Source organism: Daldinia vernicosa (genome assembly GCF_022497035.1).
Source record: "Daldinia vernicosa strain CBS 139.73 unplaced genomic scaffold F5Y00scaffold_6, whole genome shotgun sequence".
Taxonomy (NCBI): domain Eukaryota; kingdom Fungi; phylum Ascomycota; class Sordariomycetes; order Xylariales; family Hypoxylaceae; genus Daldinia; species Daldinia vernicosa.
The window spans coordinates 336831-397778 of NW_025953922.1; the positions used below are offsets into that span (position 1 = coordinate 336831).

A 60948-nucleotide genomic window follows, 5' to 3' on the forward strand; every position below is an offset into this window, starting at 1 on the left:
ACAACCTTGCTTACAGGAGAGATAGCGCCAGCTCTTCGAGCAGAAGAGTGGGGGTCTAAAAGGGTCTTCTTTATGACTCCGCAAACGTTGGAGAACGATTTATCTTCAGGGTACGCAGATCCCAAGTCAATTGGCTTACTAGTGGTAGACGAAGCCCACAGGGCTACAGGGCATTATTCCTATGTAAATGTCGTCAACTTTTTAAGACGATTCACTAGTAGCTTTCGCGTACTTGCTCTGACAGCAACTCCTGGATCTAAGGTTGAATCGGTGCAGGAGGTTATCGACAACCTCGCCATTTCACATGTGGAAATTCGCACCGAGGAATCCATGGATATCCGCCAATACGTTCACCAGAGAGATGAAGATATTGTTCTGCTAGATCCGTCAGATGAGATGAATTTTATCAGAGACCTATTTTCGAAAGCCTTAAAGCCGCTTGTGGACAAGTTAAGTCAGCAGAACATTTACTATGGTCGTGACCCGATGAGTCTCACAACGTACGGTCTCCTTCAAGCTAGGAAAGACTGGATGGCTCGTGCTGGACGAAATGTCAACCAAGGGGTAAAATTCATGACCATGGCAATATTCGCTGTTTTAACAAGTCTAGCCCATGGCATCAAACTACTGAATTTCCACGGTATTAAGCCGTTTTATGACAGCTTGGTCCAATTTCGGGACGAAACAGAGGGGAAGGGCGAGAAAGGTTCCAAATATAAGAAGCAGATCATCGAATCTCCCAGTTTTCAGGAAATGATGGATAAAATCGCCAGCTGGTCGAAGAAGGATGGTTTTGTCAGCCACCCAAAACTCACATATCTGTCCGATACAGTCTTGAACCACTTTATGGACGCAGGTGAGGGTCGAGAAGGCGGTTCTACGAATACCAGAATCATAGTCTTCAGTGAATATCGCGACAGCGCCGAGGAAATCGTACGGGTCCTTAATATTCACAAGCCACTTATCCGCGCCGCAGTTTTCGTTGGGCAAGCAGACTCGAAAAGATCAGGAGGCATGAAACAGGCCGAGCAGATCGAACGAATAAAGAAATTCAAGGATGGTGAATTCAATGTCCTTGTCGCCACCTCGATCGGTGAGGAAGGACTAGATATTGGTCAAGTAGATCTAATTGTATGTTACGATGCGTCCGCATCACCGATTCGAATGCTTCAGAGAATGGGACGAACCGGAAGAAAGCGCGCAGGACGTGTTGTTTTACTCCTGATGCGAGGGAAAGAGGAGGATAATTACGCAAAGTCTAAAGACGGTTACGAGAAGATGCAGCTTATGATATGCGACGGAAGCCGCTTCAACTTTCGTCATGACCTCTCCACAAGGATTGTCCCAAGAGATATCCGCCCCGAAGTTGATATGAGAGCTGTAGAGATCCCCGTGGAAAATACCCAGGCTGAAGGTCTCCCTGAGCCAAAGAAAGGAAAGCCGCGAAAGAAGAAGCCACCCAAGAAGTTTCATATGCCTGATGGAGTCGAGACTGGCTTCACGAGTGTTGCTTCGCTACTAGGGAAGAAGTCAGAAACCAAAAAGGCAAAGGAAATCCCCGTACCCGTACCCGTACCAGTTGAAGAGGATGAGGTTGTCGATATACCGGCTCTTGACCGAATATTACTCGACAAAAACCAAATTGAAGAGTTACATAAGAAATACAAGAGTCTCTCATACCACCGAGACTCGATGGAAGACATTGAACAAGTGGATTTGGCCGCAAATCCTACCGCGCAGAGAGCATTACGGAAGACCGTATACGTGAAGCACGGGGCGTACACGAAGCGTTGCGTGAAGTTGTTCAAGACGTTCGCGAGATCACAGTCTCCTTCAGACCGCTTCAATAAACCGTACGATGAAGCAGATGCGCGTCGTTACCGTCGACTGCCACTTCCAAACTACGGACCCAGTTCGGATGGCGACACCGCAGACGAACCAGCGCGTAAAAAGAGAAAGATGACATCTCCCATTCAAGAGGAAGATGTCGAAGTCGAGGAGTTGCCAGCCGCTCCGTCTCGCCCACCGCGGCCGAAGAAAACCTCTCTGCCCGCGAAACGGAAGCCCCGCGCTCGAGCACACTCCCCAGAAGAAGCTGACGACAGCGAAGACGTGGAGGAACTTCCACCGCCCCCCAAGAAACGTACCGCTAAGTCAAAAACAAAGATTTCGGCTCCGGGACAACAACGCGGGCGGCCGAAAAAGACTACACGGGCCCCGGCAGTCTACGACGAGAGTGCCGACGAAGGCGATGATTGCCGCCGCACCAGTGACCTGGATCTAACAGACGATTCGGATGACGGTGCCGACCTAGTAGGGTTCGTCGTCGCAGACGAAATGGCGACATCGAGCAACCCAGCCCCGACCTCCTCTCTGCCACGGAGAAACCGGCGCTCGGCATCGCCCACCTCGCCATCTACGCCATCTACCATCGGCGGCCGTTCTGCAAAGCAGCAGAAGAAATCGTTGTACTATGAGCCTACGCGCTTCGATGCCACGCAGGACAGCGCCGACGACAGCATCCCGTCCATGAGCCAACTCGTCAGGCAGAAACAAACTTCAAAAAACCCTACTACTGCTCGCAAGGAGTCAGGTGGTGGTGGCGACGAGGAGGAGAGCGAGGACGATATCCCCGTTCGGAAACGCGCGCGTGCTGCGAGAAAAGGGACGAATAATAGGAGGGCTGGGCCGTTTATACTCGAAGATGATGACGACGACGACGACGATGATGATGATGAAATAATCGAGGAAAGCGATGGGTATTAATGAATAGTTAGAGAAATGGATCCTCATATTGTTCTTCTTCTTCTTCTTCTCCTCTTGGCTTACACCATCCTATGTAGGAAAGACCTGACTCTCTAAACCACCTAACATCCCGCCTCTCTAGGTTAGCTATTACCATCCCCCTTAATAAAAAAGTGACAATTTCCACTACATCCGTACTTTTCATCGTGCATAACCAATGATATATATAATATATAATCATATACCTACCTACCTACCTACCTATCGCCCGTCAGTCACATTATATTGGCAACCCGATGCCAGATCAAACGCCTAGTTCTTTGCTACGTAGTTCCCACGTACGACGTGATATTAACTGAGCATAACACTACGAAAATTAAACCAAGCCAAGCCGTAACATGGTAAGTACCTAACTAACATAGTATGGGTGCATCGGCGACACTCTCCTCATGCAGCGCGATTATTCAGAACCCCTGTGACTACCTACTATGCTGCCTACCTACCTACCTAAGGTATTTACCACCTATGTCCTCAGACTACTGATTGTGTTTTGACTTACTTAGGTAGTTATACCCAACTCCCACCTCCTTTATACCTATCTATCGGTTATAGCTACCTACCTACCTACCCAACGTTGGCATTCCATCCCCCCTTTCTTCAAAACAGGCAGACTCAACGAGTAGTCGCAGCTCCAATTCAAGTCACGTCTTCGCTTTGCCTATTCTCGCCAGATATCCAAAATCCATGTTGAATATGTTTCCATTTCAATTAAAACTACCCTAATCCTGAACCAGCCAATCCCAGCCATACCTTCAAGATCCCAAACATGAACGAAACAAACATATGTCAACTCGTCCTAGTCTAACTACTACACTACCGTTTCCATCATCATGCCAACGATATACTTACATCTACTCGACTAGCTAGCCGTCATATCGCTCAAAAATATCAATATCAACCCCAACTCCAACCAGGTATAAGAACAATGCTCATGGATGACTTCGGTATATCTTCGTCTTCCCAAGCTTCGGAAACAACCAGCTTTAACAACGCCTATGATATAGACCAGCGTCATACTCTACTCCGGCAGGTGTCAAACTGATGAGGTTGCCGACCACAACATGCACACGGTGTCGTGAACCGCGGGTCATCGATTCGTAACACGTCAATACGCCAATCCATCCCCTCTTCGAATCTCAATGCAAAAGCGATAATATCAGGTCCAGTTTCGTGTTCCGGCTGCGCTTCGCATCTCAAGCAGCCACGCTTCTACCCATTGTAGTGCCCCAGCGAAATCTTCTCAGAGTTCCACTGCCGCTTCTAATCACATCTCTTCCGCAATTGCTTCCGTCGGCTACAGCGCTAGCATTGGTGCCCAGACTGCCGAGGGTTTCCTGGCGACCTACTTCTCTTCCGATAACATAGCCTGCCCCGAATCCTACGACGGAGACAAGAACCACAACGCCGGCACTTACAACCCATGTCAGGAGGGTTGGGCTAATAAGAGTATCCTCGCCCGAAGCCACGCTGATCTTCTTTTTCTTAGTTGCTCGCGGCGATTTTGTAGCGGGAGTGGGTGTGGCCGTTCGCTTAACCTTTTCGCCACCCAATTCGCGAGCCGTAGTCGCTGGGGGATTGGTTCCAGAAGGTTGACCAGATCTTGTCTGGGCCGGCGGCGGCGGTGGGGCCATTAGTTCGCTCTCGGGAACGAAGCGCAGTTCCACAGGTTGGCTACCAGTGGCTGCAGGAGAACGTTCATCCATTTGTTTTTCGCCTTCCTTGGTTCGCTTACCCGCTGCAGCTGCACAGCTAAGCAGGGTTGTCAAACTGGCACGCAGTGCCGCATCGTTATCAGCCTGATAGTGTGGCGATATAAAATTAGGGGAGCGACGGTCGATGCGAGTCTGGGATCGCTGGCCGAAGGATGGCCGGTGATGCTGAGGGATAGTCGAGCTCGCTGAGTGTCGGTGGGTCAAATGCGACGGCGGGTGCGAGAATGCATTTGGCTGAGGTTGAAACGGCTCCGAAGGGCATTGAGCCAGTGCCGTCGCACGATCGTCATCGTCACTAGAGTCGTCCTCAACGGGCTGAGCCGAGTGTCGCAGAGGAGTGGTCCCGGTAGGTCGAGGGGAGGCAATATACTCAGCAGAGCTGGTTAAAACTCGGTCGTCCTCGCTCTCGCTCTCTTCGTACTCCTCTTGACTGCTGCTTGCACCAGCATGGCCAGCCTGGGCGGCAACAAAAGTGGGTTGTCGGGCGTCGGGTCGGGCATAAGACTGCGGATGTAAACGTCGTCGCCTTCGAGCATTGTAAGAGGAGCCCACTTGTAGCCCCGTAACGACGATCTCGTCTCCGATAGACGAGACGGAAGACGAGGAAGGGTGCGAGGCCACCTCAACCCATGATTCTGATATGGTTAGGTTTGGTTCATGGCGGTATAATAGGTTAGACTTACCATCATTTCGTTGGCGCTGTTGGTCGGATGCAGGCCGCATTGCAGCAGCAGCAGAATTAGCGACCCGCTGAGAGTCGTTGCTACGTTGCCAGTTACGCCCCGACATCTTGTTTATAAAACAAAACAAAATGAAATGAAATGAAATAAAATACGACGGCTCAAGAAAAGTTGATAACAAAAAGGTAAAAGACGGCCGGGATAGATGCTTAGATAAACTGATAAACCAAGATAGATGACGGACGTCGACGGTTAGGGTTAGGCAGGTAAGTTCGAGAGTAACAGTTCAGTATTGACAGGTAAGTCAACTAATGACAGGCACTGACAATGAGCGCTGTTTACCGACCCTGCGACCGTCGGCGATTAGGTAGGCTGGAAGGCTTAGGGAGGCTTGAGAGATTTGGGAAGGTTTGGGGGGATTTGGGGGCACCAAGTTGCCGTCCTCCGTCTCCAACAAGAAGCCAGCAAAGGAATGCCCCGCCTGCCCGCGCTCACTGAAGCAGGGATCCGCTGATACGTGTTAGTTCATTCGTGCCAGGTATTATATTGTACAATACATGCATAGAAAGGGTAGAAGGGTTTATGTAATGCATGTATTGTATTGTATTGATTGCACACGTACGCTTCCAAGTTTGAAGATAGGCTCAAGCCGTCAGGGTGTCGAACAAGAAAAACCGGGAGGTCGAATCAACCGGACGATTCAACTCGAAAAGAGCCAAGGGATGAGGAATCTGGGTTCATAATAGGATGGTTGGACGCGTGGGATGTTCCTAAAACGAACGTCGAATGATACTGGCTAGGTACCTAAGGTAAGTAGGTAGGTTAGGTCATATACTAATGGTTGAGGTCACACGCAAAAAGGAGGTACGAGTTGGAACAAGTGACAGAATGGTGGAATGATAAGAAGAGAAAGTCGTCTTTGTTTCTAAAATGTTACAATTCTCCTTATTGCCTTATTGCCTTAGACAGAACAAGACTCCGGGCGTGTCTTAAGTCCGCTATCGCAATCGGCCAGTTTGTGGAAATGAGATTTTGGCGGGGTGCTAACAATACCTCTTGAGTCTTTAATGGTAAGAAAGGGACGTTTATCATTGCTGATGACGATATCCCAACCAACCGTTAGAAGGAAAATAGGTAAGTACCTACCTAAGGTACCTAGGCTAGGTTAGGTTAGCTGGTTAGGTACTTCTCCGAGTACGAAGCGAAGGGGGTAGGGGTTACTATACATATTTGGAATAGCGTCTTGGCAGATCTTGCCAATAACGTGCGCGGACAATACAATATGAGATGGGCCCACTAATTTATTTAAATCATTACTGTTACAGAGGTATGTATCACTTGCACTTGCCCAAACTCTTCCAAGCCTATGTACTGGTGCAACAGAGATCATCCCATATAAACATCTGACTGCTCATATATCTTCATATATCTGTCTATTCGTATACGCATTAGGTAGTAGATAGGCTGATAGGGAGGTAAGTACGTAACGTGCTAAGCATTCCCGAGACATAGAGTCACCACTTATATAGGTTTGATACCAAACTCTATATAGTAGATAATACCATCGGATCACGGGTCGGGCAGTGCAAATGTCACCAGCCCGCTATCACCAGCCCCCTAGAAGAACTGCAGGTGGTCATAGATGTGTCAGGCACATCTACACCACGCCTTATTTGGCACGCTAGCCCATCATGCTTACGCATATCGGTATATCTAAACTTAGTTTGAATCTCCAAGACATTCGCTCTACCTACCTAGTTGCCTTCGTATAATAAGGAACAGATAAAAGTCACAGCAAAGACATAATAAAACATAAACGAGTAGGACAACTTACTCTCAATAAGACTATAACCATACGATAAACATGCGAGAAAAAGGCAATACGTTACTAATGCCCAGTCACGTCACCAAAACTAAATATCAATCATTCCCATCAACGTCAGCTTGGATCTCACCTCTCGCATATATAGCGTATTTTCTGATAAGCTGAGGTTAATAATCCCAGCATAAAAGTAAACTGTAACAATACGCCAATGACAACACTTATGTAATCAAGAAGCTACCAGATATCATGTTTTAAGTCAGTTTCCTATGAATAGGGGCCTAGCTAATAACCCAGTATACTAGTATACTAGTGCTTTCATTAACCCATGCCCTCTCAAGAATAGGGGATAGGCATACCCTCCTCGAATAGACCTAACATCTAACGGGTTGCTATACAGGATAGCTATATCGTATCCTGACGAGTACATCGTAAATCTTGAGTCGGCTGGACTAATGGGTAGACTTTATTAGAGACGCTCGAATTAGCTGCCGTAATAGTATAATAGTGCATAATCTACTGGAATCCTCGATAGAGAATAACTTTGTTGACCTCCTCAGTGATAAGGTATAAATAATACCACTATAAATTTCTATCCTCCTACGTAAATATGGACTGCTTTTCGTGCCACACTAAACCTTACCGCGGGTAAATACTCCTAATATTTTCAGAGCGAATCTCTAAGTTCTAGCCCTTAACTAAGCCTACTAGTTACAAATACCTGCCTATTATATTACAAATAAGTGTAAATACTATGCCGTTGCATGGATTATGTGTCAAGAGTTCAAGCAAGAAGCATGGAAATAACTTCATTACTTTGTAGGGAGCTAAGAACCTAACTATAAAAGCTTGAGCTATACATACAACGTATCCTTTGTTCTAGATGCCTCATCAAGAATTCTAACCCTATAACCCTCGCTGGCCAATGCGGTTACGAGTTTGCTATCAAGCCATAAGCAAAATACAGCTTATGTTTACAAATACCTAGCCTCTTACATACCCCTTATTGAGGCATGTACGTAGACCTTCTTTAATTGCTTCTCTGCCCAGAAGCTGGCGTAAGTCCGGACGTATCGCTTCATGTCCCAATGAAACCTAGATTGAGACGGCGACTAATATATCTCGGTCATCGATACCCATCATCAAAGCAGCCATGATCCATCTCGGTAATCAAAAGTGGAGCTACCAGATAGTCGACTCAAAATTGAAGATCTATGAGAACTTGATTGATCAAGATTGTCATATACGACGATGAGCTCCGCCATAGTAATGGTTGACCCAAGCCGCACACACCATGAGGCTGCCCTACAGGTGAACGTGCAGCTGGTAACGCGAAGCCGAAAAATTCGCTACAACCGATTGATGACTTGTAATTCCCATTTAGTCTCTGTATGACTCGAAATGGTTCACCCAGTCGGTGTATATGAACAATAGGGTTATCGTCACCTCTTCTGTCTTCGGTATATCTATCCAGCCGATAGGGTTTCTCCTTTTTTTCCTAACAGCCTCGGTTATTATTTACGTCAGTATGGTTAAGGGTTCATACGTACATCTAGTGGATTCCATTGGTAGGAAATGTTTTTTATGTTCAAGTAGTTAATGCCACTTTTAGAACCTGCTGTGTAGAGGGAAGAATTCGAAGTTGATCTTGTAATTGCAATGACCGAGTCCCCGAAGGAGTTATAGATTTCGAACACTTGGCCATTCCTTTCGTATTTGTTGTCCTTCTGTGTAGATAAAGTCACCAAGAAGGCAGTAGTGACGACCAAAGCTAACACCAAGCAAAAACAATGGCCACCACGGCTACCGCACCAGTAAAGAGTTGCCAAGGAGGCGGCGAAGGAGACATTGAATAGCGAACATTAGCCAAATAGCTTATAAGGTGTGGTTTTCCATTGGGGGGTGCGTGCAGAGCCAGTGCGCGTCGAGGAAGGTTAGGCCCATGCTTATGTAGTACCAGCGTCGGTAAACCGGGATGGAGGAGATTGTGTTCCTCGTAGAAGGCAATGGATGAGTTGCTGATATTATGACAACCGCCCAAGTTTATGGTCGAGTAAGTCTGGACAAGGACCGGTATGGGTAGTTGAGCATGAAGAATCGGGAATCCTGTGAAACATCGACCCGGAACCAATGTGCTGATGACTTCCTTCAACTGAGCCCTGGCTTCTGCGTTGAACCGTCGCAGGTCTTCCCAGAGACATTCGTCTGGCCCAAGACTGCGTAGGTATGATAGTGAAGTTTAATATAGGTGTTGCTTCAAGGACGGAGTTGCGAACAATAGATAGTCCAAGGGAATTTGCATGTTGACTCCCGAGAATAAAGATGTAGGATTTACTTTGGGCTTTGCTGATTCGCGCATTGTTATTCTTGATAATGCGGTTGAAGACTAGAAAAGGGAAGACTGGGTGAGTAGCAGCGACCCCTCCGTGCTGCTTAAGTTTGATAGATGCCCAAGTTCTCAAGCTGAAATTCTTTTCGTTATCTTCGTCTTGATCTTGATTCTGATCAGCGGCTGATGGTCCTCCCCATCTATATGGTAAAATCTTGACAAACATCGAGGTAAAGTAATGAGGGTCCTTGTTGTTCATAAATTTATTCCCAAAGGACACTTTTAGATATGGTTGTCTTTTCGAGGTACGCTATTTTATAATGCCTCTCCCATTCGTTGTTGCGTTAATATTTTGTTCACCACTATCGTTATCGTTTTGTTGCACGTTGTGCATATGATGATCATTGCCATTGTGAATCGAGTCCGAATTAGGGCCAATATTATTGGCAATATTTGAGTTGATCTTTGATTCGACGCTTCCTGCTTGCATTTTAGCTTGAAGGGATTGTTGGACGAACAATGTTTTATGGATGTCGTCAGCTTGATTATTGGCGAAAGAGAAAAAACCTGAAGATGTAATCATTGATAGTGTTTCGAGTTGCTTTTCTAAGTAGAGTATTAAGTGTTGAAGAAAGTAAACCTCTCAATAGGTAAAGTTGGTGTTGAAATATGTTTGGAGGATGGAGAGTTGAAAGTTAGGAAGGCAAATGCCAAACTGTCGAAGATTAAATAGAATGTAATGGATCGGCACTTGGAAGGAACGAAGGGTACCAACTCAATTTGAACACTTTTACATGAGCCTGACTTATCACCTTAGGACAGGAACCTAAGGAAGGAGCTACGAGTGTACCAGGGTACATATGAAGGTGCGAGTTTAGAGATGCGCGTAGGCAACTACGTCCTACTTAAGGTACTCAACGTACCTGTCTACTAAGGGTGAGGCACATGAGGCAATCATGGTTTGAAAAGCCCGAGCGCCAGGTTGTCAAATAAATACCACCTATCAGGTAATGATGCCAACTTGGCCTCTGTATAAACGGTGGGCGTATATTTGCATAGCTTTTCTATACGAACTCTTATGGTACGTACCTAGATAGCTGTGAGGGAGCATCGGCCTTACAAGAGAGTATTTTAATAGCCCTAACATCTGAACTATCAACAACAATTTGTTTCATAAAGAAGTAAAGTACAGCGCGAAGGGTATATACAAGTGTACCTATAAGTTCGTAAACACATCAACCTTATTAATCCTTTTCGCTCTTGCTAATATTGAAACAAGAAACTAGTTGTAACCTTCCTTTTAAGACTCGAGTCTCTTTAAACCTCATGAATAAATAGGGCTATCGCGTCTAATAGTGCTACTGGTATAAATAGGGGATTACGAATCATCAAGGGGTTATGGCCTTCGAGCAATAGGTTGAGGTCACAAGGCTTTGCGACCTAAAGCTTTATAGATAGGCACTACTATAGCTGGTTAATGACTAGGTAGAGTCTTGAATAGACTCCTGTAGTTATTAAACGACTCAACGTCGACATATTGGATTAGTCTTAATTGAACCGACTGTCACAAGGTATTGGGCACGTTTCACATTTACCGAGTTAGAGACTACGCTTTTCATGAACTGGTCTAATGATTTCACTTCTAACCTAATGAAGCTGTAGGGGTAGTGACTATTAAGCTTGCGGGGTGTACAAGGCAGAGTATACTCACCGAGATCCGACTGACTAGAGTGTCAGACTAATCGTAAAGAAACCGTAAGTCATTCGCATTTGCAAGAGAAGAACTTTTTGATGCCCTCGAACGCCGTCATAAAGCCCTCGTAGTCTAGAAGCTTGATCCGCCTCCAGATGCTAGGAACGTGCCCCGAGCATAAGGAAGCTTATACCAACTTCGTTGACTGAAAAGCCCTCAGAGCCCACAGAAGGAAAAGCCGACTTGATAAAAACCGACATACGTGGATGCATATAGCACCAGCACAGATGACCGTGCTGTCGGTTTAAAGCCCTCGAACCCTCAAGCCCTCAGAACCCACATGGAGGTTACCCTCCGATCAAGCCCACAGGTCAAATCACAGCTTCTAATAGAAGCCTAGCCCTCAAAGCCCACAACTCCAGAGGAGTTTATAGTTTCGGAGAAGCCGACGAACCCACAAAGCCAACCGTCATGTGTGTCAAAGAAACCTCAGAATAGAGTCTAGTGCGGCTATGCCACTTTAAAAAGTGGTCTTCTTGCCTTGGAACGACGCGCCACCTCGTCCACCGCCACGACCACCCCCGAAGCCGCCACCACCACCGCGGCCGAAACCACCACCGCCGCGGCCGCCGCCGAAACCACCACGTCCACGGCCACCACCGCGGCCACCTCCGCCACGACCTCCAAAGCCACCGCCACCACGGCCGCCCGAGTTACCATCACGGGGCGGTCGCTGGCTGGCGAAGTCAAGACGGACAGCGCGAGAGTTTCGGCCCTCGCCGATGTAAGCGCCGTTCTTGGCGTCATATACGGTCTTGGCATCCTCAACTGACTGGAAGGATACGTAACCGAAACCCTTGCGGTTGCCGGAGTCACTACTCTAATATTAGTATCTAGACACAGATATGGAAGATCGATAGAGGTACGTACGGGTCGGTGGGAAGTCGAACACTCTTGACTTCGCTGACCTCGCCAAAGAATGCAGTAACCATCTCCTCATCAACATCCCACGGGAGGTTACCAACAAATAAGGTATCGCTCTCCGGACTCACGACATCGCCGTGTTGGCGGGCACGGTCGGCGGCACGAGCATTGGGGGTAGCATCCTCAGCGGGACGGGGCTTAGAAGGGTCTAGTCTCATGGGACGGTTGTCAAGTTCAACACCGTTCATCTTCTCGAAGGCAGCCTGAGCAGCCTCGGGGTTTGCAAAGTCGACGTATCCGAAGCCACGAGAGCGTTGCATGGCCTTGTCAGTGACGACACGAGCGTTGGTAAGGTCGGCGCAATCCTTGAATGCGTCGTATAGCTTCTCGTCATCCACAGCCCAGCCGAGGTTTCCGACGAAGAGGGTAGAGCTCTTCTCCTCAGACTCCTCGTCTGTCTTGGTCTTCTTGAAGGGTGTAGAGACCTCATCTTCGGCCTTGCGCTTCTTCGGCTGCTCAGGCTTCTTTTCAGCCTCGGACTCAGCATCGCTAGAATCATCAGAATCTTCCTCTGCATCAGAAGAGTCGGAAGAATCAGAGTCGTCGGAGTCTTTAGCCTTGGACTTGAATTCACGTTAGCTAGAGTCACAATGGAATATATCTTGAGAATTGGCATACCTCTTTCTTAGCCTTAGTCTTGTCTGTAGTAGGCTTAGCGTCAGCAGCATCACTGCTGTCGTCGCTGTCCTCGTCGGAATCGGATGAGTCTTCTGACTCGGCCTTGGCAGCCTTAGCTTTGGCGTCGCCGTTGGTCTTGCCATTGGCTACAGGCTTAGCAGCCTTGCCGTTGGCCTTGGCCTTTGCAGCAGGCTTCTCCTCCTCAGACTCAGAAGCAGAGTCGTCAGAATCATCCGAAGAGCCGGAAGCATCAGACTCGGACTCAGAGTCGGAGTCGTTGGAGTCAGAGTCTTCCTCAGAGTCTTCGGACTCGGACTCGGATTCGACCTTCTTCTTCTTCTTAAGGTCCTTGGCCTTTACAGCCTTTGAAGCGACATCCTTTGCAATCTGCTTGGACTTGGCCTTGGGGCTGTCGGTAGCCTTGGTAACACCAGCATTCTTGACAGCACTGAGGGGCTTGGAACCCTTCGCGGCTTTGCCGTTTGCTTGCTTAACCTTGCCCATTGTCAAATATAAGTAAAGGGATCGAAGTACTGTTTAAGGTAATTGTCTTCGACGTGTGAAATGTTGAAGCTGGGAAGAAAGGATTGTTGGAAGAAATGGATTGAAGAGCGCGGGGAGCTGTATTTTATCCTGCAGAGGTTGGTAGCTCTAAAAAAAATTCGAGGGACTAGAGGAAAATTTCATTCTGCCGGTGGGGCATATGCAGGCGGTAAGCCCTAGCTTGCCAGAATAGCGCCAAACTAAGTGCCTTTTTTTATTCTTGCAATAAGTCACACTCCAAATTGTATCTCATACAACTTCGCCATTCCTAATAGAAATTTCTCATTTCTTTTAAGGATTAAAATTTAATGACTTTATTTTCTTAATCTAATTTTTGAGAACTTTTTACTATTTTGGTTGCTAAGAAATAAGTTTACGAAAAGAAGGATATTATTTGCTTAAGACTTAAAATCGGCACTTATTTTGACGCCTTTCTGCTTGCGTGATAGCTTGATTCAAGTTTTGTGATAGCACGGCCCAACAAACCACATTTGTTCACGCTAGTGTAGTTCATTTAATTCGCGGAAGTCGCGCTGCACCTTCAATTGTACATGTACCTAGATACCTAGGTACGTACCATCTTTATTCTCAAATCACGTGACAACTTTGTAGCATGTTGGAATTGCTTGATTGCTGACTTGGTGGAAGCTCCATTACGAAATAACGGAGACTAGAGGTTCAACAATCGCACGCGACAGTGTTGAACCATCGCAACATAGAGCTCTCTTCCTAGCGACAAACCAATCACGGATTGAATTGTCTGAGCGTCTTCGTAACCAAAATGCCGACCCCCGAATCCGAAGCTTTCCTGGCGAAGAAGCCGACCGTCCCTCCTACCTTCGACGGCGTTGACTACGACGACAACAGGCGACTGAAGCAGGCGCAAGATGCCATCGTCCGAGAGCAGTGGGTGCAGGTCATGATGGGACGGCTGGTCCGAGAGGAGCTGGGCAAATGCTATTACCGAGAGGGTGTTAACCACCTGGAGAAGTGCGGTGCTCTACGAGGTTAGTTTAGATCCGTCGCTGTCTGTTCTTAAGGGCTCTATAGGTTTTGGATGGGCATTCCGATATATCAGCACGAGATACTAGGGGAGGGGATGTTTATTTTGAAAGGAGAGCACCGGGTTTGCTTATAGCTACGAGACTAACAAGACAATAGAGAAATACCTCCAGATGCTCAAGGACCACCGGGTACGGGGTTACTTATTCGAACAACAGAACTATATCTCAAAGACCTCGTAGAAGGAGAAAAAGAAAGGCAAGGTTAGCTCTACGGTTGTCAATGGCATACATTATATTGCGATGAGGATGCATGCATGGGGTACGGGGACTGCTTTGGACAGAGCTCTTTACACGAGGGTGTATCCGGTGCGATGCGGACACTTACACTTGTTCATCCGCGGTAACCCGTGTACTGTACATATTCAACAGCAATCTCAATGTGAAAACGACATAAATCCCGCCTAATGACTTGAAAAGCAAATAATTCGGTTATACTCGCCCCTAAGATTTCTAATTAGCTCATACCTGTAAAGCGGTTGTTAATTGAGGCTCTTATCCACTGCTCTTATCCCTATCATAACCGGGTCCGTTAGCCAGCCGCTCCAATTGCCATCGGCGAAAACCAACCTAAAGCTCCGACCCTGACAAAATTTCTGGAGCTTCGATAATTCGATAATTCGTACTTCTAAAATCCCATACCTCATCCCACCAGCGCCCACGCAAGTAGCAGCCAAAAAAGCATTCGGCATTCGCCATGATCTGCCAACGGTGTCTCCGGCGAGCCTCAGCGCTCAGCTCACACATACCTCCTATTAGAACCACGGCCCCGTTCCTAATAAGGCCCTTCTCCAGCACGATTGCGCGCCGCACGTCTTCTCCCGCTCCCGAACCAACACCCTCCTCGTCTACGAGCGAATCGCCCGTGTTCAGCACGCCGCTAGCCGACGCCGCCACCGAGGAAAAGCCTGCGCTGTCGGCGTGCCCAGAGGGAACCGTGCTGACGGGCCTTAATTACTTCAAAAACCGGACAGACCCCGTTGCGCTGGCCGACGATGCCTATCCAGCCTGGCTGTGGAAGTGTCTAGAGGTGCAAAAGAAGGCGGACGAAGAAGCTGACGATGATGCCGGTGATGAATTCTGTAAGCACCCCCTTCTCATTTCCCCCTCCCCCTCCCCCAATTCCCTTTCTCGTTGCCCATGCTTCCCTTTCCTTACCATACCTCAATCTATACATACATACATACATACCATATATATCCAGACACCCCACTAACCCCCCTCCCCTCCCCTTCTAGCAAAATCCAAGAAACAGCGACGTCTAGCCGCCAAGCGACAACGAGCCATGGAAGCCCGCCTCCTAGCCGAGGGCAACCTCGAAGCCCTAGCGCCCAAGATCCCACTACAGAACCAGAGCATTAACTTGCCCGCCAACGAGGAGGGCACGACGGAGGGCGCCATCGCGGCGCAGCAAGCGAGAGAGGATCTGCGCAAGGCTATGCGCAAAGAGCGCAGGGCCAAGATCAAGGAGAGCAATTACCTCAGGAGCATGTAATTTATATGGCTTATGGTGGGTGGTCTGGACTGTAACCTACGAACTTCACTCCGAAGTGCCTTTATGATATAAAAAAAAAAACTTTGGGCGAGGAGGGAGGAAATAACGGACAAGCGAGTTCATGCGGATAGAGGAACTGGACGCTACGTCGCTTTTCTACCCGAGATGTATTATACGCCACTGGACATGTATACAAATCAAAATATACCAAAGGACAGACAGTTTAACGTCATGTATATCGAATACTCGCCGTCGCAAAATATAGGACAATAAGTAAAGAGTATTTAACTGATTAATTGAGTATTCAAGCTACTTTGCCTATGTTAGGTAGCACTAAGGGGTATCGTTTTGAGCCATATTCTAGTCTTCCAATGCCATCTTCCTTTTCATCAAATCGACATCAACGCCTGAGAAAGCACCAAGTGAAATTGGGACCACTATTCTCCAGCACACGGGTTCTATATTATGCGCTCTAGCCCTTAATCCTCGTCTGTCAAGCCCAGCGCAGCTTTCTTGACGGCAATCTCCTTTTCGAGGTTGGCTTTTGTGAGAAGGACACGCTTCTTCAAGATTGGCGCCGTGACTTCAGAAAGTTGGCGTATGGTCTCGTCGAGTGACTTCTTTAGATGCTCGATTTCGTCGAGCTTCTCCTTGCGTTCTCGTTCCGCCACTAACTGTTCCTCGTCGACGTCGTCGTCTTCGTCGTCGTCACCATCCTCAACATCTTCATCGTCATCGTCATCTTCATCTTCATCCTCTTCTGATAGGATTTCCGGCATGGCCGCGGGAGTATTTCCTTCGACTGTCATAGGAGTTTGCGCCTCTAGTTGCATGGCTGGCGTGGCCGCTGCAGGCTCTTCATGATGCATTCCGCTCTCTGCGAGCTCGGCTTCCATGGCTGCCAACATTTCATCGTCTTCAGCATCCTCTTCCATATCGTCCTGGACACCAGCATGATCTCCAAAATAGTCCTGCTCAGCTTCGCCTTCAGCATCTTCTTCGTCGTCGGAATCCTCAGAGAAGTCATCCTCGTTCCAGATGAGTTCACTGTGAGATTCTAAGGCGTTTGCGTCATCCTCGAGCAGCTTGGCTACTTGGTCAGCAGTACTCTGCCACTGCTTCTCTGATACGGTCTTTCTGAATCGTCGATGGTAGGCATCGTGCATGGGGGGAGTAAGACCGTGAGGCCACCTATAGTCATTCTTAGTAGCTATAGATGGAAGCGCGATCGTCTTGGCTTCGGTTTCGCTGTTAACAGTTGCAAAACATAAAAGCATCTCAACAATATCCGAGTTCTTCATCATGTTTTTACGGTCCCAAGACTTCATCGCCTCCGTAATAGTTGGTAGCTGGACAAGAACTGCGGCGTAGTGGGTTCCGTCAATGGTGACCATAGCTCGTCGCTGCTTAGCATCGAGGAACTGTACACCGAAATCCGCGCCTCCGTTCTGCTTGGGCACGCCGATAGTGCCCTCAGCCAACGCCTTTTTCAAGTACTCTGTCGCGGCTCCTGGCATGACGCGAAGAATGAATGTAGTTTCCCGGACAGGATCAGCTTCACGGTCGCTAGCTTCGGAGTCGTAAGCATCTCCAGGGTGATGTTCAACAGGTTCACCTCTAGGCTTGAACTTGATGGTGCTAATAGGCGTTGACGCCGTATTTGATGCGCGATCTGGCTTGAATATGGTTGGTTTGATCTTGATTGTTTTGCTGGGCCGGCTTTCGTGTCGAGTGACAGACAATGGCCGATCTTCATCGCTATCGTATGGGCGCTTCTTCGATTCAACAAGTTTCTGCGTTGGCTTGGATGTTCTACCGGCTTTGGATTTGGTTATGGTTGGTGTTTGGGCGAGGGGTGTAGCAGCTGGTGTAGTTGGTTGACTACTGATCTTGATCTTAATTTTCCGACTCTCTGCAGATGGCGTAGGGGTGCCAACATCGCCGCTGAATGATGGTTGTCGAGATGCTGTATTGAGCTTTAGGATAGGTCTCGGGTTTTCAGGGTTCGACGGAGGGGGCATCTGCTGCGACGTGTCGAGCTTGAGGGTCGGCTTTACGTTGATAGACGACATGATGAAATGATGAAAAGTGTACTTAGATGGGCAAAAGGAATGACTATGCCGCATTAGACTCTCGAGTGACGAGATTTAACCCTCTATGTTATAGACCAAACCAGCATCCAGAAGGTAGTCGATAGATGGATGCTTTGTTACATAGTACCGTAGGTAAGAGTGTAATGAAGAGGTGACATTGAATCGGGACTTGCGCCGCGCACATACAGATGGTGGGGCCGTGAGTTGGAAGTACGTACCTTAGGTACCTAACCTACACCGTACCTACCGGAAACAACAAAGGTTCAGTTACACTAGTGCCCGCCTCAGTACGTGTGGGTTAAAGTGGACCCTCTTTAGCTTTGCTCTTGCAGGTTGCTTTCCCTAACCTTTAAACATTTCTCTCTCGGTTTTCTAAATAATGTGCAACTTGTACCTAGGTAGATAGCACGGATGTTGGTTGATATGGCGCAACAGGTCGGCAACTACTGCTAGGACTTGCTGATCAGATGGAGAATCAGTTAATATCGTTTGAATACGGCTAGTAACAAGTTACTCGATATATTCTCTATATTCTCTCGGCTTTCCTCCAACTAGCATCCATTCAACTTCCAAGCTCCCAAGCTCCAAGCTCCAAGCTCCAAACTCGACTGTCCGTTACTTCTCGAGAACAACCACTCAAACGCCACCTTCGATCTTGAACTCTCCCGTTGTGTACCTTCTACAATACGTCCAGTTAGATGAGCCTTTCTATAATTCGACCTTAGTAGACGAATCGGCGAAAATCACAAGCCCAACTCGGTCACACTATTGTTACTTTGAGATCAAGTACCAGTACCGCATCATTAGCCAGTCATACCAAACCAGACCTCCCTACAATTGACAAATCAATCCAAGTTAAGGTACGAAGTCCACGATTCAGCCTTCCCCATGGTTGTCGATCTGAAAGAAAGCTTACATCCTGTAAAGATCTTCGATAGGAAATATTCACAATGTCGTCATACGCTCAGCAAGTCCACCGCGCGCCTACCGCCTCCGAGATCCATCATGCTTTGCTACGTCCAGCTATCCTACAGATCCTCCGCGCACAAGGCTACTACTCATCAACGCCTAGCACGGTTGACGCGCTGACCGAACTCGCTGCAAACTACCTTATTGCCATCTCGCGACGCACTGCGCAGCACGCGGCACTTAACAACGAAGCGGGCGTGCCAGGCCTTCCCGACGTAGTCGATGTGCGCCTCGCTCTCGAAGACTGCGGCGCCCTGTGGCCAGAACGCGACTTCACGGCCCAAGAAGTGAGCGGAGAGGAGGACATGAGAGGCGTTGACGAATTCATACGCTGGGTAAAGGGGAGCAAAAACCGGAGGATTCGCATGGTCGCGGCTCTGGACAAACCAGCTGCCGGCGATGTCGGCGTTGAAGGAGTAGAGGAACAGCGCGGGACGGACTATTTGAGTTGTATGTTCTACATACTCTATATATATCGTACTTTATACTGACGAATACGAACTACAGCGCTCAAGAGGAAGCACAACAAAACGGACCAGGACTCCAAGTACGCGGGTACAATCCTAGGCCGGGGCATCGTCGAAGGCGAGGTCGTCCCAGAAAGCGGATGTGAGAGCAGCATACACGCCTGGGCGCGCAAGATGCACGAGACGTCGCAGCGCCCCCCCGAGCCCGAAACCGTCGACGTCGAGTCAAGGCCGCCTAGCTCGGGCCTGAGCTCGCTTGCTGACGAGGACGTGGCTATGATAGATATGGAATTTTGAGCTACTCGGATCGCTACCGGTCCAGATAAAATTCCAAACCCGAGAGATGCGGGGGGATATCAGCTCTAAGCCCGAAATATGATCTTCGTCTTATTATTTCTATAATAACACACCAAGCTATATTTTAGCTCCAAGACACGATAGAAGGGTTTATCTATAGATAAGCTACCTAGGTACCTTACGCATGTGCTCTGCATGGCCTACGGCGTTGGCGTGGACGGTTTTGAGGGGGAGTACGGTTTGGCGTTGCTATTGGTATATGAAGCATATACTCTCTGCTTTGGTGTGCGTTTTTGCCACAATGGAATACCCCTTAATCCAATCTTACTCTAAAACCCACCTACTTCTCTGTCTATTGTGACTATCCTAACGATGGAGGTAGGTAGGTAACATAGGACCTAGGCAGTGATACGGTTTCTATATCACACTACCTAGTTCTTGACTTCAAGACCGCCGAAGGAGGAATCGGCGCTCTCGTGCTTAGAGCATAAAGCTTATCGAGATAGACTAAGCTGCCCGGCGGTCGAGGGATGCGATGGATGGTATTTAGGTATTTAAAATACGTGGGTTGGGTACATATACTATATCAAGTCATGTGTCTTATCTTATAATCCACCTCGCTTCAAGGCTATTATCAGGGTCTTGTCCAGTCAAATCGAACGCTTCATAAATAGAAAGAGCCGCGGAAGGCTAACCAGCCAGTTCAGGGGAAAGGCAGAAAGCCGAAAGAGCTTAACATACGAAGTAACTAGATAGATCGTTAGAACTATATGCGTTTTGAAAGTACGCATCTCATATATTAGCAATGATATCGTTATCAGTCATTGGCGAGTATGACGAATGCTCTCGTAAACGCGGCTCCAAATGTATGACCGTCCGAACACGTGTAGCCCAAGATAGTACGGGATTGTTTATACTTGCATCCGGAATATACTTAAAAAAAAAAAAAATCTATCAGACGTAGGTCGACACATATATACCTACCTCTTTAGGTAGGTACCTAAGGTAGATAGTACGTTTGATTGATGGATTTTTGGTATCATACACACGTATCGCTCTTTATATCCCCAAAATTCAACCCAAGTTCGAGCGAGTGAAATTCATACGCACGTCGTTCATCCTAAAGACGAACCGATATATTCGTCCGAAATGAGATAGTTCCTTCTCTCTTTAGCCCACATGGGCATTGGGACTGGTAGTAAGATTTTCAGTTGCCCAAAACTAAGAGCCGACCGAGTGGGCTCTGGCGCTAAATCCAACGTCTGGTATGTTATGATATTCTTATAATATCCTGTCGCATGTCCAATTCTTTTTTTTTTTTTCTCCTACATCACCATACACTTTTTATCTTTACCCTGACCTCTCGGGATAGCAGTTGCCCAAGTCACATCCATCCAACCATCAGTATCGTCCTTTTTCTTATTCTTCTTTCGTCCTGTCCATCCTCGGAGCTTAGCATCCTGTATATTCTTTAATGCTCCTCTCCTAGCCCGACTTTGTCGGCGATTTAAGCTGGTATGATGGCGTAGTGACGTTGAGGTAAGCTGTGAAGATGGAGGTGGTGGTGGAAGTACTTGTGGTTCTCCATTGGCAACGCTAGAGATTGTTTCTAGACGCTCGACAGTGGGACGCAGTAGATGTGCTCCTGATATCGGTCGGGGATGGCGAGGAACTGGCGCATGCAAAACTGGTCCGGCCTGTTGTCTACCTACATCTAGCTGGCCAGGAGCATCAAATGCACCAGTTACACCTGTGGGCGTGCTAATTATAAGCGGCTGGGCCGGCTCCGATGCTGGTTGTATTGTAGGTTCACTACCTCGTCGAAGTTCCCGAGATTGGCCACCCCGACTACCTACAGGTATGCGCGGTAGATGGAAACCACTCGACATAGGGCGGGATATATTAGAACTATTTTGCCTACTATGCAAACGTGTCGTTCGTTCCGAATATGGCGTTGGAGGCAGAGCTGCAGCTATAATATCCTCGTTGGTCCGATCTGTTGCTGGAGCAGAGCGAGGATATCCTGTAAAAGAAGCCGAAGAAGCTGTATCGGGCCGTGGCGGGGCCCTTGGCCAAGTACGAGCACTTGGAAGGTTACCCACGACTGGGCTGTTACTAGCCTGCTCGGTATTCCATCCCGGTACGTTTGTCGTAGATGACGGGGTGGTGGGACCGAGGGGATGGGGAATTGCCGACCCTGGACGGGAGCCTGTTATGACTTGATGCGACCCAGACGATGCAGGTGTGTTGTATTCAGTAGCTGAGGACTGCGCTGCAGCTGACATTTGGTAGGGACTACGCCGCTCCGGTGTTACGTTTACCGTGACTGGACCATCAGATACGTGGGAGCTTGTAGCCCTGGAAGGAGATCCAACGGGAGATACATCGTAGATATCGTCATATTCATCATCAACGTGGGGCCCGCGTTCTTGCGTGAAAGAATGAGCTGACACGGGTCTATAAGAATGCACCCCAGCAGGCCCAGCAGATCGACTGGAATTTATAGAGTTATCTACGACTCTTTGCTGCGAAGCGTGAGGATGCCAAGACATGTGGGACAGCCTGTCCCGCAGAGGAGTTGTCTGGAGACGAGGTAACTCCGGACGACTAAAATTAGGTGTCATTGACATTCGCGGGGGTAGATTAGACGGAGCGGACGGGATGGGTGGAATTGGTGGGATAGAAGATGGAAGGGGAGGAACAGGGGGTATAGAGTCTCTCCTGCTACCTGGTAGGATCCCAATACCGGGAATGACAGGGTGGTGTACGGAGTGGCGCATGAAGTCAGGTAGATCACCAGGGTCCTCCTTGGTATATGGTGGTGGAGGAGGTACCCAGTTATCAGCATCACTTTCGTGAGGATGCTCTGCCCTTCCATCAGCTCGCCGATACTCAACTCGACCAGCCACAGGCTGTGGGTTCCGTCGTCGATTCACTGCTGCCGCAGTTGCAGCGCGGCGTAGCGTCGTTCCGGACCGTGGATTCGCATGAGCATACGGAGCATCGAGTGCTTCCTGGGCCTCCTCAAGAGAGACATCTTCCGTCTCTTCAATCGCCGCCGCGTGAGAATGCGTACGTGCCGTGGCCATAGGTCGCGGTACTAGCGGATCCTCCAAATCATCATTATGAGCGGTCGACGGACGTAATAATACGTCAACTTGACGGGACGTAGGCGTTGCCATAGTCATTACACTGGCCCGGTTCCCTCTCCGCTGCGCCACCGTCCTCCGCCTAACGATAGCTACTTCCGTATCGATGTCACGATGCTCTTCTTCTAATGCTTCCGGCTCGTTTGCGCCAACCTCGATGGTGATTTCCTTTTCTTCGCCATCTACCAAACTGTAGTCGAAATCAAGGATAGTGATTCTACCTCCATCCACGAAATCGATGCCATCTTCTTCAGTTACAAGTTTAGGGGGCATCACACCTCGGGCAGCAATAACCAATCGTTCTTGCGAAGACATATCACCAAAACCGGAAACCCATTTCATATGGCTCACGCCACATAATTGTGTAATTTTGCGTCCACACACGAACGTGTTGCGATACTTGTCGCATAAGATCTGCCATTGCGGAACCCGGCTGCCGTTCGCCTCCTGTACTCGAGTGGATGAGCGTGCCGAGACTCCGCTATTCATACGGTTTAATGATGGCGGTCCATTTAGATCGGATGCAGCATGGTTAGCTTCCGGAACTGCTTCCAAGTCTTCGGGCACACCGTACAGCCATACATCTTTCCCTTCAAATCCAGCCGAGACGAGATCTCCTTGGTAATTGGCAGCGGGTAAGGTGCATGGTAACAAGGGTCCAGGCGAAGGAGTATTTGGGGCCGGCCCTGTGAAATAAGTTGTTCCATTGCGAAGGTCATCAATCCGCACGGCGCGAAAAGTCTCAAAACTCCTGTCGTAAGCAAATGCCCAAGTTGCCTCCATAGAACCTGACTCTTGCAGTAGGGCAGCATGACTACAGTCCCGACTTGTATTTGGGAATAGAATAGAAGTAGTCCACAGCGCACTGATATTATTTTCGTCGGATATTTGATTGCCGGGATCATAATACGGGGCTGTCAAGATAACCGTATTAGGCGTATAGGATGTTGTCGTCGTGCCCAAAAGCTGTGTTCCATCAAAGGAAAAAGCGAGGGAATCAACACCATCACATTTCACTGCCCTTCGATCTGTTGGAAGAGCCCCAGGGCTTATAGAAGACACTTCAATCCCGCCTTCGTATGCAGCTGCTAGCACACTCCCACATGGAGACAGGGCAATCGCACGAGGAGCATGGTCCAAGATCAGAGACTGCGTTCGGCGAGGTGGAACTTTTCCCAGGTCATATAAATCAACCTGCATGTCAGTCGATAATACTGCTAAGAGACTACCATTATCCAAAATGCACGCGGCCGCTGGGCGGCGTAATATTTTAAACTCCCTCTTAACGGCTAATTCGGGTTCTCTAACATCTAGGACAAATATTCGGGACGAATTATACGCGAGTAGGTGATGGCCCCTAGGAGAGGAACTGAATTGCATTCCTTCGCCACCAGGGGCAGAAGACGATCCGATACAGTTCGAGATCAGCCTTATCGTAGTTGTCTTAGGGCGTAAGTAAGCCTCAAAAAGGTTTCTCTTGACTTCTCGCGCGAATAAGCGGCGCAGATTGGGTAAGTTATCGTCATCCGACTTCGCAACAGGTGGGACGGTGTGGCTGGCGCCGTAGGATTCGCATCGCAGGAGGTGATGCGCGTAGAGATAGGCTTGCTGAGAAACACGTCTCCATTTTGAATTGAGGAGGACAAGAGATGCAAATGAGTTAGGGTCGGTCAATTGAAGTATTCTAAGTTAATCAACATGTCAGCTATCAATAATGGATATGGCCAATAGTAATATTAACCTACTGTTCTATAATCTCGTCGGGAAGCTTGTCAAAAGCTGAAGGAGAGAGCTTGCCGCTGGCAACACTGGGCTTCTCGTCCATACCGGACGTTTGAGTTTCAGCAGACATGACAGAGTGCTACGAATGAGGCCAAGGTTAAGAAGTTATAAGTGAGGACGTCGGCGATATTTTAGGAAAGTAGTGCTACGCCATAGTTCAGTAGAAGTTTATTTTTTTTATTTGGCATGGTCGCATCGGAACAGAAAGGGGAACAGGATTATCGTTTCTCATGAACGACTTGTCTCGGCCTGTGGTATTGCACACAGACACAAAGTTGAAGCAGATCGAGCGGGGAACCAATAAGAATAGAAATGAAGATGTGTGACAAAGAAAATGGGAGGTGACGCGGCAGATTAACGCTGGGGTAAGATAGAATATTGTAGGTCCTCTCGCCTTTGCGCGCGCCCTCTTGTGATCCTTGTGATAGGGGACGATGGGGGACGATGGAGGACGATTGGGGGGGCGGAGTAACAGTTGGTAGCAATAGTTTAGCAACCTTATGCAGGCAACGGCAGCAATTGGTTCTGACTTGATTGAGGCAAGTACCTGAGGTAGCCTAGACTTATTTCGCAACTACCTAATTTAGGCGATGCAATGGATAATGGGTGCTGTATGTACCCCGGTTATTAAGCCTAAACCCAGCTGAAACCAATGGCCTTATAAAGATAGGCCGCACGTACATTTCTGGTTGCACCTAACTAATCGGAACAGATATATCGACAAAAATGGTAAGAGAGGTATTGTTGGTGCATCATATACAAGTCTAAGCTTTGTCTACATTATTACAAAAGGAGAATATATATTACATTTGGGAATGTACTTCGATAATGCTTAATATTGACCAGCCACATGCTTTGTACGCGTCTTCACATATCACATCTTGGCAGGTCTTGAGATACATATGTACCTGTGTACCTTATGTACCTACCTCATGTACAAGACATATGTCATATGTGGGCTTTCTCCGCAAGCACGTCCGCTCACTTATGTACAATTCAAGGCATGGGTGCAGTAGCCCCGTTTAGAAGCTCCATCGAAACAACTTTATTATGACCTAGAAATGTAGATCAAACATATCGAATTCTACAACCCACTAGGATGTTCAATGTTATTTGTGGGGCGCCAAGCCGCCAGGCATCAACATCTTTTGAATACGGCTAGTATGTATTCCCACATACAAATTACTATGGGGAGGTACAAAAACAACTCTGCCAAAAGCCCCCTTTTCAATTTCAACAACACGATTAGTATTACCTCTCGTCAAGCGATTCTTGAATAACCTCCCCGTACGTACAGTATTTCAACACGACAACGCCCCCTCCCATACAGCCAAAAGGACCCTGAAATGCCTTGACGATCTCGAGGTTTTTACGATTGAATGGCCCCCGGACAGCCCTGATTTAAATCCTATTGAAAACGTGTGGGCTTGGGTGAAAGTGGCTAGATATTACGATTTAAAGTCGTTGACGTCACGGGAATTAAAACAGGCTATTGAGGCCGCTTGGGAGGCTCTTCCTGAAGACTCCTTTAAAACGTTGTGTATAACAGGGCTTTAAAATGCCGTAACTCTAGGGGTAGACAATTGAAAAGTTGGATTATATTATATATGAGGCTATTCTCAAGTTATGTATCTTACAGTAGTAATTTGTATGAGAGGTTACATATTAACCATATCAAGAGATGTTGATGCCTTGATGCCTGAGACCCACTAAATAACATTGAACATCCTAGTGGGTTGTAGTACAAAGCCTCAAATATTCATCACAACCGACAGAATCAATATTTCCATATTGTACCAGGTATTACCTTGGTTAAACATTAACATGTTACTTCCCTAAATTAATACAACATTAAAGGTATTGGTACTAAGCGCTAATCCTGCAGGTAATGGATAAGATATACGATCTAGCCAACCGTCTCCATATAAGGTTAGTTAAGTCTATTTTTAGATCTATAGTTCCTCACACATCAGAACCTTAAACCCAACTATGCCCATCTACATAGTATCTACTCGTAGCCCGTCAAATTATACGACTTGAAGAAATTTAATCCTCTTGAATACACTTTCGGTCGCATTTCTCCTATATTTTTGCCAGCAGGCTACCATTGGTATTACTAAGATGTTGCCTTTTTCTGCACCTAGGAACAGATTCCGTCAACCTTCCCCGGTTAGTCTATACGATTTATGTACAGTTTGGGTATATATCGTCTTTGTAAGATAAAGCCATTTCTGGATTTTATTTTAGCTCCTTTGAATCCCATGACATCAAAGATGAAATGTTTCCAAAGGGGCACCAAACGCTGGCGTAGTGGTTGGGGTGGGTGTTGAAAAAGAAAAAAGGAAAAAATAAAGCGTGTTGAAGTGGCCATCTGAGGAATCGAACCCCAGGGCCTAACGATGTTTCATAAGGATATTGCATAAGTATGCAGTAGAGTAGTTCTTAGGTGTAGCGGAGGTTTATGAATAATTCGCTAGGCCGTTCCAACACGGCTATTGACCATTTGTTAAAACCTCTACTTATTATTTACACTTATAAGTTTATATTCTGTCTGATTCTGCTAGTATAACTATATAAAACACTAACTCGCGAAAAGCGATGTGACCTCGGCTTAACTTCACGGCTATTTGCAATGCATAAGGCTGCCCTGCAATACGCCGAGATTGCTCCTCTTGAAACAGCTATAATCAACTTGATGACGTATGTAAACAACATAGCTAAAACTTATCCATTATCAGGTAATTATCAACTCATGTAAGCTAGATAACTGGGATAGCTAAGATATCAAAGCCCTCTAGATTTAGGTAATCATGTGCCAATCTCAAAGGTCTTAACTGCACCATAAGAATAAGGCACTCACATAAGCCGCCTTCATGCAGTGGCCTTACTAAGACACATTTATGTAGTTAGTCCTAATGTCTGATTATATAATACAAAAGGCACTAGGTTAACAAGTAGCCGCCCCGGGGAATCATGGGGAGCTTGCACTAGAACTCTCTTAATCCACTTCATGACTTTAGTATGATGTCAGGTCTATACTTATAGCCATATTAGAAGAGCTCTGCAACTCAGCTTTATTGTTCAAGATATTTACGTATACCATTTTGAAACTTACGGATTAGGAAAACTAGTCAAGTACTCTCATAATAAGATTATACACACTCAAATTTGTTAATAATTGTTGTAAGAAGAAAGTAGGCATTTCAAGACTCCGAAGCTTCCGCTCTCATACCATAAGCCCGTTCGACCTCATCCTCACTCGCCATGGCTACCGCTAAGTGTAATACCCTAAATGTCTCTACAAGAGATGCTGCTGGGTATCTTCCGATTGAGAATTATGGAATGATTGGGAATATGAGAACTTGCGCGTTGGTAAGCATGGATGGGAGTGTAGGTGAGCGAAGACCTCTTTACTTGAGTTTGAAAATTTCGTTAGGTATCAAGAAAGCTAACAAGAGGACGCTTTACCTAATCAGATTTCATGTGCTGGTAAGTTTTTCTTAACATGATGTCGTCCCAGGTTTCTACTCGACCTTGATCCACCCGGTCTCTCCCAAAAGGGGGGATACTAGAGAATAAGGCAAGGCGGCCTGTCACTAACTGCCTTTTGCTATATACGTATTTATTTTGAGTCTATTAGATTCAAGAAGCAGTTGTTAAGAAGAATTCAAGCTAAGCCCAGTCATAGGCCAGACTTTGACTCTCCATCCGTGTTTGGCCGTCTCCTAGACAAGGATAAGGGAGGCTACTTTAACATATCCCCCCCTGAGCCTTCATCATACACGACCAAGCAGCAATACCTTCCATCATCCGCCATCCTGCAAACTCGCTATATCAACGAAGAAGGCGTCGTCGACGTCGTAGACTTTTTTCCCCGGCCCAAGGAGTCTACCGTTCAGTTTATGAAGTACAAGCACAGTGCTTATCGCGAGGCCAGGAGCGTATACGAAGAGCTGAAGAAATGGCTAGTCCGGCGAGTCGAGTGCATCCGCGGCTGCATGTCATTAGGTCTGTCATTCCATCGTCTTCATCGTTAAGGTCAAGCTGCTAATATGCGTCAAGACGTGGACGTCTTCCCAGCGTTCGACTATGCAAGGGAGTCCCACACGACTACCGTACTGCAAGACGTGCGTGGGGTTGAGAGTCCCCAGAGCAAGACTGTCACTTTCCACAGCAAGAGCCTGAAGCTTCAGCTCGATGTGACTATCGACTGTGGCGGCGAGGGGTCGCATGCTTGTCCAGTCCTTCATTTCAAAAAGGTGCTGAGAAATGGCATGAAAGGCGAGGGGGTTGTCGCCCATTTTACGCTGCAAGAGGGACAGGCGGCTTCGTTCATTATTCGAGCAGATTTACCAAACCACGTTACGGAGAACATCACGAGTCCGATCCTCGATGCTCGACAACATGACACGCAGGCGTTCTGGGCCAACTGGCTCTCCAAAAGTACTTACAAGGGCGCCTGGCGCGAGGTGGTTATGCGAAGTTTCATGATATTAAAGCTACTAACTTACGAGCCCACCGGAGCCATAGTCGCGGCTCCTACATTCTCAATACCCGAAGCGATCGGTGGAGTTCGGTAGGTCTTATTTCTGTTCTGTTAAGCTGCGAGGAAAAAACAATAATTAACTACCTAAGGCACAGAAACTGGGACTACCGTTTCTCCTGGGTTAGAGATTCTAGCTTCACCATCTACATCTTGCTACGGATGGGGTTTACGCAAGAAGCAGATGCTTATATGGAGTTCATCAGCGAAATACTACGGAAGACTACAGCGCAGGGCACCGACCTGCCCATCATGTTTACCATTAGGGGTGAGCCTGACATACCGGAGGTAGAGCTTGACCACCTCGACGGCTACAAAGGTAGTCGGCCGGTCCGAATCGGCAACGGAGCCGCCTTCCATAAGCAATTCGACACATATGGCGAACTTATGGATGGCATATATCTCTACAACAAGTATGGAAAGCCTGTATCATGGGACACTTGGGTTTCGGTTCGCAAAATGCTGGGTAAGTTGAAATTCACCCAAGTAACCCCGGGCGAAAAAAAAGGCTACGGCTAACTTAAGACAGACCACGTTCTAACAATACTTGACGGTATGTAAAACGCCATCGTCTAGAGGAAAGTAATCACTAATGAGAGGGCCTCAAAGAACCCGATATGTCGATATGGGAAGTCCGCAACAACAAGCAACACTTCGTCTACTCGAAAATAATGCTCTGGGTCGCCTTCGACCGTGGTATCCGCCTCGCCGAGAAGCGCTGTCTTCCATGCCCCAACCGCGCAAATTGGGTCAAGGCTCGAGATGCTATTTACGAAGAGGTCATGGAGAAAGGTAGACAAACCCTCCCCCTTTCTCTTTCCCGTTCCCACCCCCACCAACATACCCAGACTAACTCAGACGACCAGGCTACAACACAAAAATGGATAGCTTCATCCAAAGCTACGAAAACAACACCATCCTCGACTCCTCCATCCTAATCGCGCCCCTAGTCTTCTTCATCACCCCCAACGACCCGCGCTTCCTCAACACCGTCGACCGGATCCTTCTCGCGCCAGATAAAGGCGGGCTAACGAGCGCCGGTCTAGTCTACCGGTATAACACGGAACTCGCCCACGACGGTAAGCCCCCCCTTCTCTCTCTCTCTCTCTCTCTCTCTCTCTCCCTCCCCCCGATATCACCCACCCACCCACTCACCTCTATACGTACCTAACCCAATCTACTAACACGACTCACCCCCCCCTCCCCCAGGCGTCGGCGGCCACGAAGGCGCATTCAGCATGTGCACGTTCTGGCTCGTCGAAGCCCTGACCCGCGCGTCCGTCTACGAGCCGCGGTACCTCGAGCGCGCCGTCAACCTCTTCGAGAACATGCTCAGCTTCTCCAACCACCTGTCCATGTTCTCCGAGGAGATCGCCCGCAGCGGCGAGCAGCTAGGCAACACCCCCCAAGCCTTCAGCCACCTCGCCCTTATCAGCGCCGCCTTTAACCTCGACCGCGCGAGAGACTACGCCAGGAGGTGAGAAATACAAGGAAAGGATCGGCCGTGACGCTAGATTGGTACGTTAGGTACCACCTACTTTCGCGGTAATATCGCACTGGGGTGGTGGTGGTGGGGGAGAAGGAGGAAAATAGGGGCTACCTATAGCGAAGCGGATGACGATGGGAGGAATATAAGTTAAAATTCCTTGGCATATAGGTGTTAGCAATACCAATATACTTCTAGAAAGGACAAAGAAAAGCTGCTCCAAAGAAAAACTCTTGTAGCTGTGTACTCATTCGCGAGTAAGCCAGCCGATCTAACCGTATGGTAAACAGACTGCCTGTGCCATTTCCAAACGCACGTAACTCGGGTAGCGAGAGGTACACAAGCACTCGCTTGCCGCCCCCTTGCGACCATTCATACTCCCTAATGACATCACAGAATATTCCCTGCCATCGAGGGTCCAACCATAATGATTCTAGAACAAACAATATCATGTGGTTTCGGGGACCCAAATTGTCGGGCCAACGCCTAGATTCGTCTTAGGGACAAGAGTTGTAGGCTTATAATGCAATCCACATGTCGAAGAAGCACGAAAATATAAGGGGAAACGTTACCTACGTACACGTATGGGAGGCATTTAGAGTAAATAAGAATTTTATTTGCTCTAGCCACAATAGTTCCGAGCACGGAAATGTAGGTACATTTAGCGATCTCTCTCGCTCACTTATTAGAAATGCTTAGGGTGATAAAATAATCAAAGTTAGCATATATAATCCGTGACAAGAGAGCACCAAATGAATATCAGCTAAACGAAAGACTTGCATCCGGGTATCTTCCACCAACATTTTAGACCTTGGTAAGAGTGAATGTGACTCGCCGTGTTAGATAGCGCGACAGCTTTTCAGATAACTTACTATAAAGGCGTCTTGCGTCCTTAGTAGCATATAAAGCGCAGTATTGCCGAATGATTTTTCTCAAACAACCATACACCATACGATGAGGTAGCTCGAGCAGATAGTTGCTTACCGTTTTGATAGCCCAGTTCCCAAAAGAATGACTTTGCGTGCAACTTCCAAGGCTAAGATGACTGCCTATTGTTTTTGACTGCCACGATGTGGGAGTACTGCCAGTATGTCCCCCTTTCAATACATTCCTGGACTATGTCTTCCTCCTCCCACCACCATCGGTCGGCGTGGACAAATTTTCCCCATATCTCTTGCCACAACATCCTTGCGATGAGACATCGGAGCTCACTTTCTACCGGTGTTTGGTCTTTCATATCTTCTGTCGTAGCAGCGCACTCATGTACGGCACGTACAGAGATAGTTGTGATGGTGCTTCCGAATCCACGAAGTTTCGCAACAGCTAACCAGGCGGGAAATGTGTCACTTGGTAACGTAGTACGGCACTTCTTCTCGAGTTGTATCAAGAGGTTCTCGAATAACCATTGTCGCAGTTTTGGTCCCATTGAAGATGAGACTGGTTGAGGGTCTATAAGGGTTAAGTGTAGAGCACCGCCGGGGGCGAGGCAGCGGTAGATGTGACGGAGAAGTGGAGGGATCTCGCTCGAAGGAAACAATGCAGGCATAGGTAGACATGTCACAGTTGAGTACAACTGTGGAGCAAGTGGCCGAGAACCTGCCGATGCAGATATCACTGGCACAAGTAGCGGTTGGACGTTGGGAAATAAGTTCGGCGATATTGGCTTTGGCGACAGGTGTGATATCGATGTTTGCGGATGTAGAGCAGCGAGAAATGAAGCAGATGCTAATTAGGTATGTATCATTAGGAAAAGTTCAAGGAAAATGCCTCCTCGCGGGGTTACATACCTTGAGATTCGTAAAGTGCAAGAATCCTAGGAGATCCAGGGGGCTTTGACGAATCCGGACTCCCGGGGCAGCTATCTGTACACCCTACGAGTGGAACATATCCTTCATGTTGTAGGGCAGAAAACATCCAACGTTTCTTAGTCATCTCAAGTTCTTTATAAACTGTTGCGTCCGAAGAATGACCCATGTTAGATTTTATATTGGCAAGCATAAGCTCTGGACTTGCTGCTGCCATCATTCGAACCTCACGTTGTAGCGCCGCAAGACTCGGAGACATGCATCTATCGGAATCGTCACTGATCAACGAATTATGCAATCCTTCCTCTTCGGATTGGGTTACCGTTTCTCTGTTAGGTGTGCAATCCCACTCGTGGGGAGGCTTCCAGGCGTCTGCATTTCCTAGTCTATCGATACCATTCCATCCTGGAGTATATATACCGGTATTATTCTGGAATTCGATAGGAGGTGGCGTATGCAGCGATCTGGAAGAAGGTCTAGTAGAGCCGGGATCATCAAATGCTAAGAAGTTCCTAGAAGGGAGTTAGGATAGTCTTGGTTACCAAGTTATAAGTTTGGTAGACTTACGTTCTCTCTGCGAATTCCGGTATTGGCGGTGTTGGGGCCTTTGTCCGGCTAGCCGAGATATGAACTTCGGAAATCAACTGGTTGATGTCCGTCTCTGGATCATGAGGCGAGTATACTACTTCGGTAGTTCTTGTGATGAATGAAGATGGTCCTAGAGTCTGAATCAAATACTCCGACTTCGTACTGGTAGTGGCATCGCTCATGGAGGCCCCAACGCCAGTGATATTGGTAACAGCAGATGGATCCGTCCATTTCGACAATGTGGAATCTACCGCAGCCGAGAATTAGCGATCGACTATATCATCTAAGAGGATTCAGGCTTCCTACCTGGTGACGATAGACTAGAGACATCGGCCGCTTCCGAAACTTGGGCAGTGAGGTAGCCTCTCTCCGCAGGTTTTACAGTAATCTCCGATTCATCCTGATGGTGAAGCAGAGTCTTGACACCATAAGACGATGTTCGGTTGGCCTTGCTAACGTTTCGAGCTGGAGGTGTGGGTGATGTAGTCGGATCCTTCGGTTTAGGCGACGTTGGGGCCTTCCGTCGGCCTCTAGCCGAAAATATTCCAAACCCCCGGTCACTAGAAGTCGAGCTCTCGGTCGATATAGATTGACGGCCATTCTCAGACTTTTGCTTTTTCTCTTTTTCTTTCATCTTAGCCTCTTGCTCTTTTCTCACCATCCGCTCGCCCACCAACTCCCGGTTGGGGTCAGTCCAGATAACGTCGAACATGATGGCTGTTTATGGTTAACTTGCCATCTAAGGCCTTTCTGTGAAGAATTGGTATCCTTCCCGGTATAATCGGTATAATCGGTATAATGAGGGTAGCTTGGGTAGATGGGGACTTTCAAGAATCCAGTGCAATCGTGACACAAATGTAGTGTAATGACGGGCCAAATTTTCATCGGCAGTCAAGTTAACTTCCAAGAAGGATTGAACGAGCCATGTTATTATTATCTAGGATTAGAAGAGTCCTCTCATATATTCCTCTCGTGTTGGTTTTGATCAGGTATCGGATAGATCGGAGGGTTAAGGGGCTGGCTAGTTAGGGGGTTAGGGGGTTAGAAGAAAAGAGATTCACCAAGATGGCTGAGTTTCGTGTACGGTGGTATTGGTAAAAGGTTCAAAAGTTCCGCCACTCGCTGTTGACGAATTGACTGCCTCAATTGCCAGACTCCAGAGTGACACGGAATTATTGATGGGACTCGAAGTGAATGAAGTAAGGATGCAGAAGGCGGTAGGTACCTAAGGTTAGGTTGTAAACCAAGACATATAAAGTGGGAGATGGGAGATGGGAGATGGGAGATAGGAGAAGTGATGAGACTGGATCCTGGATAACTACCACCTACCACCTGAGAAACACGTTAGAATCCGAAGAAGGTTGGAAACTTAGATTGAAAGGTGAGACAAATTTGAAGCTGGATCAAATTCTAAGCCGGTTTTGCATCTCGAATTCATGGCAAGTACAGCAAATACATCACCTTCGTACCTGCTCGACCCGAGAGATAGACCGCGGGATCCTGCACTAATAAGATCGAGAGACGCACCTTCCCGTCCATTTCCTCTCTAGGCGCTCTTTGACACTTCCAAATCCGCTTAGAGTTATCCCCGACCTTTCCGGAAAGCCATATCTGCCAAACGTATCTGCCAAACGATACGCACCTCCACTCCACTTTGGTGTTTGCTTGTTTTTTGTGTGTGCGTGTATTTTTTTTTTTTTGGTCCATCAGTGGATCCACGTTCCTTTTTACACCTCGGTCTCTTAGGCCGCGGTGAAGATCGTGATACTTAGGAGGTAGGCGTAAAAGTACGTTATAACTACGTGGAACAGAGAAATCAAAGCGCTATTTTCAAGGTTGAGAGCTCTTCGTCAGAATAGCATCATAGAGCATGCTGAAGACCAACAAGCTCTTTTTTTCTTGCGCTCTTTTTGTTATATCCTTAATCATAGTTTACATCTACTTATTACTGTCTATTAGGAAGACCATCCTCTAATAGACGGCATGTGGTGTGTATACTCCTTGGTAGATATCGCAACCGGCATATTGCCTTGGCAACCTATACGGCTTACGATGAAATCTCTAAGTAAATACTCGTCGTCACACCGCATCTACGAAGTAGTCAGTAAAATATCTACCTATGCACCTTATTAAATCTATGCCTGCTTCTTTAACTCAAATCACACTTAGTCATGTGGCAATAATACTTGGCCGTCGCCTACGTCGTGATACTTAAAGAATGTCGCTTATTAAAGACTTAACTGCCTAAACTTTAGGTAGTTAATATGAATATGACCTAGTTAATATGAATACCAAGGGCTACGGCGAACCAAAGGTTGATTACCTTGTAAAGAGTGGATTATAAAAAGAGCCTCATCTCCTATCCGAACCATCTAATTATTATCTTATTCAACCCTCATAGCAACTATGCTACCATTCTACCACCTTGGCTAAAGACTAAATTAAAATACTTACCTCTGTTAGAGCCTCTGCTATAACTAGGTCAAGAGTATCAAATACTTTCAAGACAAGCCAAAAAAAATCGAGTTGAAGCGTTACGCCCCAAGGTCGACGTAGCATGTCCCCCATTATATATGCTACGGAGAGGTGAATCATTCTAAAAACCAATAACTAAGCTCTTTTTATCAATTATAAGTTTTAACCCATCCGGAATACCACCAGAAGCGAAGAGTCCTAACGTAAGAATCTAGTCTCTCACGAAGGCGGGAGCCCCACCACGCACCCAATTCCTTGGTTTCCAAAACAACATCATCCTCGAGATCCACGGACCGTAGCAGGATCGCAGCAAACATTGGAATGCGTACCAGGATACCCGAACCGCGCACGTTTGGAGAAGCTGCAGCCACCCACACATCGAACCCATAGATCGGGTATCTGTGGCTTGAGGAGACAGGGCGCCGAGCCGTCACTCCGCAGCAGATCTCGAGAGCTAATAAGAGCCCGGGCCGTATGACGACTTCAAGGCAAGCAACTTGGGGCTCAGGTGTTCGTGCGGGTACTTGCTGAGGTAGATAAGCGATGTGCCATTCCATCCTGTAGATGGTCGTCTACGGGACGAGTTAAAAGGCGTTCCATTAGGTGCATATGTAGGGGCCATCCCATGCGCTTGCTTGCTTTCGTACCTGCATATTCCTACGCAGGAACAGCATCATGGATCTGTAATGGGTGTTTGCGATTGCGCTTCGATTTGTCTGTTCCTATATACACCTCCTTATCACGTGAAGAGGGTTATGGCTAGATTTGATATTGCCAACACCCATTATCAATACCTAAGTATCTAGCATCTCGTATAGTAGTTAATAAAGCATAGCTTGGGCTAAGCATGTGTTCTGACTTTCTCCAGCAAGCGGGCAACTCGGACTTTCGCGGTACAACCTATGGAAGCGAATCGTCAGATCTCTTCCAATCCCATGGCTTCCCACCGAAGCGTGTTTGCTAGATGCATTACCTACGTGCTAGCATATAGTACGTGCATGCTGTGGATGCATCCGGCCTACCGTTCATCTGATAAGCGCATAGAGATCTTTCAGGCATATGGTAGATATATTAGGCGTCCAACCGTCGTTAAACTCGAGGCTCGTGCCGAAAGAGCACTTCGACCGCACGGACGATGCCACTGCGTAATCATTTACTGGAAGTAGCCGAAAGTGATAGCCTTACGGAGATTGATGATCATTAGGTAGTCAAGGGGTATGCTTGCGGCTTTGTAATTCTTTCTAAGTAATGACCTGGTACATAAGTTCGGCCATTGAGCATGTGGATTCACAGTTGACGTACGAGGTTGCTGGAGGAGAAGATGAGTAGAGGAAGTATCGAAGCTCGCTTAACCATGTTATAGTAGGGCCAGTTAACTGCGTGCAACATACTTGAGATACTGTGTCATTCTATCCGCGGACTCAACTCAACGCCGACTATTACCTATCATGTAAGCACGATATACGGAATGGTGTAAAAGTGATGTCTAGAGTCCTACATATAGTGGAGTATCTTAAATTTTGCACGTCCCCCGGTCCATAATCAATTGCCAGCCAGAGGGAACCGAGCGCTCTGATCACTACTATATCTGGGGGCGCGATGGCACGTTATGACAGGTCCAGCGTTAGGTCCAATTCGCTAGACCCGAAGCCATGGATCTCCATATCTGCATGAAAGCTGCATGAAATACGACGGTGAGATTTCTGCGTTACCGAGAATTTTTCTCCTTGCGTTCGCCCCGTTGCTTTACTGCTCCTTTTGACATTTCTCCGGCAAGTTTAACAAGCTGAATTATGTAAGAAATCCATATTTGGGGAATAAACGATATTATCATTCCGGTAGGTATAAGGTATATCAGATCTAGAAGAGGAAAAGTCTTCCAGTCTTCCACATTTGGGGAGATTACCGCAGAGAACCTGTGTGCTAATGCAGGTGTACATGGTTCCTAGGGCAAGTAGCTTTACCTTTTCGAGCCTGAGAACTCGAATTTGTGACGGTTGATTGGCCAATAGATCCCCAGGGTCTTTTACACTATGAATACACTGTATGTACCTACCTACGAGAAAAGTCGAACCCAACTCCCGTATTTTTGAAACTTCCAAATGTAAGGATTGGGAAGGGTTTAATATGATTATACCTTATAGATAGTGGAAAGACGGTATAAATTGTTAATTAACTGAGTCTTTTAAGGACGTATGATAATAGGTAATATAAAGTCATTGGTATAGCCAAGTAAATAATAATTCTAGAAAATCTTCAATCTTGCTACGCCTCTCACCCGCGCGAGCCTTCAAATCTCGCATACAGGCATAGTAGGTACCACAGTAGCAGATCAGCCTTACGGGCGCTATATTTTTACTTGTTCACCTCGCTATACCTATTACTTATAAAACACATACCTCTATAACTCACCTATACCCCAACAGCCAAGCACGCTAATATGCCAAAAGACCCTGTATCTGCTGATCTGTCATCAGGAACGTAATGCTCTACCTAGTATATGTACGCCAAGGAGATCCGACGGGCAAGTTCCGCATCCTACTACGACCTGGGCCGCCTCAATGCTTCTACGATTCCTACGGATACCTAACCTAACCCAACTCACATGGGAATTTCCCTAGTTACATATTCATACTCTATGCCTTATGTACAAAGTTATCAATGTTGTTATTATACCTAGTCGTTATGTTTTTCAAACAGTGCTAATGGGGACAATGTATTAAACACTGCGCTAGACAGAACCGAGATAGGCCAGGAAAAATACATACTCTCCAGATCATGCACGATGTTACGTCTTTAACAGGTACCTACCTAAGGTAGGTACCTAGACATTCTTCTCTCAGCGAAAATCTTGCCTTTCACCGCCACCTCCTCTCATTCTCGCTTTTAAGTCGGCAGTATCGGAAATAAAGAACATATGCAAAGAAGAATGAGATACGAATGAGCTCAAATTAAATCGCTGGGCTAGATCTATCATTATATTGGGTACCTGCATACCTACATAGTATGCGCCCGCTCAACCATTATTGGGTCCGGTAATTCATACGCTACAGGCGTAGTGCACGCGTATGTATTTGACTCGGTGCTCGAGTAGGAAGGTTAACAAGAAGCTTGAACTTCTCCATATTTTGACTACTTTAGCGTTGAGGGGAAAGGACCGACTAACGAGTCTAGCCCTCGTCCCGCTGCCTCAGGGGGCAATACTACCTCACAGCGGAATCACACCTACCGCATCTACTAAGAAACAATTGATTCTAGGGCACGGACCACGGGCGTCGACTACACTATATTTGCAATGACTTAGACCACATCCGGCTTTCGCTAAAGCACCCCACAGCAAGATGTGCTCAAATCATTTCCAAATATCGTATAGTTGATCTCCATGGTCCGTGCCCTAGAATCAATTGTTTCTTAGAGAATGCGGTATCTTCCAAACCAAGTTTCTATCCTAGTCTATCCCGAGCCATCCAACCTGAGCTTGGCAAGAAGCGAAACTCAGGGACGCTGCAACGTCTGGAGTTCTAGAATGCCAAATTAGGTGGTTGAATCGTGTGTCGTTTGGTCGATAATCCTCGATGATAGAGCTTATATGGTTACAAGGTGTTGGTACACGCGTAAGACATCGTTTTCCAAGATACATACCTGGGTATGCGTGTGTATACTTCAGAAGTGAAATAAATAATAAAAATATAAACAAAAATCTAATTCCTGATACCGTTATATCGCTTGCCCTCTCACTTCCTGGTGAGATTGCGACGTCCTGCCGCTATTCGCTAATTCCGTCATTGATTCGCTCTCTATGTCCTTATTATGTGAGCTTCGGCTTGGAAGCCTGAATGCGAAATTTCGTTTATCCTGGTGTTCGTTGCCGTACTGGCTCAACTCGCGGCGTTGACCGGTGATACGGACTTGGAGATCTGAGAAAGACATCTTCACCGCCTCCCAACTTGTCGCAATGTATATCAGACAGTTCCAAAACCCCTGAAGAGGTAAGACAATTGCGCTCATAATTTCGAGGGATGCTAGCGCATCGTTCGTATTGATGATACTGTACAGGCGATTCGCTGTCGAAGGAAGCCAAGTGACAAGGAGCGCCGTAAAGAAGAGGATGGCGCACTTGCTGTATGACCACGCAGCATTATTGGCCTCGAAATTCGCCCTTCTCTTTTGGGATTTTGCTCGTGACTGGGCTGTGGATGGTGTCTGTGGTACGTTGTTTTGGATAGGAAGCACGACATCCTCCTCTTGCGCTTTACTGTTACTCTTTTTTGTATTATTCGACGATATTGTTACCGAGTACGACGATTTGCTCTTATTCATGCCGAATCGTCCAAGAGGTGCGAGGTCGATTCCACTTCCACTCTCTTCAGCAGCCTCGGACGTGACTGTTACTTCGGTTGTCTTCACTGAATAGGGGTCGTTCATATTCAATGCATCGGGATCATGGGCGCTGCTGCTGGCGCCAAAATTCCGTAGTTGCTTGCGCTTCTGATATATGTCCCTTCCTGCCCGAATATAAATAGCCATTGTAAGTAAGATAACGACCCTATGCATTGTCAGCAATGTAAATCTTGAACGGATCAATTCCCTAACCCTTACCAGACAGGACCGTAAAAAGTAATGATCCGAAAGATGTCCCATCCCGAGCTAACCCAACACCATAAAGTGGCATTGCCATACATCCTGCCAGCCGACTCTGTTCTCACGAAAACGTAGGTGAGCGCGGGAACGAATGGGACGCCATAACATATTGAGAGGTACCTGAAGTTGATATTGCATGAGTTTTCGCATTTAGCTTTTAGACGATGGAGTTTGAGTCTGAACTAACCATTTTTCCATCATACGGAGCCTAGCAGCGTCAAACTTGTAGTAAAAAGTTAAGTAGACATTAAATGCCATAGCCAATGTCCAAAAAGCATCAGCGGGCAGGAACCTTGGATAGTTTAGTAAGTTGAGCGCGTGTGTATTGGCAAATGACATACATTTGTATAAGAAATCCTTGAAATTGGCATCCAAACGTATCAACCTGCATCACATATCTCCTCGACATTAATGTTCCCACGTTGGTCATCATATTACCGAAGGAGGCATAGAAGACTAGGCGGTTAATAGGCTTGTGGAAAGCCTTCGAGAAAGTGAAGGTAATGATGACGAAAAGACATCCCAACAGCGAGAATATGGAGCCAACTCGTTCAATGACGCTGATCGCCTCGAGCTCTCCAAGTGTTAATTCGCGCCCCATTTTCGTATACACGTGTAGTAGTTAATATCAGAATCAAAGGGATTCGGGCGTAGTTGGTTCGATTGTCGGGCTCCGAGCTGATATATCGTACGAACAGGAACGGCCCGCTACCGATTCGGTAGTCAAATAGAGATGCTGGATCTATGTTTGCTTCACTCGATAGAAGGAATATGATAGCTGCATAACTGGCCGAAGGAACGCCTGAGTCACTAATTAACGTTTGACTTCCCAGCAGTCAACGTTATCCACGTGAATAAGATACGCAAACCAATATAAGTCGTCAAATATCGATAGGGTTGAGTTAGTTAGATGTGTTTGCGATTCATGAATCGTAACGAAGTTCTGAGGTCCACTTGTCCATCTATAGCATCAACACTCGGGTCTCGAGAGAATCTTATAGCTCCGGCGTCCATTCACACTAAACTCGTAAACTTATTTGAGATGGCATGGATCTAAGCCTTGCCTATTGATGTGGATATTCTTCATCGCATCTTTGAAGGGGCAGAATACTACATATGTATCTCCTGGATTCCGACTAGGATGCCACGCGACTAATAAAGCAAGCCCCGTGTATATTTTGTGCCAGGGACCAGGTGCTTGACTAAAGCGAACTAGAAGGGCTTCGGCTCCTGGGAGGTTTCCTCAAGTACCAGGACCAATCAAATAAGAAATTGAACAGTAAAGAGAATGTGCGGCAAGTATTGAGAAAGGCACAGGCATGGCGAGCAAGGATAGCAGGCCGACTATTCTAGGATGTGACCAGCAATATCAATCAGAGAAACAGTTATAAGCCGTAGAGAACCAGGATGTTTTCCTCCCGACCTGTAGGGTGTTGACGCTGACGTGCGTCTATGCCCGTTTCGTTGACGGACAGAAGTTGTACTACACAGTATGCAGGTGTAAACATTTCTTCAGCCCATCTCGAGCAGCTAAGGCGACTCCAAGATATGTGGATAATAGTCGAAACATATCCAGGCGTACCAGGCGCACCAGGCTCCATATCCTTGGTAACCTTTTACCCCAGCTTGGCAGACGACGGTGTTCTCGCCATGCAGACGGTTGGCACGTCAAGCAACAAGAGCTAGGAACAGTGCGGTTAAGAGAAGCGATCGAAAATAAAAGGGATGGGACTGCTGATGATATTATGAAGACTATTGGAAAATGCGCAGAAATGCGCCTCTGTGGTCATCTGTGGATGACACAGCTCATTAGAGTAGGGGGAATACTACTGTGATAGGCAATAATGATGGCTATCAAGCAAGCCATCTTATTACCGGTGGCGGTGATTCCGACTGTGGATAGGCTGGCTGAGAGAGACCTTCCAATGAGAATAGGCGAATTGGTGTTTATCCAGGCCGCGTATCTTCTTCAGTTGTTAGGTCGGTAGGTATACGGAATATGCATCACTCTTCTGCAACGATATGGGTGTGTACATGTTTCAGACGTGACCACGCTATCCAAATCCTCGTTCAGTGTCTATGTTGCGGTTGTTATGCTGATGTAATTATACTTACCTAAGTAATTCTCACGGTTGAAGATGATGAGATAGTGTGGTAAGATGGGATAAGTGCTGACGCCAACCGTGGTAGGCAAAAGCCGGCTTGTATTGTACATAGTAGATATGTAGTTAGTAAGATAGGGGATAATCTGTTTATTACCTAATATGCACCAAACTGGAAGTTACCTAATCAGAGTATATTCGTTTATTAGGTAATATGGCACGTGCACGTTTTATTATGCGGCAGTGCGGTCCCTAAAGCCCCTAAGCTTCCAAAGCCCCTACAGGATTTTGAATGAGGCCAACTACGATTTCGCGATCCCCACGGGGTGATCTACTTTCATCATTTTGCATTTCTAGACACGGCAGCACGGACATACTGCGCAGAGATTTCTTATAGCAGAATAGGGGCACAATTAGCTATTATAAAATGTTGCGGCATAGCCAATACTATGTCCTATACCGTAATAACAACCCGAGCTGCCAATTCCTCGCCAAGGAGCCGTCTAAGCTCAGTTCAAGTTGTTCGACGATCAAGTCGCCCTACCGGCGCCATTCCCTCAGAGACGGATCCGATTCTATCGTATAAGCACCACAGTTAAGTGAAAGGAGCACGTATAAAAAACGCAGACAAGCTACGTTCAAGGGTCTTTCCTTTTCAAAAGCAAATACAGCTAGTTGATGATAACGACTATAGTTATTCCATGCCAAACGAAAAGCTATGATAGGCTTCTTAACGTCAGGGGCCTTGTTGTGGTTTGATTATTTACCCGGTTCATGCTGCTTCATCGTCTGGAGATCCCCCACCGTCTTAAAAGAAAGGCTATGGTCGGGGTACAGGGACAAAATCAAATCCATGACCATGACTTATACAATTTACAACCATGTACACAGTGCTCATTTTAAGTCGCCCAGCCAGGAACCCGACGACTAGGTTAACCTCTTTCTGTCTTTATCCGCTAGGAAAGACTCCTATGTAAGTCAACCTCCGGGAGCTGGGCAGCAACAGGTCAACGACATCGGGTATTTTTCTAACCCTTCTCCTTGTCAAACTTTGGAATAACTTGGTGTCCGTAGACCAATAAATGCTTGTAAGTCGTTTTCGTCCCAGCGCCGGTCCGAAGTCTATTGAAACTAGCGTTTTTCATCCAAACCAGACAGAGCTATAGTTTATACGCACCACAACATCTAGAAAATATTTCTCAACATATTTTCCCATGAACCCCTCGTCTAGCGCCAAGAACCCTTGTTGCCTTAGTAGTGAAATAAATCCTAGCGTCGGTGAGCCTTCTTTTCGATAGCTTGGGGATCTGGGGGAAGTACTCAAATGGCTCACGGCCCAGTCGCCAAGCAGCTAAATATCTTTTTAAATGTCAAAGCGTATGCAAAACCTCTTCACTCCCATCACGAGAACACGCTGACACGTAGGGCCGCACAGAGCACCGCATAATCCAACGTCGTGGTCTTTATAAAATCTCCGCGACTAGTAAACCCACCGGAGGAATCCGAGAATTGCCGCGGGTACTATCTCGGACCCCCGATGCAGGGGCAATCACATCTTCAAGGTTGTGCAGAGCTTCGTATCCTATCGAGATTCGGATATAGCACAACGAAGGTATGTTGGAGCGTCCGCGCGATGTAACCATGTTGATAGTAGGTTCTTCAACACCACTAGTTAAACATGATTTCATTAACTACCAATCATTTTCGATATGGTAAAAGATAAACCGAGCGCGGTCAGGATTTCCTAAAGAGGACCCCGATGAAACTTCAAGATACATACTGTCCTCTATGATGACGATGTCGAGGTTTGCTAAAGATTACTTGGATTGAGTCTCTTACGTCTTTAGATGAAAGATAAGAAAAGGAGAAGCAATAGGCCAACAATAAAACGAACTTACATGTAAAGGGGCATATTATGTCCTCACTCAATGCTCTGTTAGACCTAGGGCCAAACAATAAACCTTTATATCTACTTAACCAACCTTGTCGGCGTTGAAACTATGTCTCATAATAGAAATTCGCCTACATTCATAAAGGTCCACGGCTTTCAGCATCCGACACAGGTGTCAAGCACTATTCGTTCGTTCAGTTATGTCTCTCCCGGCCTTCACATTCGGCATTGTCTACTAAGTGAATCTTGAGAACCGTTGCATGGTTACCGACGAGTTCTCCCGTGCTATCTGGGGTGCTCTTTGTGTACTAAGTTAAATAAGACGACTCAAATCTCCTTGCGATAGAAAACTTCTAGAGCTCGCGGCCCCTACGGCATCAAATTTCTACGGATAGTCTCCGTAACCCACGGGGGATATCGTCACTTTATTTCCGGAAGTCTTTTCCTTTATTTTCTAGAACGTGCCGACTGACTTTATAAAACCTATGTGGTTGGCTTGCACCCTTTCAGGATATAGAAATCAGAGAACCTGTAAGATGGAGGGAGCTCCCTTTAAGAGATACCAGGCTCCCCTCCAGCGTCCTGGGGGTCGCAGTGTCAATATGTCTACCAAAATCTTTCCAGCGACCCCAGGCATCGGTGGAACTTACATACGTTCAACCTGGGAGAACGGGTCATATCGAATACAAGTTAATCAAATAACTTAGAGAGGCACACTAGGGAGCGAGTAGTACGGAGGTCATGGCAAGGAAAAGAAATGACAATAGGTTCCGGGGCCCAGCAACTTGCGCTAACAATAGACGAGGTCCACGAAGCGTAAACTTCGATGATGATTACCCCATGGGCGGTGTTCACTCTCCGACCGTGAAGGGTCGCCATCCGCCGGATAACAGAAGAAGCCAGAACAACTATAATCCGCTGCGTGGCCGTGGCCGATCGCCATACCGCAGCAATAACAGGAAGAACAACCACGCCCCATCCTTCTCGCAAGGCCAATACTCACGCAACAACCACAATTCTTACCACGACACTCAAGGGCACAGAACCAACTCCCGTAACAACTCCAGCGTCAACCAAAACAACAAGCATAACCGCCAGAGACACCCCAGGGCCGCGAGCACAGACAACGCCGACACCGATTTCGACGAGAACACCAGCATCGACGACGCATTCAACAACTCCTCATTCTTCTCCCCACGACAACACACCCACAACGGCGTCCACAAAGGTAAAAGCAGCAACAACAACATGCGGTTCTGCACAGAATGCAGTTCCGTCCGCCGCGCAAACCTGCGCTTCCGGAACTGGGCCGTGCACGCCTTGAACCGATGCAACGAGCGCTTCGCCGCGTGGGCCGACGAAGTAGGAGTCGAATTTGGGACGGCGGATGAGATGGACTGGCAGCCGGAGCCTGTGGTGCGGGTGTTGCTAGTCGGTGGAGATATGTCGTCTACGTCTACGTCTACTGCTTCTGCTACTTCTCTGCCTCCTATTAACCAGTTTACAAGCAAAGCGGGCCAGCAGCAGCAAGAAGAGCAGATAGGTCCGATACCAACGCCTGGGCCGTGGGCTTGGCCCCCTTGGTCTGCGCCAACAGCATGTCCCGCGCTCGAGGCCCCTCCGGCACAACCACAAGACGGCGGGCCTGCGATGTCCCAGGGAAATATACTTTGCGAGGGGATACGTGTTGGCGACGGTAATGGAAATTTGCCCATCTCAGGCTTTGGATTACTAGGCGTTAGCTGCGGCGGCGAAGCGTCGGGGCCTTCATCGAATCCCAACCTTAACGCGGGCCTCAACCAGTGGAGCATAAGGGATCAGAGTAGCTTTGGAGAAGTAGGAGACGACTGAATATGTACGCGAAAAGCCTTCTAGATAACTCTCTAGACAGTCAAGGATCTATCAAAATAGTTGCTGGTAAAAGCTAGAGGTATGGATGTTTACCTATGTTAGTCATTTAAGCAAATATTAATCGCTGGTACCCAGCTTTACTAGACGCTGAACACCGTAAAACTAAGCTCGCACGATTGGATAGGGTGTGCTGTGGTATGTACGGGGAAGTAAATAAAGGTCTCTGTCTCGTATACTATGCCAACGGTTGATGAGGGAGTAAAGCTACCGGTCTCGACATGCTAGCCTAGAATCACAGCAATCTAGATTAAGATACTAGGTCTTGACAATACGGCGATGTAATGAACATGCCATAGTCGCGAGAATATACCTTATAACAACAGATTGAATAGACAAATGTGTGGATCGAACTGCTTGCGTGGTATTGACCAGATAGACTTTTCCCTATGGAAACTGATGCACAGATGAAATATCAATAAACCGACCCTCCGAACGCCTAGTCGCCGTTGCCCTGATGGGAATAACTCCATCCCACGAACCACGTGGATTATGATCGTTACATCAAGACCGTAATATAACACAAAATAGGTTCTTTTCCTCTTAGCCTATAAGGTGCCTACTTCGCCTCTTGGTATTGTCCAATCACGATACAGTGATCTCGCTCATAGGGTTCTACGATAGTTAGTGGTAAGCAACTTTAATAAAAGGGAAAAAGGGGAAATAATTCATACCTAGTGTCAGTTGTTCCTGGGGCTTGATACGCTCTGCTCTCAGCTTCTGCACTTCCTGCGCGAAGACTGCTTCGGGGGCAGCTGTGCTGTCAATGCAGTTCGCCTTGATAGAGATAACTACACCACCGCCAACTTTCAGGAACATGTGTGCGTTCAGCGCGACAATACGGGCCTGGTCGGGTTGGGCAACATCGGCAAAGATGCAGTCAACCATAGGTACGAGCATGCGGTACTTCATGGGGTGTCGGGCATCCTCGACAATAGGGATGACGTTGGTTCGGTTTTGGGCCATGTTGACCAAGTCTCGGCCAGATCGGTGGGAGAATTCAACGGCGTAGACATTTCCAGTAGGGCCAACAATATCGGAAACGTGAGAAACTGATGTGCCAGAGGCAGCACCCAGGTACAAAACCTTGGAACCCGGCTTCATGTAGATGTTGTCGATACCACCGATAATACCGGCTGCCAACTTACTCCGGAAAGGATTCCAGATTCTGTACTCGACCTTGGTGGTAATAGGCGTACCATCCTCGGCCTTAGTAGTATTATCAACGGTAACCCTCTTCTCGCCGTAGACTTCGATGCCAGGGGCAATACTTCGGGTGAGCAAGTGGTCCTCCTTGCCTCGAGAGACGAAAACGCCTTCGTGACGGTGGGGCTCCTAAAACATGGTCAGGATGATCATATTCACGAGGTAGCTCATAACAAGGCCCTGTAACTTACAACAACAACCTTGGCACCACCTCTTGCGCCGCCTCTCGCGCCACCGCGTCCAGCACCGCGAGGAGCGCCTCGTCCTCCTCTCGGGGGACCGCCGCGACCACCACCACGTCCACCTCGGTCACCGAAGCCGCCTCGGCCACCACCTGTGCAGCAGATGGTTAATAACTAATATACTGAAATATATAGAGCTTACGGAATTAACTTACCTCGTCCACCACCTCCACGGCCGCCAAAACTACCTCCACCTCGTCCACCTCTGTCGCCAAAACCACCTCGGCCGCCACCACCGCGGCCACCGCCTCTACCTCCTCGTGGAGTAAAGCCCATGTTTTAAAAATAAGAGGATTATTTAAGTATGCTTCCTGCGATATCTGCGATAAGTATTATCGCGTCGTTTGTCGCGTTAGGGGTTTCGCGGAGACAATTGGAGGAAAAGTTATGTTAACTTTAAGCTCCCATAAAATTTCCTTCGAGCTTCAGAAGAAAAAAAAAATTTTGGAGCTAAAGGTACCGCTGATAGAGTTCAATTGAGTTTACATGGCCCGAGCTCCGATCATTAAAGCCGAATATTTACCGCAAAGATTTTACGATAAAACTTCGTTATCGATAAAGAAAGCGACGCTTTGACCAAGTGGGTCTCTTTTAGGTCCATATCATCCAAAAAAGAAGTACGTACCATTCAGGGCAGTAAGCGAGGGCACAATTCAATTTCCACAATTTGAACTTCCCCGAACTTTGACCTGCGCGAAAATCTTCAATCTAACAAACGACATCGAGTCCATCTCCCACCTCAACACCACACAGCAGCCAAGATGGTACGTTCAGAATCCCGCTCGAGTGAATTCGTCGAATGCAAATTCGTTCTGCGACAACCGCAATGTCAAATTCGGTGTACGGCTTGAGTGCGCACCGTCGACGACTTCTCGCGATGCAAGAAAAAAAAAAAAAAACCACGAACACGGGGAATTGGGTAGCTAATGGTAAATCTACTCGCATAGGTTCGATACGCTGCCACCGAGATTGACTCCGCGAAGTCGGCCCGCGCCCGCGGTGCCTACCTCCGTGTTTCCTTCAAGAACACCCGAGAGACCGCCCAGGCCATCAACGGCTGGAAATTGACCCGCGCCGTCAAGTTCCTCGAGCACGTTAAGGAGAAGACTGAGGCCGTCCCCATGCGACGATACGCCGGCAGCACTGGCCGAACAGCCCAAGGTACGAATATCTTGTCTCTACGGATTTGCCTCTACAAGACTTCAGAGTATTGGTGGGGAGGATAAAAAAAGAATTCAATGATATTTGCTACGCGGTTATAGCCATTACGATAGACAAGCAAGCTAACATGGTCGACCCAAACAGGCAAGCAGTTCGGTGTCACCAGGGCTCGATGGCCCGTTAAGTCTGCCGAGTTCATCCTCGGCCTCCTCAGAAACGCTGAGTCCAACGCCGATGCCAAGGGCCTCGACACCAGCAACTTGATCGTCAAGCATATCCAAGTCAACCAGGCCCCCAAGCAGCGAAGACGAACTTACCGAGCTCACGGTCGTGTACGTATTCCCCACTTGTTTCTTCTGCCCATTAAGTTTCCTAAGGCCAGATGAAATTTTGCATATAAGCGGTTTTGCTAATTAGCCGTAACAGATCAACCCTTACATGTCGAACCCGTGCCACATTGAGCTCATCCTGACCGAAGGCGAGGAAGTTGTGCAGAAGTCCCCGGAAGTCGTCAGCCGCGAGCTGGCTCACCTGAGCTCGAGACAACGCGGTGCCCGTATCCGCAAGGCCATCACTGCCGCATAGATTCCCAAATAAGATGACGGGGACGAGGCGGTGAAGGTAGGGGGTGTGACGATTAATGGAGATTAACGGTTCGGGGTTAAAGTTGCTTTTAAACTCCAGGTGTCAAGGCGGTTATCGTAAAGCATGGGTCTAGGTATTCTCTGGCATGCAACTCTGCGAAATCAAAAATCTTCGTGGATTTTCCCCCAAATAACGCGCAAAAAAGTTTCTGAACGATCATCTCTTACATCTTCCGTTTTGATTGTGACGAATTACTAGTCTTCTACGTGTTTCTATGCTTTTTCCCGTAGTCCATTCCCTCCATATGTGTTCTTGGGTCCGTCAAGATGGCCAACTACTAGCCAGAAAAGCAAGGCAGGATAATAATATAAAGTATAGTTTAATTTAAGACGTTTGCGCTTCTATTCCTCGTGTGTCTCTTCTTAAACCACTTGTAAGAAAAGACAGACGTCCTCGTCTACTAGCAAGGAGCAAGACTTACGAATTACTTCACTCAAACTGGACCTTATTATACCTTGGATACAGATTATGTTAGTGTAGAGCTACAGAGGCATTCCAACTACCATCGCCTCACTACGCTTAAGATCCCACACTTACCTGAACTACGAATTAGTATATTATCACTTTTCAGAGGAAGCAGTTCAGATGGGGGTATAATGGGCAGTGATTATTATTGAATGTATCTCATCGGGGGTCATTATTACTGAGTGAATCTCATCGGGGTTTGCATAGTATGTAAAACTCAAAGACAAGCAAAACTAGCAACGTATCAAAATCCGCACCGTATCTCTCAAGCGAGATGAGCCATGAGCATCATGCCATGCCAAAAGTATAGTACAAGCAGTCGTCCACCTTATGAATCGTCCACCTTATGCAAAGTAAAAGTCCTCTGTTCTCCCGTCTCCAGAACATGGATAAAGGTAACCAACCAAATCGCCCGCCCCGTATGGCCTCCAGGAGACCATGACTCGTAAATTAGTTCGTAGAACGGAAAGGGGATAGGTAAAAATTAATGAGCTTAACGCAAATGCGCTGCTGCTGCTCGACGAAGTGAATACACACATCATATTAGTACGGCCCTTGGGCTTCCAAAGCCCTTGGTTTCCAAGTGCCTTTCTGAACTTCCAAGTTCCAATAGTTATGGTTCCTGCCCGTGTGCCGCTTTGCAGCCGGGTGATATCATGCAGAAATCAAATTTCTTTTCTCCAACGCCGCCGCCGTTGATGTTGATGTCGATGCGAGAGGATGGATAGAAAATTAACTAACGCCTGGCCTGGTAGTAGTTTTTCGGGTAATTAATCGTCGATATCGATGTCGATGTCGACTTATTTTGGTGTAACAAAGTATGACTAGGAAAAAACCAAAGAAATAGTCGCACGAAAGAACCTCCTGAACACCGTATGCCGTATGCCATGTGCCGTGTGCCATGTGCCGTGTGCCGCCTGGTGCGCGAGTGGGTGAAGGTGGTCATGCTGAAACATAAGAAAATGAACTGGAAAATGCGAAGACTGAAAGTGAAAAGCCTGCTGAGGTCGATGCGTGTTTATAATACGCAGGCCCCTTGTGAGGCGGAATGTAATACATATAGGTGTGATAGGTGTGTCGTGAGCAGTTCTGAACAACTAGTTTAGTTGGCATTGGCATTGGCATTGCCATTATCATTGGAATCCGGTCGCGGGAACTGGTAACCCATCTCCACCTCGAATCGCTTCAGCATAGCATCGAGGCCGTCCTCGTCCTCATTCTGGTAATCATGGTCGAATAATCCAGTGTCAAACTCGTAAGCTTGGGCTTTGTCGTCAGAATCGACTCTCATGAACGAATCGGCGTCGATGGTGCCGCTGAAGCGGCCGATGCCAGGAACTGCGACGCCGTCTCGCATGGCAGCTCGGAAATGAGTGATTCCGTATTCCCAGAGCGTGCGCAGTCCAAAGACCATCATCATGCAATGCTGCTCGCGGGGATCGCTCAACTCGCTGATCCGGCCCAGATGTCTGTCAGTATTGACCTGCATGAAATCGACGAACAATCGCCGTTTCTCGCGATATCGCAGGGCCGTCAGATAAACTGCTTGGTTGAGCTGATGCGGGTAAAATAGTCCCCAGAAGCGTCTGTTCGACACGAAGCGGGAGTCCGGAATCTCGATGTAGCCGCAGGACTTGAACACGAGCTTTCGGAGATTGAGCTCCTTTCGAATGCGCAACTGCGGGCCGTAGGGGTTCTCCTCCGCGTAGACGCGCTCCTTGATCGTCGGGCCTGGTGTCAGCATGTCGATGATGTGGCTCCAGGATAGCGGGAGAGGGTTTTGAATCAGACCCGGGAGTTTTTGGCCTTGTGCGGCATCGAGCGGCAGAGGCCATGGCTGATAAGCCGGATCGACATCCGGCATACCTTGATTAGGATCTGATGCAACTTGTCGGAAAAGCGGGGGGCCAGTCAAAGAGACGCTTTCCAACTCAAGAGACACGAGGGAGTGCTTCTTCGCCATGGTGTGGATGATTCGATATAATACGTTCGGAGCGAACCAGCAGTTCTTGAGAGACAAGTGTGTGACGTGGGGGAGGATGAGAAGATTGTCCTCTCCTGAACAGATCACCAGTCGATGCTTCTTCAAGAACGGCGCGGGCAAGACGTAACTGTTTCTCTGAAGCCAGCCGGCAGCCATTTCGCCTCCGCAGAGCCACTCGAAATGGACTCGCTTGATGTGCGGTTGTCGACCGATGTGATCGTTGAGCAGCGTGAAGACCTTGGGCAGCGCGTCGGTAGGATAAACCTGTCTTACATCGACGGTGTATTTGTCTTCCACGGCCACTGATCTCCATTCAGGCTCAATGGCCAGAGACACTTCCTCCAGTTGGGGTAGTGCCGACCAGAATTCCTCCACGCACAGTTGATGTACATGGAAGCTTGAAAGACGCGCGATGTTGAGCTTGGTCAAGTATTCGAAAGAGTCCCCGTGCTTAATAGCGCCAAGTACGAACGCTTGGACAAGCGCCTGCTGCGCCGTAACATGTTCGAATAGGAGTCTCACTTGGGTGTCTGTGAGAAGGTCCGGTTGCAAGCGGTAATTAGAGGGCTGCAAAGGAGCGGGTCGGGTGATCCTTTGCTCGCCGTAGCGGCTCACGGGAAGGGCAGCACGCGTTCGGTTCTCATGGGTGAACGGAAGCTTGTTGGTACGGTCGGCCTTTATGAGTTGATTCATGATCCAGGCTATGCCCCAACGGGTAACTCCCTTGCCAGCTAGTCGCTTTTCCATCTTTTCTTGCTTATAAGGCTTGCGAAACTCGACTCTAAGAGAGGGTAGCGACCTGTCTGCGGCCGCTCGAACCGGGTGGGGGTTGCCGAAGATCGGTTGCGGACCGGGTGGCATATGGACACTGACATCCGGGCCCTGGAGATAGCCCAAACCGCCACCGCATGATAGGGCAAGTTCCTGGATGTTCGTGGCTTGGCCCAAGATATGAGAGATTCCTCTAGTACGCTCCAAAGACTTGGTGATATTGTCCAGACGTAAGTTGCAGCTACGACTCTCGCGATCAACAGGCCATCTGTAGACGCCCCAGGGACACACCTCAATTTCGTCTTCCTCGTCAACTTCGGGAGACGCTAATTCCTGCTCACTTATTTCGAGAGCAAATGCGAGGCGGTGGACGAATGGAGCCGCGCGCTGGAACATGTTGTGGCTCATAATGAACTCCGTGATGTCACCAGGGGCAGTCGAACCATCCACGTGATAGTTGCCAGAATCCGATGAATCGTTGAACTTCAAGCCCACATTGATTACCGTGTTCTGGAAGAATTCAATCTGTGTCTTTTCGTGGAATTCCCGGTTGACAAGGCGCAGTCTCTTGAGAGCGCTGTGTTTGGGCAGATACTCTATGATCATGCTGAATAGCTCTATGGGCACGCGGCCAGGAGGCCAGCCAGGCTTGGCTTCTCCTTCTTCTTGAGAAAGTTAGCAACAGTGCTGGTTTATACATGTCAGGGCTTTAAAGGGCAGTGAGGTAGGTGTATAAGGGCACGTGAGATAGAAGTAGGGGAGGGAAGGGAGGAGGGCACCATAGTTGCGCGAAAAGGTAGTGTATACCTAATATGCAACACACTCGAAGGAAAAGGAAATTGCAAAGATGATAACAAGGATAGGTGTAGTAGTGTTGGGGGGAGTATATAGGATAGTGACACAGAGAAATGTTACTTACCGGGACGAACAGTCATAGTAGTCATGATAGACTTAGGAGGAGTCATGGTAGACTCTGGTCACAAGCTGGTATGAGTAGGTGGTCTTTCAGTTGATGTTCCAGGAAGAAAAGAAAAAAAAAAAACAAATGTGTAAGAGCTTAGTGGTTTGTAGTGACAGGATCCGTAATTGGTGCCTTTGACCCGTAATACAGGGCGTGTTAGGTGTAGCCTGGGAAACCTGGACGAGGTGGAAAAGATAGTAACAATGGTGCCAGAAACAATTTGTTGATGCGTGCTTGCGAGCCCTCGAAAGAAAGAAGACCCTATCAAGGAAAGACTAGAAGGGTGTCTAGGGCACGTGTGGTGTATGCTGTATTGTGCTATTGCAGACCCTTCTGTTGCCAAAAAGGATGTGCGAGTGGAAGATGTAGAAATAGAAGTAGAAGTAAGGGTGGAGGAGGGGAATAAAGTTCAAGAATAATCTGAACTGCAGAGAGTTCAGCACTTGAAATAAGGTGGTGTGACAGGTTGGGCCTATGAGGCAGAAAAGTGTGGTAATTGTGAAGGGTGGTGTGGTAAAAGAAGGAAAGAAGGAAAGAAAGTAGGCAGGGAAAACAAAACAGTCAGGAACAACAGAAATAAAAACTTTTCACGACGGAGGGGTCGTCGTCGATAGACTTTCGTGTTTTTCCACGCTGCGTGACTGGAGTTGATTAGAGTTGACGTGAGGGGACTGACGGGGCGAGAGCATACGGATAGGAACTTGAGAGATGTTTCTTATGTTAGATGCTAGGTCCAATAGGTAAAGTGCCTAGCAAATAAATGAGGTTTGTCCTTGACCACTATGGTAGGAAAAGAAGAACTTTCCGGATAAAATGGCAAGCTTGTTTAAGGAATGGAATACGAAATCAAGCAGTGGTGGGAAACAAGTACCTTATTCTCCTAGCAACATTGCCAGTAGACCAAGCTTACCAGAAAGTGGAATAACTACCTAGGTAGGTAGCCTAGGTAGTAGATGGTAACTCGACGACGACTATTTGGCACGCGGTGGTTACTTGATTCACTATTTCATATCAATATGTCTAGTTAAAACGTCGACTATATCCCGATGCCTATCTCTGAATGAAGTATTGAGAGGTTAAGCCGAGGCGTTGAGCCTCAAGCCTAGCTTACGTTAGTTAGAGTTAGAGTTAAAGAGACGTAAGTGCGTATTGGCACGGACTTAAGAGCTACCAGCTACATAGGAAATAAATTATATTTCATCCCATGTTTCACAAGTACGTCAGCTCCCCTCATCAATATTGTCGATTGGTTATGCTGGAAAAGTTCAGAAGGTTCGCCCTTATAAACGCCTATAAGATTGATTGATTGTAAGGATGAGATATTGTCCTATGTTACCTACCTAAAGCTTGTGAGTTTTGTCACATTTGTCACATGAACTAACAGGCGTACTTTTATGTTCTTAGCTGGAAAAGGTTGACTAAGAAGAAATTAGTTTTATTAATAACTACCTACCTAGCTTTTATTACAAAGAATGGCATATTGAACGTCTATCAGAATTGATTGGGTATTATAGTAATAGATGTGCTGTTGTTGTTGGCATTATAATTGGCATTATTATTGTCACGTTTAAAATGCCGGCACGGGCACGGGCGCCGGCGCCGGTGCTAGTGCTGAGAAGGCCGGAGATTTGGCCGGGGCAGCCGGGGCAGCCATGGTATGTTGCAGCCGGATTTCCCTTGGAAACAGCGGAGCTGTGGAGTCAACCCCGGCAGCACATAAGGCGGAGCTAAAGGAAGACTTTGCTAGGGCAGATAAAACTACAACAATACCTACATGTACCTACTTACCTACCTGGTTGTGTATGTACTTAGATACCCAACACTATTTTATTTACTCCAGACATCACTGCTACAGATCCATAAATGTGGCTTGCACCCAACAAGCCAGCCAACACAGCACAACAAATATCAAGGTAAGACAGCAAAACTCGGTTATATCGATTCGGAGTTTCCTCAAGCAGAAAGAGTTTTCGGGTTCAGAACCCGGTACCAGAAAAAACAACGCTGCTAAACACGATATACGCCTTTCTTCTTGAGGAAGCTCTCGATGCAGGTAGTCGGGGGGCAAAATCAGGCACAGGCGCAGTTGCAGTTGCAGTCGCAGTCGCAATTTCCCAGATCTGCGCCTCGCTCCCGGTCGGGCGTAGCAATTTCGACTGCGGGTGACTGAATGACTGACTGACTTGGTCTATCCGTGGGCCGCCGATATGTAGTTCGTTTCCCCCCAGCGGTCCACGACGTCTGCTGCTGCTGCTGCTGCTGCACTGCAGGTCGGTACAGGCAATAGAGCGTTTCCGACGCGCGTGTACCTTGCAGGAACTCCTGTTGATAATGAGACCTCATCTAAGTTTCATCTCTAGCCCGAGTCTACATACATCCGGTTAGTGTAGAACAAGCAGCCTTGAACAGCGGTCGTGGAATTCTGGGAATTAGCCACATCATAAAATTTGATTTTCCCTCCTTGTCCCCGCATCGAAAGGGCCAAAAAAAAAAAAAAAAAAAGCCCAACACACCTGAGTTATGGATCCCCCTTCTCCGATGTTTGCTAGTTGTTGAGTTATTAGTTAGACCCTTTTTCATTGGGAATTCCAATCACAAATCTCCTACAATGCCGAATTTTCCGATTCGACCCAAACCCTACTGCCTACCTAAGGTACTGGGCTCAATCTACCTCTATTGCGCACAACTTCTGTCGTGCTGATTTATTAGAAGAGGGGCGTGGAGCTAACGTATACCTTAGCTATAATTGCCATTCTTTTTTCAAGACATAATACACGTGTAGGCCGCCGACAAGGCAGAGGGGCCAACTTATTATACATTGGTTTTTTTGGCCCCTTGTGGTATTCCTCCACTAGGGGATGCAGGCTCCGGATTCCGTAGGGCACAGTGGGCGTATTGCATCTTGCCGCGACCCCCCCTCGAGAGGAGTCGCTCCGCTCTGAGAAACATATGACCCGTGTCTAGGTATGTATGTAGCAATCAGCACGAGCGGGATTGGAGGATTATATGGGCGGCCAAAAATCCTACGGTGCTTGGCGTCGCCGTTCGGGAGTTATGGCTGGATACGGAATAATTACGTAGGCCGTTAGGCCGTGATGTTTTGTTGGAAGGAATGGCGGCCGAAAAGACGTGCTGTTTCTGACGGCAGGCCGGTTGATCAGGTTTGGTAAGTTAGTAACACAGTAGGATGAAGTAAGAGCTAGCAATTTCAAAGTGCAGCATTTTGACAACTCTTGGCCTGTTTGGTTATGGTGTCTTAGATTTGGGACCCTTGATTTGCTAGGTTCATAGGATCCTAATGGTCGTGCATCTTGCTTGCAGCAATGAAGATCCCATGCTCCCATGCTATTAGTCGTGTAACGTGAGCACTAAATAACACATCTAGAAGTACTCGTTTGAAAAGATACAACATGTATAATATTATGTAAATGAGGGATGGAGGTGTATCGTTCCCCGCATCTAGGTAATATGTACCATAGCAGATGGCAAACAGGATTGGTGGAACTTAGAAGCCAGTCAACTCCTTGGACTGGCTGAATACATCATCAAAAACCTACCAACTCGGTTAGACTGCCCACTTCGCTTTGACCGGGTGGGACGGCCCGCCGAGCTAGTTTAGCATCACTAGCCTAACGGACCGATGTAGATGTGTACATATATAGTAACTAGATGGATAAGGCCTTTGTGATACGTGACATGACATGACATACATTCGTACGTACATTCAAGACCATAGAAACGATACATTAGGTACTCAACTCATGGACGACAACGCTTGCGAAAACCTCACTCGGAGTTATAACATTCTGGAATAAGAGCTCTGGGGGGGTATGAGTATGACCGAACGCCTACAAAGTAGCACAGACAGCCTCCACCTGTAAGTTAACATAGGATCCGTACATGAAACAGAAATCCAATATTAGCCCTTCCTAGCCAATGGCTAAAACTCCATCGTGATGTAAAATCGCATAAGGGGTATATAAAGTCCATGAATCAATCAATCTTTCCCAACGCGGTTTGCAAGTCCCGTTGCCCTCCGCAAACCCAAAACTTGACGACATAAGCCACCAGTGAAGTAACAAAGTAAATGAAGCCATGAACATGATGGCTATATATAGGTGTATATATATACTGAAGAGGGCATTGCGCTATAAAAGAGAACCATGTCTGTCAGTTCCACGCATCTTTGATCTCCCAAAGCCTAAGATGATCAAGCTGGCCAGAGTCGGAATAGCGTCTAGCAGGAAGATCTGTCCTTGGATTAATGGATGCAGAACTACGATCTTCGTATACGCCCTCGAACTGAGCCGGTGGTAGATTGGCAGCCTGATCCTTCCACCACAGGTGGAGGACATCCTGTTGCCATCTATTGGTATCGCGAACCTTGAGACGAGAATGGAAAGTAGACCACAAAAGCTCGGCTTCCATGGGTGATAAATGAAGCTTATGAAGCAACCAACGATTAATATAGCCCCTTTTGTCAACATCTCCAGCCTCTTCAAGTAAGGAATGGATATTGACCTCGCGGGCCGCATCATTAACATGCTTTTGACGGGATGGCATTCCCGGGGGAAGTGACAGGGCGAGCCGGAGCGATTGTTGAGCTGTCATAGGGAATGCCTCTAGCAAGTGCGTAGGATTTGACAGCAGCTTGGGGAATACCGAATGTGCCAGGGTCTTAGGCTGCCCTCTCGCGTGCGTGTTGAACGGCACATCATCTAACTGGATATCGTCGTTAAGAACGGGATTGACTCCAAACCCCTCCTCCTGGAAAGGTGTGTTCTTGGGCATTACTCCCTTTTCGCGGCATTCCTTCTCCAACCTTGTGACATCTTTCGTGAAACGATCGATATCAAACCGAGCCTTCCGCTCCAGCTTGTCATAATCCATTAGCATTTCAATGTCGTCTTCCGACATCAGTCCCGATCGCTTGAGTTCGAGAGCTCGGTTCTTCCCCGCATCCCCGTACGTCTCCAGCAGCTCGATACTATCAGGAGATAACAAATGAGACTTTCCTGCACTCAGGGCTTTCCTTTTCATTTGGGTATTTACTAGAAGCTCCTTGGCTAACTGTATGTTCCGGGAAGCTTCTCGAAGCTCTTCAAATAGAGGATGTATGTCTTCCGGGCGGTCACCAGTGATTCCTCGCAGTGCTGAGACCTCCGAGGTCACCGAACAGCTTTCATCATCGGTTTCGTCATCAGTTTCATCTACGCCCGCCGCGACGGTATAGAACCTTTGCTCTTCTAGCTCCAACTCTACTTCGCCATGCTGGAGCTCATCCAGCATGTCGTCGAAGCGTTGTTCTGCTTCTTGACACCTGAGCTGGGCATCTTGCATGTCCTTGAAGAGCTGATCTAGCTCTGGATTATTAGGAAGTATAGTTTGCACAGCAGTCATGAAGGCGAGACTAGTTTCATCCTTCATGTGACGTAGATCTTGAACCTGTGCTCGTTTTAGATGGATGCTGTCGAACATTTCCCATAGATTAGTCCTCCGGTCTCTAAGCCTCGAGTAGTGCTCCGTTAGGCGTCGGAGGCCGCGAGAAGCGCGGTCGGACACGTTGTCCTGATCATCGTCCTCATTCTCAGAAGAGTCGGCCAGCCCGGTCTCATCTTCCTCGTAGTCGCTCTCCTCACTCTCTGCTCCAAATCCCTTCCAAGTATACGGCTTAGGCTTAGGGTTCCTGACGTCGGGAAGACCTATCCGTCCCGATATATTGTCGTGGATTCCATGTGGAAGTGGAAGTGGCCGTATTTGCCGGCTCGACGGCACACGGAGGAGGTTCGGCCGATTTTGCGAGTCCAGCGGAGAGTGGACGCGGAGGGCATCGGAGATGAGAGACCTTCTGTGGGTTTGGGAAGGTATAGACGGTGACTTCACACGTCGAAAGCGAGCAGAAGGTGAGTGAGACTTGCTTAAATTGTGTTGCCGGCGGTTTAAGCTGGACCCCTCGGCAGCGGCAATAGTTGCTGCAAGCTTCTGTGGCAGACTCTTGGAGATACTAGAGGATGAATTTACGGAGGGTAGGACAGGGGGGAAATGCGGTCGGCGGGCGATGCGGGCATGCGAAGTGTCAGACGTGACGGACGAATCGTCGTTGTCGTCTTCGGAATCAGTCCAACCTTCGGACCCGGTTGTTAGGGTACGGGATAAATCTAAGGGTATGTCCTCGGCCGACATGATAGATAATTGACTACTAGATTCAGTGGAGGGGTCGTATAATACGTCATGATGGCGGACATATTCGAGGGGACGAGGTTCGAAGCTTTCGAGAAGAGCCAAAGGATCATCAGCCAAATTTACATGACGATGGGCGACGCTAGTAGCCATTCAGGACGTTTCAACTGTGAATTCCGTAGCAGCATCGTAAGTGAAAGAAATGGGTACGTTATTCCTTTCTTTTTCTTTCCTTTTTTTTTTTCTGGAGACAAGGCTGTTGTTATTTCCTATGGACCAAAAAATCGATAGGTGAGCAGGTGATGCGGAAGTGATGCGAGAGGTGTGTTTTGATACAGATTGATGATAGGTAAGGCAAAAAAAGGAAAAAGAAAACACGAAGGCTAGATTCGAGGCCAGTTACACAAAGCCCACCCTCTAGCACAGCAGCGTAAGTTAGGTAGGCAGGCAGGTAGGTAACTTGACAGCTTGAGGATCAGCTATTCGTAGCCGGTAGCCGTTGCAGCTATGTATTGGGCTTTATTTAGGGGAGATTTAGCACGTGGCGCAAAGGTTTGTCGGAACTTATTCACTTTGTATCCCACCTTGGGCCACCTTGGGGCCTAGTGTAGGTACCTATACTCTAGCACCCCAGTCTAAAAAGGCCACCTAACTAGACTGGTAGTATCTCCCGACTCCGACTCCCCCGGGCGGGACCCTCAGAACCTTCTTAGTGTAGACCCACTCACCATCAGCGATGAAAATCCCCTTACCCTTAACCCTTAGTCCCCTGACTGCCCCCCCTCCAGGCCTGCCCTATGTACGATCAAACGTCTTACTATGTATTAATTAATGTCTTAGTGCAGTTTCCTTATCTGCATGTGGGTAGGTGCATTGGAGTTAATCAGGGTAGGTAATTGACAATTACCAAGTATATAACGTTATAGTGGTCACTATACCTTTTATAGACTAATAAGTTGAGTAAGTTGATAAAAGTGGTAAAAAAAAGACTGGAGCTATCAAACTTCTACTTTACACGTGCATGTTTTTCTCCAACCGTCCTGCCGTCCAAGCATCTAAGCGCTTAAGCATCGTGGACGAGCGAAAAGAGTTGGGAAAACACCCGCCTCCTCACAACACGACGAGGCTCTCAACGTCCACGACCGATTGCCGGTTGTCCACGCCTAACGACTTATTATAGTTTGTACACAAGATGATCAGTACTTTAAACAGAGCCTCATCTTGTCATCCTAGATGCATCTGCCCGACTTCTCCTCACGCACCCCTCCGGTCCTCGCACACACCCTAACCCCCTCTATGTAACTCGTCCGTCAGTGGTCAGTGGTTACTATATAGTGGGGTGTGTCGTTTAGAATATGGAGACTTCTGCATTGCTACAATATACAATACATGGTC

General features: G+C 47.6%; 17 protein-coding genes across 17 annotated transcripts in view; 8 read left to right on the forward strand and 9 right to left on the reverse strand.

Moving 5' to 3' along the window:
• F5Y00DRAFT_226938 (P-loop containing nucleoside triphosphate hydrolase protein) overlaps positions 1-2931 on the forward strand; it is a 4044-nt gene extending 1113 nt beyond the window's left edge. The window contains exon 2 of the mRNA XM_048006406.1: positions 1-2931. This exon is cut by the window's left edge and continues 549 nt beyond it. Coding sequence (XP_047868466.1) covers positions 1-2766 — 2766 coding nt within the window. The 3' untranslated portion in view covers positions 2767-2931.
• Positions 2932-3998: 1067 nt separating this feature from the next.
• On the reverse strand, positions 3999-5306 carry F5Y00DRAFT_258383 (uncharacterized protein; the record flags this gene model as incomplete). The annotated part of the gene is made up of 2 exons (XM_048010697.1): positions 3999-5152; positions 5201-5306. 2 exons carry the CDS (start codon positions 5304-5306, stop codon positions 3999-4001), a joined length of 1260 nt encoding a protein of 419 aa, XP_047868467.1.
• Positions 5307-11561: 6255 nt separating this feature from the next.
• F5Y00DRAFT_251154 (uncharacterized protein) lies at positions 11562-13147 on the reverse strand (the record flags this gene model as incomplete). The annotated part of the gene is made up of 3 exons (XM_048009804.1): positions 11562-11916; positions 11972-12588; positions 12644-13147. 3 exons carry the CDS (start codon positions 13145-13147, stop codon positions 11562-11564), a joined length of 1476 nt encoding a protein of 491 aa, XP_047868468.1.
• A 533-nt stretch (positions 13148-13680) lies between these two features.
• F5Y00DRAFT_226947 (mitochondrial NADH-ubiquinone oxidoreductase 12 kDa subunit precursor) lies at positions 13681-14650 on the forward strand. Its single transcript, XM_048006408.1, has 3 exons — positions 13681-13755; positions 13835-14193; positions 14348-14650. The coding sequence occupies exons 2-3, from the start codon at positions 13968-13970 to the stop codon at positions 14428-14430; spliced, it is 309 nt and encodes a 102-aa protein (XP_047868469.1). The 5' UTR covers positions 13681-13755; positions 13835-13967; the 3' UTR covers positions 14431-14650.
• A 223-nt stretch (positions 14651-14873) lies between these two features.
• F5Y00DRAFT_174964 (mitochondrial ribosomal protein L37-domain-containing protein) lies at positions 14874-15982 on the forward strand. Its single transcript, XM_048004917.1, has 2 exons — positions 14874-15329; positions 15486-15982. Exons 1-2 carry the CDS (start codon positions 14945-14947, stop codon positions 15740-15742), a joined length of 642 nt encoding a protein of 213 aa, XP_047868470.1. The 5' UTR covers positions 14874-14944; the 3' UTR covers positions 15743-15982.
• A 34-nt stretch (positions 15983-16016) lies between these two features.
• Positions 16017-17989, reverse strand: F5Y00DRAFT_226949 (TAFII55 protein conserved region-domain-containing protein). Its single transcript, XM_048006409.1, has one exon. It carries the CDS (start codon positions 17866-17868, stop codon positions 16222-16224), a length of 1647 nt encoding a protein of 548 aa, XP_047868471.1. The 5' UTR covers positions 17869-17989; the 3' UTR covers positions 16017-16221.
• Positions 17990-18785: 796 nt separating this feature from the next.
• On the forward strand, positions 18786-19568 carry F5Y00DRAFT_258389 (uncharacterized protein; the record flags this gene model as incomplete). The annotated part of the gene is made up of 2 exons (XM_048010698.1): positions 18786-19254; positions 19312-19568. The coding sequence occupies 2 exons, from the start codon at positions 18786-18788 to the stop codon at positions 19566-19568; spliced, it is 726 nt and encodes a 241-aa protein (XP_047868472.1).
• Positions 19569-20712: 1144 nt separating this feature from the next.
• F5Y00DRAFT_174989 (uncharacterized protein) lies at positions 20713-24711 on the reverse strand. Its single transcript, XM_048004918.1, has 2 exons — positions 24463-24711; positions 20713-24401 (listed from the first exon to the last, which is right to left on the reverse strand). Exons 1-2 carry the CDS (start codon positions 24567-24569, stop codon positions 20894-20896), a joined length of 3615 nt encoding a protein of 1204 aa, XP_047868473.1. The 5' UTR covers positions 24570-24711; the 3' UTR covers positions 20713-20893.
• A 2797-nt stretch (positions 24712-27508) lies between these two features.
• Positions 27509-30628, forward strand: F5Y00DRAFT_226954 (glycoside hydrolase family 15 protein). Its single transcript, XM_048006410.1, has 9 exons — positions 27509-27893; positions 27976-27988; positions 28188-28507; positions 28562-29075; positions 29141-29508; positions 29572-29595; positions 29652-29834; positions 29909-30121; positions 30252-30628. Exons 1-9 carry the CDS (start codon positions 27764-27766, stop codon positions 30521-30523), a joined length of 2037 nt encoding a protein of 678 aa, XP_047868474.1. The 5' UTR covers positions 27509-27763; the 3' UTR covers positions 30524-30628.
• Positions 30629-31550: 922 nt separating this feature from the next.
• Positions 31551-33633, reverse strand: F5Y00DRAFT_273138 (uncharacterized protein; the record flags this gene model as incomplete). The annotated part of the gene is made up of 4 exons (XM_048013117.1): positions 31551-32253; positions 32316-32845; positions 32901-33168; positions 33228-33633. The coding sequence occupies 4 exons, from the start codon at positions 33631-33633 to the stop codon at positions 31565-31567; spliced, it is 1893 nt and encodes a 630-aa protein (XP_047868475.1). The 3' UTR covers positions 31551-31564.
• Positions 33634-39004: 5371 nt separating this feature from the next.
• F5Y00DRAFT_175018 (family A G protein-coupled receptor-like protein) lies at positions 39005-41063 on the reverse strand. The gene is made up of 4 exons (XM_048004919.1): positions 40379-41063; positions 40225-40329; positions 39996-40157; positions 39005-39942 (listed from the first exon to the last, which is right to left on the reverse strand). Exons 1-4 carry the CDS (start codon positions 40636-40638, stop codon positions 39114-39116), a joined length of 1356 nt encoding a protein of 451 aa, XP_047868476.1. The 5' UTR covers positions 40639-41063; the 3' UTR covers positions 39005-39113.
• A 1372-nt stretch (positions 41064-42435) lies between these two features.
• Positions 42436-43417, forward strand: F5Y00DRAFT_226960 (uncharacterized protein). The gene is made up of 2 exons (XM_048006411.1): positions 42436-43112; positions 43306-43417. The coding sequence occupies exon 1, from the start codon at positions 42858-42860 to the stop codon at positions 43068-43070; it is 213 nt and encodes a 70-aa protein (XP_047868477.1). The 5' UTR covers positions 42436-42857; the 3' UTR covers positions 43071-43112; positions 43306-43417.
• Positions 43418-44771: 1354 nt separating this feature from the next.
• Positions 44772-45942, forward strand: F5Y00DRAFT_273141 (uncharacterized protein; the record flags this gene model as incomplete). The annotated part of the gene is made up of 1 exon (XM_048013118.1): positions 44772-45942. The coding sequence occupies one exon, from the start codon at positions 44772-44774 to the stop codon at positions 45879-45881; it is 1110 nt and encodes a 369-aa protein (XP_047868478.1). The 3' UTR covers positions 45882-45942.
• Positions 45943-45959: 17 nt separating this feature from the next.
• Positions 45960-47841, reverse strand: F5Y00DRAFT_226967 (Fibrillarin-domain-containing protein). The gene is made up of 4 exons (XM_048006412.1): positions 47542-47841; positions 47336-47478; positions 46613-47273; positions 45960-46553 (listed from the first exon to the last, which is right to left on the reverse strand). The coding sequence occupies exons 1-4, from the start codon at positions 47660-47662 to the stop codon at positions 46498-46500; spliced, it is 981 nt and encodes a 326-aa protein (XP_047868479.1). The 5' UTR covers positions 47663-47841; the 3' UTR covers positions 45960-46497.
• A 185-nt stretch (positions 47842-48026) lies between these two features.
• F5Y00DRAFT_226969 (60S ribosomal protein L17) lies at positions 48027-49536 on the forward strand. The gene is made up of 4 exons (XM_048006413.1): positions 48027-48150; positions 48334-48547; positions 48692-48879; positions 48974-49536. Exons 1-4 carry the CDS (start codon positions 48148-48150, stop codon positions 49130-49132), a joined length of 564 nt encoding a protein of 187 aa, XP_047868480.1. The 5' UTR covers positions 48027-48147; the 3' UTR covers positions 49133-49536.
• Positions 49537-50759: 1223 nt separating this feature from the next.
• F5Y00DRAFT_273145 (uncharacterized protein) lies at positions 50760-53377 on the reverse strand (the record flags this gene model as incomplete). The annotated part of the gene is made up of 2 exons (XM_048013119.1): positions 50760-53077; positions 53332-53377. 2 exons carry the CDS (start codon positions 53375-53377, stop codon positions 50760-50762), a joined length of 2364 nt encoding a protein of 787 aa, XP_047868481.1.
• Positions 53378-56804: 3427 nt separating this feature from the next.
• On the reverse strand, positions 56805-60105 carry F5Y00DRAFT_175082 (uncharacterized protein). The gene has a single exon (XM_048004920.1). The coding sequence runs from the start codon at positions 59704-59706 to the stop codon at positions 57544-57546; it is 2163 nt and encodes a 720-aa protein (XP_047868482.1). The 5' UTR covers positions 59707-60105; the 3' UTR covers positions 56805-57543.
• Between the last annotated feature and the right edge of the window lie 843 nt (positions 60106-60948).

What these genes read in the sequence shown, in the direction of transcription:
- F5Y00DRAFT_175082 (XM_048004920.1), bottom strand. Translation starts at nt 59,706, where the DNA reads ATGGCTACTAGCGTCGCCCATCGTCATGTAAATTTGGCTGATGATCCT.
- F5Y00DRAFT_226954 (XM_048006410.1), top strand. Translation starts at nt 27,764, where the DNA reads ATGGCTACCGCTAAGTGTAATACCCTAAATGTCTCTACAAGAGATGCT. An exon ending in CCGCGGCTGCATGTCATTAG is followed by an intron (nt 28,508 to 28,561) that starts GTCTGTCATTCC and finishes ATATGCGTCAAG; the next exon opens with ACGTGGACGTCTTCCCAGCG. An exon ending in GAAGCGATCGGTGGAGTTCG is followed by an intron (nt 29,076 to 29,140) that starts GTAGGTCTTATT and finishes CCTAAGGCACAG; the next exon opens with AAACTGGGACTACCGTTTCT.
- F5Y00DRAFT_175018 (XM_048004919.1), bottom strand. Translation starts at nt 40,638, where the DNA reads ATGGGGCGCGAATTAACACTTGGAGAGCTCGAGGCGATCAGCGTCATT. An exon ending in CTCCGTATGATGGAAAAATG is followed by an intron (nt 40,158 to 40,224) that starts GTTAGTTCAGAC and finishes TATCAACTTCAG; the next exon opens with GTACCTCTCAATATGTTATG. An exon ending in ACTTTTTACGGTCCTGTCTG is followed by an intron (nt 39,943 to 39,995) that starts GTAAGGGTTAGG and finishes GACAATGCATAG; the next exon opens with GGTCGTTATCTTACTTACAA.
- F5Y00DRAFT_226949 (XM_048006409.1), bottom strand. Translation starts at nt 17,868, where the DNA reads ATGCGGCATAGTCATTCCTTTTGCCCATCTAAGTACACTTTTCATCAT.
- F5Y00DRAFT_226947 (XM_048006408.1), top strand. Translation starts at nt 13,968, where the DNA reads ATGCCGACCCCCGAATCCGAAGCTTTCCTGGCGAAGAAGCCGACCGTC. An exon ending in GAAGTGCGGTGCTCTACGAG is followed by an intron (nt 14,194 to 14,347) that starts GTTAGTTTAGAT and finishes ACAAGACAATAG; the next exon opens with AGAAATACCTCCAGATGCTC.
- F5Y00DRAFT_174964 (XM_048004917.1), top strand. Translation starts at nt 14,945, where the DNA reads ATGATCTGCCAACGGTGTCTCCGGCGAGCCTCAGCGCTCAGCTCACAC. An exon ending in TGATGCCGGTGATGAATTCT is followed by an intron (nt 15,330 to 15,485) that starts GTAAGCACCCCC and finishes CTCCCCTTCTAG; the next exon opens with CAAAATCCAAGAAACAGCGA.
- F5Y00DRAFT_174989 (XM_048004918.1), bottom strand. Translation starts at nt 24,569, where the DNA reads ATGTCTGCTGAAACTCAAACGTCCGGTATGGACGAGAAGCCCAGTGTT. An exon ending in CCCGACGAGATTATAGAACA is followed by an intron (nt 24,402 to 24,462) that starts GTAGGTTAATAT and finishes TGATTAACTTAG; the next exon opens with AATACTTCAATTGACCGACC.
- F5Y00DRAFT_226967 (XM_048006412.1), bottom strand. Translation starts at nt 47,662, where the DNA reads ATGGGCTTTACTCCACGAGGAGGTAGAGGCGGTGGCCGCGGTGGTGGC. An exon ending in CCGTGGAGGTGGTGGACGAG is followed by an intron (nt 47,479 to 47,541) that starts GTAAGTTAATTC and finishes TCTGCTGCACAG; the next exon opens with GTGGTGGCCGAGGCGGCTTC. An exon ending in GTGGTGCCAAGGTTGTTGTT is followed by an intron (nt 47,274 to 47,335) that starts GTAAGTTACAGG and finishes ACCATGTTTTAG; the next exon opens with GAGCCCCACCGTCACGAAGG.
- F5Y00DRAFT_226960 (XM_048006411.1), top strand. Translation starts at nt 42,858, where the DNA reads ATGATAGGCTTCTTAACGTCAGGGGCCTTGTTGTGGTTTGATTATTTA.
- F5Y00DRAFT_226969 (XM_048006413.1), top strand. An exon ending in CACTGGCCGAACAGCCCAAG is followed by an intron (nt 48,548 to 48,691) that starts GTACGAATATCT and finishes CGACCCAAACAG; the next exon opens with GCAAGCAGTTCGGTGTCACC. An exon ending in CTTACCGAGCTCACGGTCGT is followed by an intron (nt 48,880 to 48,973) that starts GTACGTATTCCC and finishes TAGCCGTAACAG; the next exon opens with ATCAACCCTTACATGTCGAA.